The sequence below is a fragment of the Vicugna pacos genome, unplaced genomic scaffold (genome assembly GCF_048564905.1).
Source record: "Vicugna pacos unplaced genomic scaffold, VicPac4 scaffold_19, whole genome shotgun sequence".
Lineage (NCBI taxonomy): Eukaryota > Metazoa > Chordata > Mammalia > Artiodactyla > Camelidae > Vicugna > Vicugna pacos.
Window position 1 is genome coordinate 56,016,204 of NW_027328740.1, and position 61,616 is coordinate 56,077,819.

The 61,616-nt window shown below is 35.4% G+C and overlaps 2 protein-coding genes and 5 pseudogenes across 2 annotated transcripts in view; 6 read left to right on the top strand and 1 right to left on the bottom strand.

Annotated features, from left to right (window-relative positions):
* LOC102533329 (olfactory receptor 5M10-like) overlaps window positions 1–53 on the top strand; it is a 948-nt gene extending 895 nt beyond the window's left edge. Inside the window, exon 1 of the mRNA XM_006219888.3 lies at window positions 1–53. This exon is cut by the window's left edge and continues 895 nt beyond it. Within this exon, the coding sequence (XP_006219950.2) occupies window positions 1–53 (53 nt within the window).
* Window positions 54–6,813: 6,760 nt separating this feature from the next.
* LOC140693452 (olfactory receptor 5M11-like) lies at window positions 6,814–7,798 on the bottom strand (annotated as a pseudogene).
* Window positions 7,799–16,136: 8,338 nt separating this feature from the next.
* On the top strand, window positions 16,137–17,622 carry LOC107035396 (olfactory receptor 5M5-like; annotated as a pseudogene).
* A 6,300-nt stretch (window positions 17,623–23,922) lies between these two features.
* LOC140693460 (olfactory receptor 5M11-like) lies at window positions 23,923–24,837 on the top strand (annotated as a pseudogene).
* An 11,560-nt stretch (window positions 24,838–36,397) lies between these two features.
* On the top strand, window positions 36,398–37,346 carry LOC102528048 (olfactory receptor 5M5). The gene is given in 3 exon segments (XM_031691084.2): window positions 36,398–36,676; window positions 36,679–36,796; window positions 36,799–37,346. Coding segments are annotated over 3 exon segments (945 nt in total).
* An 8,887-nt stretch (window positions 37,347–46,233) lies between these two features.
* On the top strand, window positions 46,234–47,172 carry LOC107035399 (olfactory receptor 5M8-like; annotated as a pseudogene).
* A 10,456-nt stretch (window positions 47,173–57,628) lies between these two features.
* On the top strand, window positions 57,629–58,558 carry LOC140693356 (olfactory receptor 5M3-like; annotated as a pseudogene).
* The last annotated feature ends 3,058 nt before the right edge of the window (window positions 58,559–61,616 follow it).

The following is a 61,616-nucleotide window of genomic DNA, read 5'->3' on the forward strand; positions in this document are numbered from 1 at the left end:
GTGCCATGAAGCAAATGATTAAGGGAAATCCCTTTCATAGAATTGCACTTTAGCCATCTGTTTGTAATTACTAAGTATCTGTAATAACATAGTGATTCCCTCCAAAAGAAAACCTAGTCCTTTATAGTCATAATTTGTCTTCATAAAATCTCCTCAAAATTAATACCTTCAAGACAAATTATTTTAATACAAACTTTAATGTTGAAATGAAAATATAGTTTCTTTATTGGAGAACCTCTGAAAATAAATTGAATAATATTCAGTAATCCATATACCAATTTAACATCTTTACATATTTGAGTGTAAATATTATAATTAACTCATTTTGATGGTAACATTAGAAATTCATCTCATTTGAATTTAATGGTCTACAGAACTACCATGAGGTTCTAAACTGAGTGTTTAAGTTTTTCACTTCATTTTTTAGAAATGTTATGAGCTAATTTCTTCTTAAATCTGTGATATAGAATGGCTCCAGTGCCCAATTAATCTCTGGATTCATCTTGGGGAAATTTTAAATATATGGATCTCCCAATGCTTTAAACTTTAATTTAATTTTTTCCACAACTCACATCATAGATATCCTGAGAAACTTTTCGTCCATTTGTAAATACTGGGTTATGCTCCTCCATATTGAAAATGAATTGTCAATGTCTCCATGAGTTTCCAGGGATATGGATCCAATTCAGTCATCAAAAAGTACAATGGTATTCTAGTTGTACTTTTCATGTAGTAGCTCTGACTCAGGTCTACTTTATCAAGAGTTAATAGAGTCTATCAATTGACCTGTAGATAGAAAAAATGCCTTGAAACAATATACAGATGAACAAATATCTACCCATCTCTCTGGAAGAGAACACCCAATGTTTACTTTGGTTTATATATCTATCTGTGAAACATTATTTTCTAGATAAGACTATTCTAGTCATTCTCAAATTTTCAATTGAGAAAATCAATAGTATAGAAGTGTATATAAAGAGATATGTGAATCATTCACATTGTACATGCATTAGTGGTCAACCAGATGATTGCATATGGAAAAACTGATTTAACTTTCTTTAAACTGTTTTAAATGTTTGTATTCTAATATCGTGCACTCTGTTTTTAACTAAGACCACAGTACTAAGTGCTTATATGAACCCATGTCTAAATTTATTTTAATGTGTTCAAATTAATTTCCAAAAAATCATCCAGATGACCTGCAGTTTTTGAAAATTGAACTTCATTCTTAAGTCTCAGTTGATTGAATAAGGCTGATTCTATTGAATATTTTCACTATAGGTAAATAAATATGGGGACAGATGTGAGAAAGTAGCATTTACCAATGATATGTCCTAAACCAAAGGAAAATTCCTGTATGTATTTGTTATATTTTTTCAATAAATTGATGTGCTTATATACTCTTATAATTAATAAGACACAGTTGGCATATTATGCCATAAACAAATTTGAATATTGATTTTTACTTGATAATATAATGTTTGTTTTTTCATACAGACTAAATTTTTAGTGAACATAATTTTTACTGTAGTGTAATACACAATATCAAATCACACTTAAACTTAATTATAAAAATATTACATATCAGTTGTAGAAAATAAAATTGAAAATACTGAAAGCTATTTCAATTTTGGGATAAAATGTAGTTTCAATTTTGAATAAAAGCACAATTTATTTGTAATCGCTTATTAAAAGAGAGCTTCTCTCTGCATTTGATATATTTTTTATTTCTTTATTTCAGAAACCATTATTCTATCATATTTATCCTGTTTGTTTTTACAATTGTCTCATATATCTATGTATATATCCTTCTGATTTTTTCCTTTAGGATAGATTCCTAAATGTGGAAATGCTGACTTAAATGCTAATTTTTTCTGTGGGTAAATTTTTCTCCAGAAGGCATCAACCATGTACACTTATGACTAGTAATGTTTGAGAGTTAACATTTCACTGTACCTTTCTTTTTCCTTTTTTTTTAATTGAAGTATAATTGATTTACAGTATTATATTAGTTTCAGGTGTACAACAGAGTGATTCAATGTTTTTATGGATTATACTCCTTTTAAAGTTATTGTATATGAGTTCATTAGTGTCTCCTTTTATTCTTTTTTTAAATTACAGATATGAGTGATATATATGAGTGATATAATACGGTATTTTCTATCTCTTTCTGGCTTACTTCACTTAGAATGATGATCTCCAGGTCCATCCATGTTGCTTCAAATGGTGTTATTTTATTTTTTTTTTTACGGCTGAGTAGTATACAAAGTGGGAACAGACATAGTAAACAATTTTATGTTTACTGGGGGAAAAGAGGATGGGAGAGGATAAATTTGGGAGTTTGAGATTTGTAAATATTAACTACTATATATAAAAATAGATAAAGAAACACGTTTCTTCTTTACAGCACAGGAAACTATAGTCAATATCTTGTAATAACTTTTAGTGAAAAAGAATATGAAAATGAATATATGTATGCATATGTATGACTGGGACATTATGCTATACACCAGAGATTGACACATTGTAATTTGAATATACTTTAATTTAAAAAAAAGAAAGTGATAGTACAATCTCCACAATACACCTTGTGCTATACAATATGTTCCAGCAACTTATTTATTTTATCCATAGAAGTTTGTACCTCTGATCTCAGCCCTGTCTTGCTCCTTCCCCTGTCCTTTCTCCATTGGTAGCCACTAATTTGCCTTCAGAATCTCTCTGCTTTGTTACAATCATTCATTGTAATTTTATTAATGTTAGATAATAGTATTTAAGATTATTAGCTTCTCTGTTGTCTCAACTGAAATTCTTAGGAAAGGAAATTTTAAAATGGAACAGAAGAATTCAAATATACATATATATTTAACCAATAAAGGACATACATTATTTAAATATTTTCACAGCCATATTTTACAGAAGTATCTTGAATATTTGAGATACAATGTTGTTGTATGTTGTAATATTACATATAAACTTTTTCTTACATTTTACCCCATTTCCCACTGCTGTTTACTAAGCAATGCTTTATTTTCCCACTAATATATGATGTTATCTTCTCTGTACAATAAATGAATCTTTTTATTTCTTCTTTGACCAATCTATAAGTATTTTAAGTTAAATTCTTGTAATTTATGTGGATTTAATACACACTTTAATTCCTAGTAGAGAAATTCCATATTCATTATTTTTCCCTTTCAAATTTATCTCAGGAGAATACAAACCAAATATTTCTAGCTATCCAATATTTTCAACCCAGAAATTATGTATATAGGGGTTCAATTTATGAGCTATATGCATACATATACATAAAAACAAACAATTGAATATTGTCATACAGAAGATAAATATTTACTGTAAATTACTGGAAAATGTTCAAATGTATTTTATTATTTGAAATATTGCTATAGACCTACTGCATAACACAGGGAACTGTATTCAATTTCTTATAATAACATATAATGGAAGAACATCTGAAAAGAAAATGCACATGCATAACTGAATCACTTTGCTGTAGACCTGAAACTAACATTGTAAATTAACTACATGCCAATAAAAAATTTTCAAAACTTAAAACAATAGTATCGCTATAGTTCAGTCCCCAGACACAAAGAGTAGATGTATAGAATGGGGGCTTCAGGGAGGGCAGCTTAGGGATGAAATGTACAAGTGACTTAATTTTTTTTTGCCAGAAAGATGGTGGCCTATAAATGAGGAGGAAATCATGTAACCTAGGGGCATTAATGCTGTTTAATTATCAACATTTCTAAAAACATATTTTTGCACCATCCCAGTGTCCATAATGTAACATAGTTTTCCAACAAAGATATCTAAATACAGACTCCTATTTTTACTGGAATTTCCTTTTGCCAACCACTGCCCCTCTAAAGAACTGACATACCCTGCATACCCTCAACTTTGAGTTAGTCACTGAAAAAATTCCGTGCTGATCAGAAGTGAAATAACTGAAATATTTCAGCAATCTGAAAGGATATCTCTCAGCTTAATAGCAGTGCAAGAAATTCACAATAGAAGTCACTTGAATTTGATCATAAAACAATTTAAAATTAAGCAGCACCCAACAAGTTGACAAAAGGATTTGCTACAAGTAAAACAAAGTGGAGACAGTACCAAAATATAAGTTCATAGAAATCATTCAAATAACAACATGTTGAAGGCTATGAATAGAAAATTGATAAAAATTTTAAAATGTTAAAATGAGTGAGTAAAACTCTTGGTAATAAAAATATGAATTAAATACTGCTTTGTGTGTTATATTTAAGAGAGTTCAAAGACTGGCACTTTTTTGTACATTGATGATGTCAGGAAAAATAATAATACATAATTTTTTCTAGAAATTAATTTGACATGTTTTTAGGTGCCTTAGAAATGAACACTTTTACTCAGTCTACTTTTCAGCATGTGCTGAAGGAATAGTAAGAAACTTAGGTGAAGATTTTCATCATAATGTCAGTTTTATAGTTGAGAAAAAGGGAACCACTGACATGTTAATGCAGGCAGCCCTCACTCCCTGTGATCTCCTATAAATGAAACTGGTGGAACCTGGAAATCTGTCTTTGCTTTGCATGGAACTCTTTGACCACGGCATATTCAAAGTGAGGCCTGCCTACATTTAATACACAATTAAGCACAGACATGCAAATAGAACTGAGTCCTGCTGTATGTAACTAGAACCCCTGGAAGGTTGTGCTGGCTGTGATCTTAGAGGAGAGTTTAAATATTATGTGACATATTTTGCACTAGAATGTATACAGCCATTAAAACAAAGAAGTTCCCAATTTAAAAAAGGACAAATCATTTTATATGTATTTTTATGAAAAAGAAGGGTACTTCAATATACACATTATGATAATTTTATAAAATACTAGGGTTAAGCAAAAATTAAAACTTGTTCTTTATGTCTTATGCACCCATTTCCCAGGATAAACAATTATTGTTTTATAAGCACAAAAACAAAAAGTACATATTTCCAAACTCATCAAGGGGGAGAGAGTATAGCTCAGTAGTAGAGTGCATGAGTAGCATGCACTAGGTCTGGGTTCAATCTCCAATACCTCCATTAAAATAAATGAATAAATAACCTACTTACCTCCCCCACTAATAAAAGGGGATAAAAAGAAATTTAAAAAGAAAAAACAACCAACAAACTATCCATATCCCAAGATACAAAATTAAAGAATATTTATTTATTAATGTTAGAATTGGAATATGAAAATAGGAAAAAAAGCAGGGACGCAAATATGTTCTGTAAAATTTTTTAACTGGATGGTCACTCAGGGTCTTTCTAAATCAAGCTTCTATTACTTTTCCCTTTAAATATATTGTACTTCTGGATAGGCTGAGATCTTCAGAGATAATCAGAGCTATCCTTATGTGTCTGTTAGGAGTGAGTGATGAGGGCCACTGACTGTCAATTTCTCTACCTACAATGTTTTAAGCTGGAACCCCAATTTTTCTTTCATTCAGAAGTTTACTTCTCAAGAGAAATTTCCTCTGGATAAAGGCTCTTTTCTTCTTGAGATTAAATATCACTATCATTGTAGCTAGCACACTATGAAATTGAGAAAAATTGAAATAAGTAAAAGTTGAGTTCCAACAAATTGTATTTGATGCATGAATGCTTTCTGCATTGCATTTATATCTACAATATTTACGCATGCACGCAATCAAATGAGACTCCCAAGGCCACTAAGGATGTGGGGAAACTAGAGTATTCATTGGCTGGTGTTGCTTTCTTATATCACTGCATTCAAAATGAGAGAAATATAAAGCAACGATGAATACAATGGTGGAAATCTATCTTAATATAATAACTGATCAGAAGCAATAAATTACAGGTGTAAAGATTTTCCTAAAGAGGGAAAAGTAAAAACTCCCTAATTATTAAAAGGAGGTGGTGAACTATATATGTCATGCCAGTGTTGTTACATTAAGTTTTTAAATAAAGGTCAGTTCCAAAGAGTATCAAGCAGCCTGAAATATGCTTATGCTACAATTTAGTTGCAAAACACTAAAACCAAATTTCATGCATATTAAACTAGATGTTATTTTAAAATTGTTTGTGGCAAGATGTGACCTGAAAAGAGATGTGTAAAACTGTGGCAGAAACAATTGTTAATATTGTAGGGACAAGATGATATAAATATCTTATTTAAGAAATGAAAATTCTAAATCAGGGTGTTTTAATAAGGGTGTCTGTTTTGTTTAAAGGAAATTAAATGAATCATTGGGTCATTAAAATGTAAAACATCAGGTTTTTGATTGAAAGAATAAACATATATGGGTCTCCATTCAAGCAAAGTAGACATAAAAATTCATCAAATATTTATTCAGAGCAAACACAGAAAATTAGAGAAATGAGATTTTTCTGAGAAGATAATCAGATTTCTTTAAGGAATATACATAAGATTTACCAGGGAAGAAAATCAGGTTCTTGAGGAAATTTACTACAATGCACATCACTTTGCTGGTGAGCAGCTCAGGGATGCTCCATGTTGGTGACCTAGGAAGTGAAAGGGAGAACTTCTCTGCTAATTAACCAAGTGGAAATGAGTTCCTGTGTGACGCTAAAACTGTGAACTGACTGAATCATAGACAACTGATTTCTGCTGTCTTGATTCCTGCCCACTGTCATTTCCACACATCTTTGCCATTCTGTTTCCATAGACTCTCACTCGACCCCAAGCTCTGCATGCATATAAACTATGATTGCTGTTCCAGAGAGTTGCATCCCAATGTTGTTAGAACCAACAAGGGATACTTTTGGATTGTTTGGGGGGATTCTTTCTTCTTTTATTGGGAAACTGGCAAAATAGAGCTTTTCCCCATCGTACCAAGGTTTCTCATATATACCCTTCTCAAAGCCTGTTTCACATCCTTGTTTCTCAGGCTGTAGATAAATGGATTCAGCATGGGATTCACAAAAATACAAAACACTGAGATAATTTTCCCTTGTTCAACAGATTGCTCATTTGCTGGTCTCAGATACACATGCAGAACAGGGACTCGTAGAACATACAGACAGCTGTCAGGTGGGAGCCACAGGTGGAGAAGGCTTTGCACTGCCCTTCACTGGAATGGATCCTCATGATGGTGATGAAAATGAAAACATAGGGGATGAGGATTATGAGAAGGGAAACTGTGAGGTTAATCCCAGTGGACACAAACAGGGCAGTTTGCTTTACATAAGTGTTAGAACACGTCAACATTAAGAGGTCTGGGTCTGCACAGTAGAAATCGTTGATGATGTTGGATCCACAAAAGGACAAGTGAGAGGTCAGTATCACCTGCATTGTGGCCACCATGGACCCCCAGAGGTAGGGGAGGGTGACCAGGCAGATGCAGAGTGGCCTGGACATTCTGCTGTTGTAATGCAGGGGACTGCAGATGGCCACGTACCTGTCATAGGCCATGGCACCAGGCATGTAATACTCAGTAAGGAGCAGGGTCACAAAAACATAACATTGGGCCAGACATCCCGCATAGGAAATGGTCTTCTTCTCAGATAAGAAGTGCGCAAGCATCTGAGGAGAGACATTCGGAGAATAAAACATATCTACACACGCTAAGTGGGTGAGGAAAAAGCACATGGGGGTTTGCAGCTGGGAGTGAATCTGATTAATAAAATCACCCCAAGGTTCCTGACTAGGGTGATGAGGTAACTCAGGAGGAAGACCACACAGAAGATGGGCTGCAGGTCTTGGTAAGTTGTCAGTCCCAGCAGAACAAACTCGGTGGCGTCGGGGCCATTGTGCCGGGGAAATAGTTTCATTTTCATATTCTCTATTAAGAGAAGAATGCTTTTTCACATGTAAAAAAGAGAAATGAATTGTGTGCAATTCAAGAATAGATAAAAATGAATCAGCACCCTAAAAAACTGGTTTTGAAAAGAGAGGTTTCAATAACTTGTTACCTCCTTCAGAGATGGAGGAGTTTCAGCAGGTGCCTCCCGTGGTCGGTGGTGCTGCTTAAATGGGACAATATATTTGATAAACATACTTTGAAGTCCATGTACCACCTGTGCTGGCTGCTTTGCAACACCCACCTTACCTTTGAAGTCCATGTGCCACCTGTGCTGGTTGCTTTGCAACACCAACACGTCTGAATCTGAGTTGGCTCTTTCATGTCCCTATTTGGAATCAGAACCTTGGATGCTCAAACATAACTGCTGCCCGTGTCTGATCATGACATCAGTGCTCCATCAGGGAGGGAGTGGAGGGGGTAACTGACTTTCTGGAGATTGGTTCTATCATTGCCAGTGCAGGCACACCTGCTGTAACTGGAGTGGCATATACTCCTTGAAACCCTCGTTGTATATTTATTCAGATTCAGTTTCTTCCTAATTTCTTACTTATTCTCCAACAGCAATCAACCTCTTGGGTCCTTTGAATTTCTCTTCATCCTATCACCTTTGTTTCAAACCAACAATTGATAGTCTGCATTTTTCTTCCCTCAGTACTACTTATGATCTCACTAATCTCTTTGTGTCCCACAAAATCCCAATTTATTTTGTATTATATGTTTAATATTGATTGTATTGTATATTTAATATTCCTATTTCACTTAACCTCATACCTTTGACATCCCACCTTCCATCTAAACTAGCAGGAAATCTCTGCTCTACTTCAGCACATTGCCTACTGAATCTTAGAACAGCTAGTCAGCATCTCCTCCACTACCAGTCAGGTCTAAGATGAAGTTATCTCTTGCCAAAGCTACTGTTAATGATTTTTCTCCTTCCAGTTTGAAACTTTCTATCCACCAACACAAGCCACTGATCTTGTTATAAACATAAATAGCATCCTGTTAGTGACCTAAAGTGGTTCACTAACGTTCAATCACACTTGGGCTAAAATCTTCACTTCATACCAGAATCCACAAGGACTTATGTGATCTCTTCCATAACTCCAAACACTTCCACCACGTTCCCTTCAGTCCTTTTTTTCCTGCCACAGTGACTTCTTGGTGTTCCTTAAACATGCTGAGCACATTCCTGCCTCAGGGCCTGTGCACACACTGGTCCCTCTGCCTAAAGTGTTCTCCCCTCAGACCTGTAGGTGACTCATTCCATCACTTCATTTAGGTTTCTCTTCTAATGACACCTCCTCTGAAAGGCTAGCTTGACTGCTTGTCTAAGCGACTCCGTTTCATATAGCTTTCACCATGAACTGCGATCTATTTTTTCTCATACAATTGATCACTTCTGAAGTTATTATTTACTTACATAAATAAGTTTAGTTTCATGTTTTGTCAGCCCCTCCCACGTTTAAAATGTTAGAGACTTTCTTTGGGCCATATCCCCAGAATTTGGGCAAATGTCTGAATCGTCAATGAGCAGTATCCATCAGTTGAATGAATGGATGGAACGAGTAATGCACACTTTTCCACTCGCATCACCTGAGTTTTCCTGGTATGTAGATTTCTTACTCCCCTGATGTTACCAGTGGAGACTGAGTTACTACACAAGACAATGCAAATCTGCTTTGATTTTTATGGAGGAAACAATGCTGTCACTTTTCATTGTAACAGTGAATTGAAAAAACCTAACAGAAGCCTTTCCTGTTGAGGTAGGAAAGGTGTTCACATATTTTTTCCTTCTCATCTTTAGCCTTACATTCATCCAAATCCCTTTAAATTTTTCTCTTAAAAGTAAGTGTCTGAAATCATTGAAGGCATATGGAGTGGGAGTATATTTTCTTGTAGCAAATTTTAAGGTTATAGGCTTGGAGAAGGAAAACAAGGTAAAAGAGTAATATACCTTTAAAATTCCCCAAATTAGCTAAAGCTCCACATCTAAGCCTGCTCTTCATCTTAGCTGTGTTGGAAAATTCATCTATAACTAAGGTCTGGAGTGGTGGTAAGAACTGCCTGACCTCCTGGTACATCACAAGTCACCTGCTGTCTTTGGCAGAAGGAGTCTGGACTTTGTCTGCCTCCTGTTTGGTCTCAACCTGGCAATCTTATAGTCACTAATAATTCCATTATGTGTTCCAAAGAAGAAACAGTAAGAAAACAAGCAGTATTTCTTATGAGTTCTTGATTTTCAGAATGGTCAGACTTGCCTGTGGAGAACAGTGATTTCCTGGCCTCCATGAAGGTCCCCAAACAGGAGGGTTTATATCTGAATGGGATCCAGCCCTGAAGCATTCATCAAGAAATCACCCATGGGACGTCATTAGAACTCCTTTCAGAGGTGCTGACGAAAGTCACATCTTAATGAACTGGATCTTAATTTACAGGTGAATCATTAGATGTAAACAGTGTCTTTTAGAAAATGCAAAAACACATCGTACTGATTTTGATACTGAAAGTATTTCTTGGGCAGATAAAAAGCTATTCCTCTCTTTATACTAAAAGGTCTCTGCCATGTGTCTGCGTAACTTATCCTCAGCTGGGGTAATATTTCCCTTGTCTGAGTGCCCACTGTTGTCTCTGCCTCTCTTGTGGTCCATGCTTCCTTCATAACTGTTCTATTTCTTTTAAGGACAGTAATTGTCTAAGGACAAAATTAATGCCAATTTCATCTGCTATCCCCAATAGCAATCTGTTAACATTTTGAGTGCACATTTAATCTTTAAAGAAGAGTTACTGAATAAAAAAATAGTGATGCTAGGCAGAAAATTGTGAATTCATGGACTTTCATGTGAACAGTACATTATCCCATTTTCACAAGTAATCTAAGAACATTTCATCTTGTGAATTAGAACACAGAGAATCAGTTTTTAGACCCTCAGATCCAACTGAAAGATCAGTTTAAATGAAATTAATTCAAGTAGACATTAGCATAGACCACTTATACAAAGATATTTTAATTCATGACTCCTGATATATATTAACTCACACAGTATTCTTCTTTTGGCCTTATCTATATTAGTACTTGAAATCAGAATCAAGTCCTAGTATTTCTGACCAGACGTATAATAATGCTACTATAAATAAGAAAAATAATGCAATAATATTATAACTTCCTTATGATTAAGCCAATCTTTCTCTCTCTAACTTCATCTACCATTCACTACTCACATAAAAAATGTAGGTTATTACAGAAAAAAATAAACAGTAGTAAGTCTTGCCTTTGGGCATAGATATACTAATAATCCATTTTAAAAAGTGATTTAAAGCCTTAGGAGAGCTCTCTGAGCCTGGCTGTCCCACACTACTCGCTGGAGGCGAGGCCCTGAGTCAGTCTGGTGGGCGGCCACAGCAGAGTAAACCTTGGGTTCACACAGCAGTTCATCCACACATGGACTTGGGTTAATGCTCTGACAGTTTCTCATTTCCATGGGACATAAACAGCACCCAGGTTTCCAAAATTCCACATCTTCCTAATAGAGGAATAGGCAAAAAGCTAAATGGAATGACTGGGACAGGTGCACCAGTGAAGCTGAGAACCCACAGCAGACGTCCTGAGCCAGGATTCATGACATAGACAGAGCAGACCTAAGCAGGCCTGTAATTCCCTGAAGAGCCAAGATGCAGCCAGGTCAGTAGGGAGGGTCAGCAGGCCCTGTCCAGCCTAGACAGAATAGTGACCTCAAATTGCACTGGTCCTGGTGGCCAGCAGCAGAGTAAACAGTAACCATCCACATCAGAGACCAAGACAGACCAGAGAGAAGCAGGAAGGTAATGAGTGCAGATCAAAGCTTCCCTTTCCGGTGCTGGGAGGCCTCCTCAGTCATACGAGAGAAAAAAGATGAGACTATGAAGGGCTGGCCATTGCCTTGAAGGGAAGGATCCACCAAAAGAGTTTATTTAAATTATTGACTAAGTCCAAAGCTGCTCTTTAAAAGAAAACCACACTTCACAATTTCATGTATGTAATTACACCTTGACGTAAGGCCCCAGGTAATATAATTAAAGATTTTGGGCCATTAACATTTTTTTCTGAAAAGATGAGTGAAATATACATAATTTTTATACACTAGTTCCCATAAACTTGCAAGGAAGAAACAAAAGCTCTTGGGCAAAGATCTTGCAGGTTAGGGGAAAAAAAAAAGCCATGTTTCAAAAAACCTACTGGACAAAAACTATTTTCAGAATAACAAAATAAAGAACTTGAAATGGATGAAAGTTCTCCTATAATATTATAATTTATTCATAGTTTATAACACTTGGGCCTAAATACAGGCCACTGTCAAATTCTTCATTAAATATGTTGGTTAGAAGAAATTATGTTTCAACAGGTAGTTAAGAAATTATGTTTCCTCATTAAAGTGACATATTTGGTTCATTACAGAAATTCAAATTTGCTCACTAATCTTATGATACTTGACATGTTGAGATTGTTTTGCAGATGCTTTTACAGCCATCTTCAGCCTTATAATCTTGGATACATGCCCTTGGTAGTCTCCATTATCTCTGGATTTTCCTAAATTCAGGTTGAACAAATAGAACTAATTGGTTTTATAGTTGATTCACTAATAAAAAAACACACACTAAAAACTTGTTTTACCGTCTATCTGCTCAGCTGGATTGGACTCCTGTGGAAGAGAAGAGCACTTCCAGATTTTCAAGCTACATTTTCACATTTTCTTTACCCTATCTGGCAGTGGAGCTTGTATTATTTGCAACACTCTTAGCATGACAGCTGGTATCCTCTGCTGAGTGCTTATCAGATAGCAGCCACGAGTGTGCTAAGTACTGAGAAATGGTTGTACGCATTCATTGCCAAGGAAAGGCAAAGTTTTTGAACATTTGCAATGTCCTTGTGATACAGATATTGTAAAGTATTTCTTACAGATTAAAGACCTGAATATCAGAGAAATTAAATCAATTTTTCCTAGAACACAGAGCTAGGTTTCAAATCAAATACTGCTGTCTTATGTATTTCTGGGCTGGCTCTGAAATCACCCCAAACCATAGGGGTTTAGATGTTTAATAGTAAGTTATGTTTCAGATTTCTCAAAATTTAGGAATATATATACATATATTCATTACATAGACATATACTTATGTACAAATGTATGCATTATATAATATATATTATAAAATATATTATTATTTCTATACATCTAGGCACAAAGGACTGGTACTAGGCTGACAGTGTGCTGGCAGTGGATGAGATAAAAAGTGGGCAGAGCTGTTACTTGCTTTTCTTGCATCTTTCAATTCCAGGTCATGGCACTTCCTTAAAGTTGAAATATTTATTTAAGAAATGAATTAATAAAAGTTGATTAGCTTTTAAGAAAGGAGATCTCCTAATAACTGTCAAAGTAATGTTGCAAACTCCTCTAAGGTTAATTGCAGGAATTCCTTCCTTCTTCTCTCCTCCTTCTCCACCTCGTAATCTTCCATCTTCTCCTGCTCCTCCCCATCCTTCTCCTTCTTCTTTCTCATGTGGGAAAATTTGACTCTTAAGGCATTTAAAAAGTCAAGGAGGTGATATCTGGCTTTGGGAGGAAGTGGGAGGAGGAAATCAAGGATGACGGAGACTTCTGGGATGCATACAGGTGAACGGGGGTGCCAACTGCAATAACAAGGATTGAGGCAGAGGTTTTTAAATGACTTTGGAGGAAAAGAGACTGAAGGACATTTCTGATTTCTCTCCATCGACCCCCACAGGCTTGCTGTGGTAGGGTGGAGGTTGGTGAGATGATGAAAAGCATCATTTGCAGCTGCCTGGCTGTCAGTACAAGACATCCTCTTCTCTATGTGACTGACATGTGTGTCTCATCTCAATCAGATGTGCTGATATGTCATGGCTCTGGAAAGGGAAGGAGGGAGCAAGAGTTGTCTCACAGATCTGCTGTGCCCAGGTGACTTCCATCCAGAGGAGAGGGTCAGGAAAGCATGTCTAAGCCACATTCTGAAACCGATTTTACCTGTGATGTTGCCAGTAATATTAATATCTGACCCCCCTGTGTAGTATTCCACCAAATCAGAAGCCAGAAGGAGGGTGATTCAATGACCCCTTTAACATCCGACAATGATGAAGCCAGGGATATCTCAAACTTTAACAAGAGGAGTAATTATTATTACAATAATGACTATTACTGCTCCAACTTCCAATGTAATATTTATTGAATAAGTACCATGTACCACTCTCACCTGAATAAGGGACATGGAATAAAACAAAATGCTACTCAGACAGTTTAACTGAAGGGAATTTAAGGAAAAGACAGAGAATCAGTGAAAGAAATGTTAAAGAAATTAGTCAAAGACTTAGGCATCTGGAGGCTGATTGCAGCAGGCAATTTCCATCGTAGCACTGATGTGGTCCTGGCAGGGACAACTGTCTGGAGTCCAGTGAGGACCAGAACCAGGAAGAGCCCTGGCCACCTTCTTCTCAACACACACCCCAGCAGGAGATTGCTTGGAAGGATGCAGCTACTCCAGTGCCTTCTCTGTGAAACTGGGAGAAAAGGAAAGGGCAGTTGGGCTACTGTTCTCTTCCTCCCACCTCTGACGTGCTGCTGGTTTCTCCCACTGGCAAAAATCAGCTGGAGACAAGACAGCGGGTCTGGGTGGGGCAGGCTGACAAAGGAAGAATCACCAGCACATTTATATTATCTGAATACCCACAATGTCTCCATTGCTGTGCAATATAATACCTATTAAAAAATAAAATAAAATCAGGAAATAACCAGTCTAAGTTCAACAATACTCGATTGATCTCCAACAGCTTTCTAGACTCCAAACTTACTCTGCACACCATGCTCTATTTTATCCTTTGTAAACAAGATAACTTAATAGTTCCCCCAAGTCAAGTCTCCAAATATTGAGGCACTCAGGCATAAATTAAAATAAATAATGAATCCCATTGCTTCAGTTTCAGGAGATTTGATGTCTTGATGATGTCTTGAGGAGTGGCAAAAAAATCATGTTCTCAATCAGGTTATAATTTAAAAAGAATAAAACAGTGGTGGTTGTGTATAGTCTGAATGACTGTCTGCTGGAAGTAATTGCACCACAGGGAGCTGGTCCCTCTATGACAATTTTGCTATAAACTCCTCTGGTCCTTCCAGCCACGCTGTCACTGGAAATCACTCTTCTTTCACAGGTAGGATTAGTCATTGTTAAAATACACTTTACACTCCAGAAATAAATATTTTAATGAACAAAAATAAAATTATGGCCTGAAACATATTCTGATGAATTATCAAACATCTTAATCTAAATTCTGCTATTCTTCTGATGATTGTCTCCTCCCCATCCAGGGTGTCTTTTTATATTTTATTTTTCCCCTAACCTCTCCCAGCTTGAGTATTTACTATCACTGTTATGTGTGGTGTTAAGTGCCACAGGCATATGGTTTATGTGCGGTGTGTTTATCTGTTTCTACACAAAGAGCATGGATTTACTTTCATGCCCCATGAACACACTCATGCCCCCAATAACTGGCTATATTTTACAAAGGCTCAGATATCCTGAGCTGAGTCTAAAGCTTTGGTGATATGTGGGCCAATTGATACAGACAAGAGCAGGGGAAATGGACATGCATTTTGGGGTGAGGGATCATCCTGAAAATGATCGTGAGTATAGAAGGGCTGGTGGACAGAGTCCAGTTCTAGAAGGATCCGTGTCATTTATCAGTGCTACTTCCTTGAGTCCATGTAGCTGTGAAAACATATGACTGATGCTTTGATATCACATCAAAAGGCATACTGATAGTACAGGGAACTATAATCAATACCTTGTAATAGCCTGTAGGGAAAAACAATACAAAAAAGAATGTAAATAAATATATATGTATAATGGGATCACCATGCTGTACACCAGAAATTAATACACTGTAATATAATAATATAATATAATAAAAAAGATATAATAGGAAACAAATGATCCTAATTTCAAAGAAAAGTAATGTTTAAGGGAAGTATAAGTAAATAATTTATGAAAACTAAATCAGGAAATAATACAAGATTTTCAAGTATGAAAAGACTTTCAAAACAGGGTTTGGGAGTGTGACTGCCTATACACAAGAGAACTCTATTAGTTTAGGTACCTGAAACATCAGTCTCATACTTGCTATGCTATTTCTTTGTGTTACACACATTTACAAGTTGGAGAGAAGAGTAAGTATCTAATGACATGATGTGGGTAATGGAAAAATGACCAAAGACAAATGCATTTTTATTTCCTTTACTTTAGGCATCATTTGAAGTTGAGCAAGCATAATGGTAAGGACAAACTACACAGTGGGGACTGAGTTTATTATCCTGGGACTGACAGACTGGGTGGAGCTGCAGCCTGTCCTTCTTGCAGGGTTCCTAGTCATCTACCTCATCATGGTAATCAGCAATGTGAGCATGATTTTCTTTTTTTTTAATTTTTTAAACATTTTTTATTGATTTATAATCATTTTACAATGTTGTGTCAAATTCCAGTGTTCAGCACAATTTTTCAGTCATACATGGACATATACACACTCATTGCCACATTTTTTCCCTGTGAATTTTCATAAAATTTTGTGTATATTTCCCTGTGCTATACAGTGTAATCTTGTTTATCTATTCTACAATTTTGAAATCCCAGTCTATCCCTTCCCACCCTCCACCCCCCTGGTAACCATAAATCTGTATTCTCTGTCTATGACTCAATTTCTGTCCTGTATTTATGCTTTGTTTTTGTTTGTTTGTGTTTTTGCTTTTAGATTCCACATATGAGTGATCCCATATGGTATTTTTCTTTCTCTTTCTGGCTTACTTCACTTAGAATGACATTCTCCAGGAGCATCCATGTTGCTGCAAATGGTATTATGTTGTCGGTTTTTATAGCTGAATAGTATTCCATTGTATAAATATACCACATCTTCTTTATCCAGTCACCTGTTGATGGACATTTAGGCTGTTTGAGCATGATTTTCTTAATCAGAACTGACTCAAAACTTCACACTCCAATGTACTTCTTCATCAGTCACCTCTCCTTTGTAGATCTCTGTTATGTCACCAATGTCACTCCTCAGATGCTGCTTAATCTCTTGTCCAAGAGAAGACCCATTTCCTTGCTAGGTTGCTTTATACAGTTCCACTTTTTCATTGCCCTGGTGATCACAGATTATTACATGTTCGCAGTGATGGCTTATGGCCGCTACATGGCCATCTGCAAACCCTTGTCATATGGAAACAAAGTGTCCTGACATGTCTGCCTCTCTCTTGTTGCTGCTAATTATATTTATGGATTTGCAAAGGGTCTGGCATAGACATCCTGCTGCTCCACCTCTCCTTCTGTGGACTCAATGCAATCAACCACTTTTACTGTGCAGACCCACCTCTCATGGTCCTGGCCTGCTCAGACACTTACGTCAAAGAGACTGCCATGTTCATGGTGGCTGGTGCCAACCTCACCTGTTCTTTCACCATCATCCTCGTCTCCTACATCTTCATCTTCTCAGCCATCCTGCGCATCTGCTCAGCATAGGGGAGACACAAGGCCTTCTCGACCTGCGGGTCCCTTCTGACCACTGTCACTATCTTTTATGGGACACTGTTCAGCATGCACCTGAGGCCCCCTTCTGAGGCATCTGTAGAACAGGGGGAAATTGTAGCTGTCTTTTATATTTTTGTGAGCCCCATGTTAAGTCCTTTGATCTATAGTTTTTGAAACAAAGAAGTTAAAAACACAGTAAGGAAAGTGATTCAAAAGAAATTGTTTGCCCAGTAGCATAGACATTTGGTCACAGGTATCGAACATATCAATGTTCTCTACCAATTAGTGAGCATTTAAAATAACAAATCAGTATCTGTCATGGAGTTTGTTTTTGTCTCCTGTAATTTGCCTGTGAGACATGGAAGAAAGTGTCAAAGTATTAGCTCATGTTCACAGCATTGGCTCATTCTATTTAAAAAAAAAACACATGTAGAAAGTCAAAGACAAGACTAGATAGCATTGTTATTGCTCTAAAAGTCAATAGTCAATAAAGGACAGATAATTTTATACACAGTAGTCATGCAGGTACAAAGTTATAAAAGACATAAGTAAAAGACTATGCTACAGCAATGACAGTTTGTTAGAATTTGGGGGGTTAATGATTTCCAAACTATTTTCCAGAAACTTGTTAACCATAGCATGAGAGGTTTTTGCTTGATTATTTGGTTGGGTTGCCCTTCTGTTCAAATTATATATCAATGAAGATCTTTGGGGATCTCAGATCATTACTCTAAGAACTATCTTTCCATGTTAGCACTGGCCCAATAGAATCTTCATTCATAAAGCTTTTTGATGGAAATGTCTGATTTCCTTCAATTTTTTTTATTATTTCTTTTAATTTTTTTGACCAATATATAAAGAAACTGGTTTTGTGGTTTCATTTTTTTCATCATAAACTATTACCAGCATGGACCCCAAAATAGAAAATGCCATAAAGACCACTCGTTCAAGCATATCTGATCACTGTCATGTCTTCATTGAAAACTGCTTTTGTTCCAGATACTGCACACCTCTCCAGTCATGGGCCCCACTGCTCTCTTTGGCGTCTCCTCCTCAGGCACACAAGGCAGGGAAGCCTCCGGTGCCAAAAATCTCACAGAAAAGATGGGAGCTGAGCAGAGCAGGGATCTAGTAGTCAATCTAGTTGAATTTTCTGCTTTTTCCAGGTCTTATCTCTCCGAGTATTTGTTTTGTACATACAACTGAGAGAGTTGTTTGTGGACTTTATTTCTTTCTGCAATTTTTTTTTGGGAAAACTTGAGGTTAAAATTAGACCATGTCGAGTAATAATCTCATAGTATTCCTTTTACTATTTATAGTTTTCATCCCATCTCTGATACTTATTCTCTAAAAGCCGGTTCTGTCTGATGTGCATTTATCATAAGCAGTATTAATTTTTTTTATCATTTTTAGCTACTTAACACCTATTGTATGTATTTCTCCCTTTTTCGTATTGAAGTATAGTTGATTTAGATATTATAGAGAGTTCTGGATTTAGAGTGACTTCCAATTTTTAAAGGTTATTTTCCATTTATAGTTATTATAATGTATTGGCTGCATTCCCTGTGCTGTACATATACCCTCATAACGTATTTACTATATATATTGTCATTTGCATCTCTTAATTTCCTACCCCATCTTGGCCCTTTGCCCTTTCCCTACCCCACTGGTAACCACTAGTTTGTTCTCTGTATCTGTGAGTCTGTTTCTTTTTTGTTATAATCACTCACTTGTTTTGTTTCATATTATGGATTCCACAGATAAGTGACAACATACAGTGTTTGTCTTTGTCTGACTTTTTCACTTATCACATTAGTCTTATTTTCAAGTCCTGAGTCTTTTTAATCACCAAATTTCTTATTTTATTGTGAATATTGATACTTCAGAATACTTTCTAACAGGTTTTTTGTGCTTTAAGAAAATTTTCCCTCTGCCTTTCCCTTTACTGACTAAGAATTCAGTTGTATTTTCAAAATTCTTTTTCTTTTTAATTCTTCTTTGATTATTACACATTCCATACTCAATTTTTAATAAATTCCCTTAAGTCTTAATACACCTACTTGCCTTAATGAAGTCTCCATTGATCAGTAAGTCTACTTTGCTATGATACAATAAAAGAAACTTAGACTATTTAAGTCTGGCTACATCCTGCTTCTAACATATGCTTTCATTTGCAGGCATAGAATAATAAATTATCATTTAATGATGAATCTTAAATATTATTATATGTGTTACATATGATAACAATGATAATTGGGTTTGATCCTATTTGTTCAATATCAATGTTCCTTTAACTTTAGTGACCTTTTCCAGAGTCTCATTGTTCTTTCAGGATTTCTACCCTTCATTCATGATTTTGTTTTCTTCTGTGAAATGAATACCCTTAATCAATTCTTTCAGTGAAAGTTTCTCTGTTTTCACTTGTCTGAGAATTTCCTGTCTTAACTTTCATTCTCAAAGAACAATTTATTTAGGTATGAATGTAGACAGACAGATACTTGCATTCAGTATTTAAAAATGTTTCAACTTGGTATGTGAAGGCAGGCATTCAAATCCCACCCTGCCACTCAACAGCCACATGGCAGGGTGAGTTAGACATCACTGTTCCTGGAGTGGCACTTCTACTTCTTTAGCTAAGACTTCAGAATAAGTCCATATCTGTTGGTTTTTTTTTTTTGAGAAATCAACTAAATTACCTGCATAAAAGGTGTTTGCCAATTACCTTGTCTATTTCTGCCTATGCTTGATCCTGTCCCAGACAGCGATGCCCATCAAGGAGGACTCTGATAAAAGCTCTGGATTTTAGAGAGGAGACAGTTTCAGTATAAAAGAAAAACATAAAAACTCAGACGATCATCAGAATTTCAAGTTGAAATTCTTTGTGTGGTTCCCATAAAACTCTTAGGGTAAACAGTAATTTGAAATTATGGAGAATATGACTGAGGCTTGCAATTTGCTTTCTGATCCCCAAGTGTTCCAATTAATTCTGAAAAAAGTGATTCCCAATGCCACACTCATTCCTGCTGCTCTCCAGTCCTTCTGAGATCTGCTTTAAGGGCAGTTCCCTGCCCCCCATATCCTACTAGAAATATTGTTGCCTTTGTGGGCTTGGAGAGGCATTAATGAACTCCCTCAATCAGAGTTTGAGAAAATAGGTGCCTATTAGAACCAGAAGTAAGTCTTTGTGTTTCTACTTTAGTTTCAGTCAAGAGGAGATTTTATTAAAGTCTCAAACTGATGCCCACAAATTTGTACCTTGTTTGCTCAAAATATGTACAAGCAATCCTTTCTGTTTTCAGTATCAGAGTTTGAACTGCAACTAATTTTCTGGACAAAAAACTTATTGAAATTCTATTGCTCTCTCTGGACAACATTTTACAGACCCGTTTCTAGAGCAAAAGAACCAAGAAAGGCAAACACTCTGTTCACCCCACACAAATATAAGGACATGTCTTCATGCATAAGACAGAGCTGATCCTAAATATAAGACTTCTTATCCTCAGAGCACAGGAATCTAAGAACCACCTAAGGAAGATATTCAAATCTTTCCTCTGACCTGACCCAGCAGCCAGATCGGCTGTGATTTTCCTTCTCTGTAAACATGAACTCTTTATAATCTTTTTTTTAACCTCTTTCCACTTATCAGCACTACTGCTTTACCTCAGTTGGTTACATCTGGATCCCACATAAGTTTCTGAGCTTGTGAGTTAAAGATATTTCAGATCCAACAGGCAATCATTAAGTAACATGTAATAAATGAGACCTTCTGCAAGTGAAATCTCAAATCCAATTTCCTGCTATGTCTTTATAACTTTGAAATTCCAAAATCCTGATCTTTGTCTTTCCATTATTTTCTGTCCTGGTAACCACCACCTCTCTCTCTGGGTGCTGAAGAGTATGAGGACTCTCCTGAGCCACCTTGCTGCTGTCATTCAAACAGATATCCTTTTTTCTCAGAGTATTTTTTGTAACACTTCTTGCAGAGAAGCTGCAACTAACCACCAACTCCTGTTCTCCAGTGGAGGTTGTGACATTTTGGCAGGAAACTGATAGGTAGAGATGGATCAGATTCTCAATGAAGTGAAACATCTGTGTTTTAGGAAACACCTCACTTATGACCTTCTGTGCTGCTCTGTGTGAACTCTGTACCCATGCATACAAGTTCCAAAGAAAGGTCACATATGGTGTCTTCATATTTTCTTTTTTATATAAATTTCATGTTATATGTATTTTACTATAATTTTTATTGAATGAAAGATTCTTAAAATTCTGTAGTGCTTTACAGTTTTCAAAAGTTTCACAAATAATTTGGTAGAATCCCATAGTAACCGTTTTCTTCTACACCATCTTTCCCCTCCCCCTTTCCCTCTCCCCAATGGTAACCACTAATTTGTTCTCTATATCTGTGTCTGCTTTTTCATTTTATTCACTAGTTTGTTGTATTTTTTAGATTCCACATACAAGTGATATCATACAGTATTTGTCATTCTCTTTTTGACTTATTTCACTTAGCATAATGCTTTCCAAGTCCATCCATGTTGCCACAAATGGGAAATTTTTGTTCTTTTTTATGTCTGAGTAATATTCCATTTGCATATACACTGCATCTTCTTTATTCACTCACCTGCAGGTGGACACTCAGATTGTTTCTATACCTTGTCAACTGTAAACAGTGATGCTATGAGCTTTGGGGTGCATGTATCTTTTCAAATTAGTGTTTTGGGTGTTTTTCTGGATATATGCCCAGGAGTGGAGGTGATGGCTCAGCGGTAGTTCTGTTCTTTTTCCCTCCTAGAACACCCTTCTTAAAAGAGCCTTATTGCTTGCTTTCCTTCTCCTTCAATTTGTTGCTTTTATGAATTTTGTTGGTATTATTATTAAAATGTGAACTTCCTGTCTTCCAAATTCCATTTGAAACACTATGGACTTACAGCACAGTCTGTTCACTAGAATGTGGGTGCCACAAAGGCAGGTGTTTTTGAAGGTTTTGTTCATTTTGTAACTGAAGTGCCTAATCACACAATATGCTGAGTACTAAGAAATAATTGTCTTATGAATATCTAGTCTGACATCTGCAAAGACATGAGAAGGAGACAGGACAGATATTATTATGTCCATTTGCAAATGAGAAAAATGATGTGAATCTTGGTTAAGTATCACTGTATGTTATCAGTAACTATTATTAGCATATTCAGCAAATATTAACTAAGTACATAATGTTCTTGGTAAAGGAGATATAGGTGCAAAATAACTTGTCACTATCTTTCTAAAACTTATAATAAAGTAATGTAGAAATGAAACAAGAATTGTGTAGGTTTTGAAAAATATTAACCAAAAGTGAACAGACAAAAATAAAAGCATCTGGGGAGAAAGGAGGAGTGGACTCAAGATAGTTAAGTGGCGAAGACGAGCTAAAAATCCATCAGGATTGTAATACCGCTGGATAAATACAATTGTGATTAATAACTTAAATACTAACCACACCAAAGTTACTTCTTTTCTTTATCAACACATTATGTCTTTACTGTAGACTGTTCTCAAAATACTGCCTGAGAATTCATTTGATTTGTTAATTCTTTATTCATTTATTTGACATATATGACTGTGCCTTTTTAAAGTGTGATTCTAGAAGCATCTTCATTAGAGTCTCCTGTATAATTGTTAAATGTGAAGATTCCAGTATCCCACGTGACGCTTTCTGAAACCAACATTCTGTCAATTTGCTTGATTAAAAAGCTTCTCAAATAAATGCTTTGTACACTAACTTTAAAAAAAGTCCTTAGCTCTTCTAAGGATCTGATGTCACGAAAAGCTCTGTAGGGATACAGAGATGAGTGCAAGTTTGCAAATAATTCATTCTTTCGTGCTCATACTATTTTTTTTCTTTTCCTTTTTACAATTCAGTATGCTTAGAAGTCACAGTACAGTAATGAACTAGACTTTGTCCTGGACACTGAGGAACTAATATATGAGTAGAAAGGGGATACTTTATGGGGATATAATGTGCTCAAAATAGAGTATGTAGGGCATGCATGAAGCAAAGAGTAGAGAGGGATTAATTCATACCCATGTATGACAGGAATGGGCTGAGACATTCTCAGAAATGACTGGCTTTTAAACTGTGCCTTATAGGGGAAAAACAGTGCAGGGAGGTAGGGGATATGCAGATTTGGTGTACAGATAGGTAGAGCTGTGGGTATAATTATGGTTATCTATAGGTACAGCCTGTAGGTAAGAGAGAGAAATACAATAGTAATTTGTTATATAGACAGCTTAGATAATGGCTTAGGCATAAGTATACTTATCAGTAGGTACAGCCATTGGTACAGGTGAACCTAGGGTAAATATGATAGTAGTGCAGTATAGAGAAAATGGAAATAATAACTCAGTAGAAGTACAGCATTGGGTTATGGCAGTATTTATTTGGGATAGTATCTGGAGGGGAAGAGGAAAATCATTTAGTCAGTAATGCGATTTGCACCTTCATGTCTGCTTTCATTGCATTTGTTCCAGATGCAGGCACAGACTCAGAGAATGCCCATCACCAATGACAGTGTGATAACAGAATTCATTCTTCTGGGGCTCACAGATCACCCAGAGTTCCAGCCTCTGTTCTTTGTGCTGTGTCTGGTTGTTTACTTTGTCACCCTCCTAGGCAACCATGGTGCTGATAATCAGACTGGACTCTCGCCTGCACATGCCCATGTACTTCTTCCTCACTAACCTGGCCTTTGTGGACTTGTGCTACACCTCGAATGCAACCCGACAGATGCTGACTAACCTGTTGTCAGATAGGAAGACAATCACCTTTGCTGGCTGCTTTGCACAGTGTTACCTTTTCATAGCACTACTCCTCACTGAGTTTTACTTGCTGGCAGCAATGGCCTATGACTGCTAAGTGGCCATATGCAGCCCTCTGCACTACAGTATGAAGATGTCCAGGCATGTCTGCCTTTGCTTTGTCACATCCCCTTATGTCTGTGGTTTCTCAGATAGGCTGTTCCAGGCCATCCAGAACTTCCACTTGAACTTCTGTAGATCCAATATCATCAACCACTTCTACTGTGCTGACCCACCACTCATCAAGCTTTCTTGTTCTGACAGTTATGTCAAAGAGCTTGCCATGCTCTTATCAGCTGGCTTCAACCTCTCCAATTCCTTCACCATCATCCTGGTGTCTTATGCCTTCATCATTGCTGCCATTCTCAAGATCAAGTCAGCAGAGGGAAGGCACAAGGCATTCTCCACCTGTGGTTCCCACATGCTGGCCTTAACCCATTTTATGGGACTCTCTTCTGCATGTATGTAAGACCACCATCAGAGAAGACTGTTGAGGAATCCAAAATAATAGCTGTCTTCTACACCTTTGTAAGCCCAGTTCTCAACCCACTGATCTACATTCTGTGAAACAAAGACATAAAACGAGCATTGAAGAGAGTCCTCAGATGAGATGAAATATGGTCACCAAGGTAGCAACAGCTCCAATTTCCAATAAACCATAAACTCTAAATTCTTGGCTAAATATCTTTGCATTTTATGATGAGTTTTAATATTCTTTATGGATATGTCTCAGACATCCTCGGGTCTCAGAGAAAATGAGCTGCACTTATTAGTCTAGGCGCTTTCTGCTCAATGTTTTGTCCGTGGACCAGCATAAATGTGAGATCATACAGTGTTTATCTTTCCATTTGTCTGACTTATTTCACTTAACATAATGACCTCAAGGATCTTTCATGTTGTAGCAGATAGCAATTTACTTTTATTTTTAGGCTGAATAATGTTCCGGTGTTGTGTGTGTGTGTGTGTATGATATTATCTTTATGTATTAATTTGTTGATTGGCCCTTAGGTTGTGTCCATGTCTTGGCTGTAATGAATAATGTTGCAATGAACATGGAGCAAAAACCTCTTTTAGGTCATGATTTTATTTCCTCTGGATATACTTCTAGTCCAGAAATGCACTTACTGAAGCATACGGTAGTTCTATTTTTGAATTTTAAAGACATCTCTGTATTGCTTTTCATAGTGAATATACCAATATGCATTTCCATCAGTAATGAGTTCCCTTTTCTCCACATTCTTTCCAGTACTAGTTATCACTTTTCTGTTTGATACCAGCCATTCTGACAATGTAAATGTATATCTAACTGTGACTTTAATTTCCATTCATCTCTTGACGTGATTTTGAGCACCTTTTCATCTACTTTTTGGCCATTTGTATGTCTTCTTTTGGAAAAATATTTATTCAAGTCCTTTGCTTATATTTTAAAAATTAAATTATTTACTTTTTAAATTCAATTTCATGGGTTTCAGTTTTAGTTTTGTGAATATATGTGATTGCTTCTTAATTATACATGGTTTACCAATACTTTGGTTAAAAAAAAATTGCGAATATTTTCTCCCCAAACCATAGGTTTCATTTTCATTTTGCTGATTGTTTCTCTTCTTGTGCAAAAGCTTTACATTGAATTTAGTCTCATGTGTCTAATTATGTTGTTGTTACCTGTCTTTTGTTGTCATACACAAAACACCATCACCAAGACCAAAAATTCAAAGAGTATTTCCACTATGTTTCCTTCTAGGTATTTTATCATTGCACATCTTATGTTTAAGTCCTTAATCCATTTCAGATTAATTTTGGGGAATGATGTATGATAGGAGTTCAGTTTAATTCTCTTGCATGTGGTTGTCCAGTGTTCCCAACACCATTCATTGAAGACACTAACCTTTCCTCATTGAATATTTTTGGCTCCCTTTTCAAAAATTTATTGGCCACATATGTAGGGGTTTAATTCTGGGCTTCCAGTTCATTGGTAAATGTGTACATTTTTAAATATCTGTCCCATACTGTTCTCATTACTACAGCTTTGTAAAAGAATTTGAAATCAGGGAACCAGGAAGTTTGATGCCTTTGGCTTTGTTCTTTCTCCATATCCCTTTGACTATTCAGGGCCTCTTGTAGTTCCATATGAATCTTAGGGTTGTTTATTCTGTTTCTGAAAAAAATGCCATTGGAGTATTATAGGGATTGAATTAAATCTGTAGATGGCTTTGAGTAGTATGAACATTTTAACTATTCCAGTCAATTAACATGAGGTATCTTTCCGTTTATGTCATCTTCAATTATTTTCTTCAATGGCTTATTGTTTTCAGTATACAAGCTTTCGACATCTTAAATTTATTTCTAAGTGTTTTATTGTTTTTGCTGCTATTGTGAGGTTGTTTCCTTTCTTTCTTCCTTAAATAGTTCATTGTTAGTATATAGAAATGTAACTGATTTTTACATGTTGATTTTGTATCCTGCAATAAAAAAAATAAATTTTTTATTAGTCCTAATAGTTTTGGGGTGGACTATTTAGGGTTTTCTATATATAAGGTCATATCTGCAAACAGAGACAATTTTATATTTTCCTTTCTGATATTGGATGCTCTTTTGTTTTTCCTAATTGCTCTAGTTCAGACTTCTAGTACTATGCTGACTAGGAGTGGTGATAGTGGGTACCTTTGTCTTACTTCTGATCTTAGAGGAAAAGTTTTCAACATTTGACTATTGAGAATGATGTTAACTGTGGATTTGCCATGAATGGTCCTTATTATATTGAGATATATTCTTTCTATACTCAATTTGTGGAGAGTTCTATCTTGAAAGAATTTTGAATTTTGTCAAGTGCTTTTCCTGCTTCTGTTGAGATGATCATATGGGTTTTATTTTTCATTCTATTAATTTATACAACCATTTCTTCACAAAAACCTACTCCCTGTGGAGAAGGTATATAATTGTAATATGGCATAAATGAATTTGAATATTTTTTTCTAAGATTTGATATGTGTCCTTTATGCAGCTGATTTAACTTCATTTGGTCAGTAATAATAAAAACATAGGATTTTTGAAGCTTTATTTTATTAATATGTAATTTTCATGCAATAAAGTGTATTCACTATAAGCACAGTTCAATGTGTTTTGACAAATGTGTGTGCCCATATGACTACCACCACAATTGAGATATAAAACTTTTCACCACTCCCCAAATTTCCTTTTTATTTCTTTGTGGATAGTTTTTTCTTTGTATATCCAGCCCTTGTTAACCACAGATCTGCTTTACTAACTATAATTAATATAAATGAAATCAAAATATGCCTAGCCATTTTTATGTAGGTTCTTAAACTTAACAAAATTTTTTGGGAATTATCCAGTTGTTGGCTGGACCAGTAATTTGACATATTTTCTGTTATTGAATAAAATTATATTTTTTAAAAAAAATTGAAGTACATTGTTGTGTTAATTTCTGGTATAACAGCATAGTGATTCAGTTTTATATATATGTGTGCATGTGTGTGTGTCTGTGTGTGTGTGTGTGTGTGTTTGTATGTATGTATGTATGTAACACATTATATATATATACATTCCTCTTCATACTCTTTTTCATGATAGGCTATTACAAAGTATTGATTATAGTTCCCTGTGCTCTACAGTAGGACCTTGTTGTTTATCTGTTTTATATATAGTAGTTGTATCTGCAAATCCCAAACTCCCAATTTATCTATCCACCCCTCTTTAGCCCTTGGTAACCACAAGTTTGTTGTCTATGTGTGTAGGTCTGTTATGTTTTGTTAACAAGTGATTTGTCTCATTTATTTTTAGATTCCACATATAAGTGATATAATATGGTATTTTTATTTCATTTTCTGGCTTCATTTAGAATGATATATCTGCAAGTCAATCCATGTTGCTTCAAAGTGCATTATTTTATCCTTTTTATGGCTGAGTAGTATTCCATTGTATACATATACCACATCTTTCTTATTCAGTCATCTGTCAATGGACATTCCAGTTGCTTCTATGTCTCGGCTATTGTAAATAATGCTGCTATGGACATTGGAGTGTTTATATCTTTTGAATAAGATTACATTTTTTAAGATAGACCATAATCATTTACCCATCCGTTATTATAATGTGGGTTGTTTCATTAATTATCAGACTTTCTAACGTACCAGGCTAATGACAGTGTGATTTCAAGGGCCAAAGACAATTCTTCCAACTAACTGACATAAACTCACACAGAACAGATATTATTATGACAGTTGAAAATCATGACTTTCTACCCTCATAAATGAAAGAAGCATTGTTCTGTCTTCCTCACTTGATCAAAGCACTGTGGATATGAAGCCATCACCTATGAGTTACATTGCTAGACTTTTGTGAGTAGAAGTAATCATTTTCTCCATTGTGTCCCTATTCTACTTTGTAACTAAAATGTTTAGTGAGTCTCACACTATGTTCAATATTGTGGCCAAAAAATCAAATAAAGTTGTGAAGTTGGCATGAGTGTTAGAAGATCATAATAAGTAGTTTAGCAGCTCTTGACAAACCATGGTGCATTTACCTTTTAATGGAAGAAGCTGCTGCTCAGCTTTAGTCATGTATTTCCATGCCAGAATGCAAGCCATGGGGTGTCAGATTAGTTCAATTAAAAAAAAATTCGTAATACTGTAATTCACACAAAATTTGTCAGTTTGAAAACATCATGTGAACAAAACAAAACACATTGGTGAGTGAAATCTTGCTCTATTTTTTCAATACATTTCCTTAGTAAATATTTATTGGTAACTTAGCATTTTGCCATTACTATACTGAACGCTGTGTATATAGTGAACATGAAATCGCAGTCTGCTATCCTCTTGGAATTAATAGTCTGGAAAAGAAAACAAATCTTGAGTGAAAAAAAATAAAGCACTATATTTACAGTTAAGATTGTAAGGAATGTCATAAAGAAACAACAAGGTAAGATAAGCTGGAATAATTGTGGTGGTGAGCAGGTTTCATTTGGGTAAAGAAATTGACCTTTAAGTCATTTAAATGATAGGTAGGCAAGATGTTGAGGAAGTCCGGGAGAAACAGTATTCATGGTAGTGACAAGAGCTGTGGGAATGGCCTGAGTCTGAAAGAGGTTCTCACAAGACCAGTAAATGGCTAAGCAAACAGATGAGGGTTAGAAAAATATCTAGAGGTAGATCATGGTAAAAGCTTTGATTCAATACATCATGGAAAGATTCATATGTCTTTTGCTTTCACAATTACAGTAATAAATATTTAAGCATATGATTATATCATTTTTGTCTTTGTACCTCTTGGATCAAAGGATAATTGAATACTTTGTAAATAGGAAGAAAACATAGACACACTGTTTTTACTTTTAGCCTGTGTATTTTCATGTGAGTTCAACTAAATAAAATATTGCTAAATTATATGCTCACCAGGTTTTCCATAAAATATTACTTTCCAACACTTGGGCCCAATACCTTAAACTCACTCTACTACAATTCATTATGACATCATTTCCAAATGATTTTACTCACCAGGTTTTCTCATTTAACCACTTTATTCTAGATATAAAGTCTTTTTAGCAAACATTCACTCAAAAGTAGTTTTGTAGAAGGCATTTACAAAACATGATTCAGACTGGAAAGATATCATAGAAACATCCATGTCTATGAATTATGTAATCATTTTATATCTTTATTAATTATTCTATTGATCTGATTAGAACAAGTGGTGATCCATGATGCAGAAATTCCATGAGAATAAACTCCTGATCACCCAAAGCAGTCAGCTCAAAAAGATTACAAACTGATGCAATCCTGCTGTGCAAATCCCAAGACTCCAATGAGTGTGACTCCACATAATCACTATTTTCCCTGGAGTTTTCTCTTACAGCAATGTTATAATTATTTCCTCAGAGTGTGTTGAAAATGCTTTAGGGGTAAAAGCTCCCAATTACAAGGTGGGTATAAATCATTCTCAGCAATTCATCACTTGGACCACTAGTGTCTCTGAGAGAATCTTTCCTTGGGTCAGGTAGGTATGAAAATTCTGACTTCTGTTCTTGCATTTTCTCTTCTTGTTTCACTTCTGGGTCTTCATCAGTAGGAGCCTAGTGACAACAAAAGCAGCTTTGAATGAGAGCTGAATTTCTTAGACAGTTAAAATTAGTCTTTATGTACTGCTTATTTAGATTGGTCACTATAAAATATAACATTTTATTGGAATCGTGTCTTTACATCAATCATTTTCCTTTACAAATAGCATTCTTTCCATCCATTCAATAATTAAACACATGTTAAATAACCATATTACAGTAAGCACTTGACAATCTTTTAAACATTTTTAGAATAATACTGTTGAAAGAACAGTTCTTCTCAGAAAATATTTGTGGAATAATTCAAATAAGAAACAGACAAACTGAAGCAGGAATTATACTCATCCTAGCCAAAAAAAAAAAAACCTCATAGAACTTTATAAATCTCTCTTTAAACTATTGAGGAGAGAGACTTTGGGGGCAAATTTACATATTAACTTAGAAATACATGACTAGTAATGAGGTTAGGATTTGTAACTACATAAATGAATGCAATAAATAATGGGAATTTAAAAATTATTTAATCAAAGTCTGATATTGAATAGATGAGGACTCTGAAGTCCACAGAGGAAAATCCCTAACAACAAGATAAAAAGACTTGGAAAAGCACAAGAGTTTTTACTAGTTTTTACTTCCATTGACTAGTACGAAGCCACGATGTGTAGCATGATCTAAATTACGTTCATGGTTTGGAATCAGTAAATGTATCTTGCCCTTAAATTTATGAGATGTTGGAATGGAGAGGTAGGAGGAAGGTGCTGGAGCTCATTATGGTAGAGTAGACAAGGAAGGTGCTCCTTCCCGGGAAGTTAATATTCCCTTGAGATGCATGGCTCCACCAACCACATGACTTAGCTACCATTTTCTTCATTGCCTACCTTAAAATATCACTATTTGCACAGCTATTCTTGCAGACTGATCTATGTCTTAATGACAAATTGATGCAGTTTCTAGACTGCAACCAAACTTCAATAACCCTTACATATATTTTCCGTGATCCCTTTCTTGGGTTCAGTATCTCCTATTCTCCCACTCAATCCATCTTATGGGGCTACAAAATGGTGGCCCTATGCATGTTCGATAGCTAGTGAATGTGACAGCATTTCATTGTTATTCCACTACATCAGACATATACATGTCAATTGAACCCTGAAGAGGGAAAACTATTTCTCAATAAATATTTAAATGAGTAGCATTTCTGTTACCAGTGACACTTGTAAAGATGAGCTTTGCAATTTCATTGATTGATTTTTTTGAGGAGGAGAAGAGGAAATTCCAGGAACTCTAAATTTTCACCAAATATTGACCATGTTGACAAATTTACCATAAATGGCACCTCCGGTTTTTAGCTCAGGGATTCCAAATAAATTATGATTAATGCTTTTTTCCTTGCATCTTTGCATAATAAAAAAATTAACATCTGTGAGTATCAATATCTTTGGGAATCAAATTCATTAGCATAAACAAGTTTATGTTTTCTTTTTTGCCTAGTTATTTATTTTAATTCCAAACCAAAAGAAAGCAACTTGATATTGGTGAGTGAATTTAAACTAATGTGGATTTTATTTCAGTTATATTTCTTGAAATAAAGAACACAGACTTTAAAAAACTCATTGCTACCTACACTGACTACTAATGGCCCAGAGCTTTCAAATTGGACACTAATGTCATAAGAAAAAACTGTTTAGAAGAGTGTCTGGTTCCCTGCCTCCCTAAAGTTTAATTAATTTTTTGTGTGTGATATTTCTCTTACAGAGATCAAAATATTCATGGCTATTTTAAAGTGGATTCAGCAATCTCTCCAGTAATTTAATATGAATTATTCAGTATTGTATGCTGGAAAAGGATTTAGAAGATGAAAGAGTTACGGAAATAAAATTTTGATACTTACTGCATAAGTATCAAATAAACAATATTTCTAACTACAAGGGCACATTGGGTGCAGTTAAAATTAAGTAGGGAGCTATCAAAGACATCCCCACAGCCATTAAACATAAGACTCTGACACATCCCAGCAGCACCCACTCTTCAACAGCATAATCTTCAGTTGAGTTTCTTTTAAGTATTCTAAAACCATTCAGATACTTACTTTCAGTGGGGGAAAAAAAGACTTTAGTTCTAATGTAACTAGCTTGAATTTATCATTTAAATTTCTCAAAAATATTTAAAATTTGCCAACTATATTTTTCATACTCACATTTCAGATCTCAAAGATTTTTATTGAGATATTGAGAATCACATTTTCCAGGTACTTTGGGCCTTTAAATGTGAACCAGGCAAGAAACTCAATTAGAGTGGTCTTGGGAACTGGGTCATGGATGGCAAGATAGAGCTAAAAAAAATGGGGAGGAGGAGAATCTTAGAGAGGCATGATATTTTTTTTTAAGAGCTTAATATGTACTAATTTAAAAGCAGAAAGATTAAAATGTGTGCAAATTTTATGAGAATGTTTAAAATATTTAGAGCTTGTCTTAGGGCATATCTACATTTAGGTTAATTTACCATGTGCCTTGTCCCAAATAGAAACTTAAGAAACAACCATTTTTGTTTGATGCAATATGATGAGCAAAGAAGAACTAGCACTTGGGATTCAGCTGTATAGGTTATGTTTTTGAGGGTAGAAATATTTTGTGTCTACCTGTGACTTATGTGCAGAGCTCTGATGTCACACTGTGTGCTAATTCCCTCAGAGTTCTTAGATCTTTCCTGTTTCTTTCTATTCCCTCTATATTTGTGGGGTTCTTCCATGTTCTGTATTTTTTCCCAAGGATTTTTTTTGAGAGTGCAATTCCACGATATATTCAATAGTGCTTTAGTTCCCTACTAGTGGTATTACTAATGAAGATGGTTTTCCAAATAGTACATAATATACCTTCCTCGTATTTTGCTCAGCTGGTGAGGTGCAAGAATTCTAATGATGTCTGGTGCTCAGTGTAGAATTAGGGATTATTAACCTAAAGAGAACACTTAAGATTCTCCAGACTCGTTGAATGAGGAAACTTGGGAAAGGCTGCATATTCTTACCCTGCTCTGTAATTTCCCACTTACATGGACATATAAAAGGCTCTGAGATTTCCTGCAACAACAACAACAATAAAAAAAATTTTCTCTCTCTCTTGTTCTTTATTTCCCCAAAACTAAGTATTTTCCAAACTTGTTTTTTAACATAGACCTATTTTGTTGCCTAATGTCCATTTGTTTTGCTAAATGGTTTTGAAAATACTCATCTAAAAACTTAGGTGACAGCAAGCTTCACATTTATTTGTACCCATTTCCCCCATTCCTAATTGTACTTACTTTATATCAACTACAGGATTCTTCTAAAGGTAAAATAAAGCAGAGTAGCGTAATTGTGCTGTAAAACTGAAGTGCCTATGTAAACGAGAGGAAGTACTAATAACAAAACAGTCTTTTCTTCTTAAATTGTAGAGTGTGGTTGCTGAATTTATATATAAGAAAGGATAGGAAACAGGATGATTAAATTATTTTATATTTTATCATCTTTATTTTTGTCTGTATTAGTTGTTAAATATAATATGATGACCAAACAAGTGCTAATATTTATGGCATAGTTGTATAAATTTAAAGATTAGGTAAGTATCTTTATGTCATTAAAATGGAAGATTTGCATATACGAAGTGTATGTTTTCCAAATGGACTCATCATTCTGGTGAAAGGGCTCTGGAAAGAGCATTTCTGTCATTTATAAATCCCAGCTCTCTAATAATTGTACTTTCCTCCCAAAGGCCAAAGCTGTAGATTTAAGCTGCAAATTACTTCTTTTACAAATTAACAGGGAATTTTTGTTCAAATGCATCACCATAACATGGATGTAACACACATAAACACATACATTCCAAAATAATTCAAAAATATGCTTCCTTGTAGCTATCAGGAGTATTCATACTTCTTGTCCTGTTATGGGTACTGTCAATTTGTTTGGCTACTTGCCATTTTAAAATGTTTTAGTTGACACAACAGACCAACCCTACATTGGTACAGGTTATTGTCAATTTCTCTTGAAAGCTTTCTGCCTCTCATGAACTCTTTATCCTATCTAAAAGTCCTCCTTACACTTGTCCTTCTAGAAAAGTCTTAGTTATCCTTCAAGCCCTAGTTAAAGGTTATCATTCTGTGATCCATATCCTGATTCCAGAGCACAATTAATTACTGTGTTCAAATCTTGTTATTGAACTAATTACTTCTAACTTTAGTTTTCTTTTCATATATCTCCTTCACCATGAAGGCACCAACCTGATGTTTCAAGTTAAGCACTGTTACTAGTTATTTTTAATTCCCTGGCAAAGTGATTTGCACACATATAGTGTTGACTGTTCTTTATGTACAAAGATTATCTTATTGTAATGATGAACTCATACAAGATCATAAAAATATTACAAGATCAAAGTAGGTAACTTCTGAGGGTACTTGGTTCAATCACTAGGAACAGTTTAGACACTGCAAATATAATTGATGAATTGTTATTTGAATCTCAGTGGATCAAGCCTAGAGATTTCTTTTGTTATGCTCTGGTTAAAGATAGGTTTAAAACTTGAATTATTTGCCAGCACTATATTTGATAAGTTTCACATAAAAATAATAATAATGAATTCTGATATCTATTTAAAATTGGATGTGTAAGATCTTGGAACACAGGGCCAACATTACCATACAGGTAAAAGTCAACTGGCTTTTGTGTCTGCTGACTCTTTAGTCTGGAACAGCCCTCTAGTTTCCTTCAGTCACTCTTATACCCAACCTACTTCACACACTTATTCTCTAATTGGTCCCTTAGGCATTCCAGTTGTGATTACTTATCTTATTTATTGTATCACTTATAAAATAACACATGAACCCACTGAGGATCCATAATGAAAATTTATTCTCCAGACTCCTGGCACAAGAATTTCTCAGTCTATTCTTTCATTATAATCAATATTATCTGGAATGATAATTTTATCTGAAAGTGTAATCTTTTCATTATAATTAGTGGCACCTAAACTTTATTCTAAGGATAATTCTCTCTCTTGATTAGTTTCTTTTCTTTTCCTTTTTTTGGGGGTGGGGTGGGTTGAGATAATTAGGTTTATGTGTTTATTCTTAGAGAAGGTACTGGGGCTTGAACCCAGAACCTCATGCATACTAAGCATGTGCTCTACTACCTGAGCTATACCCTCCCCCAGATTAGTTTCTTTTTATAACTTCTGGGCATTATAATTCTGTAATGAAGATGGTTAAACTATTTGTATGTGCTCTCAGAAAATTTAGAGTCAAATTTGTGTTCCACCAACAGCTCAAATTTGCCAACTGTTTTTGTATGCTGTAAACTCCTTAAACTTTTTCTGGGATAAATGAAAAACAAATAAATTAATTAATAACTGAAGAAAACTGTGGTCTAAGTTTGGCCACTTCCCTTTTCCTCTATCCAAGTTTCTCTTGCTTTATTCACACAAACTCTTCTGAGTGAAAATTCCTTCATGAGTAATTCATACAGGACTTTGTTATTTCCAAATCTGGAGTCTTTATGCTTGGTCTTTTCACATAAGAATACCACAATCTCCTGTATTTTTGGATATAGTAGTAAAATAGCTCCTGCAGAATTTTCTTCAAATCTCTATAATTTGGAGCTCTCTAATACAGCAAGTAACGAGTGCAATTCTCAAAGGTCAGACTTCTAAATATGCACACACTGTTAAGATCTGCAAAAGGGTTTTCTATCACATGTTACTGTTTTGTCTCAAAATGTTCCTCGGATCAATGATAAAGCCCATAATTTTGTACTAAATCATAGGTGGCAGTTAGTGGTTCAATTGACTTTAAATAAACTTTAGATCATAATTCCCTCCTTCTCCAACAAGTTGTAGTCACAGGAGCCATCCTCTTTGGGAAACATCTGCACATTATACACCTAGATATTACAGGCAAAGATCTTCTTAAAAGTCCTACTTCCTACAGCTCCTGACACTCTCTAATAATTGCTATGTGTGACAGTAGTTGAGAGTAGAAGAAAAAGAGAGAGGATGAGAGAGAGAAGAAGCATATGATGGACTTCTCATTCACTTCTTAATTGATTTTAATTCATCTAAGTGAACAATGCTGGCACCTAAGAAAATGGTCAGAAGAAATTCCAGCTTAGTGACTGAATTTGTTTTCTTGGGATTAATGGATCGTCCAGATCTTTAGCCCATCCTTTTTGTGCTGTTGCTGGTGATCTACTTGATCACTGTTGGGGGGGTCCTTGGGATGCTGGTCCTGATCAGGATAGATTATCACCTCCACACCCCTATGTACTTCTTTCTTGCTAGTCTGTCCTGCTTGAATTTGTGCTATTTCACTAATGTGACTCTCAAGATGTTGATGAACTTCTTATTAGAGAAAAAAAAAACATTTCCTATACTCATCGTCAAGCCCAGTGCTATTTTTTCATTGCCATGGTGATTACTGAGTATTACATGTTAGCTGTAATGGATTATGATAGGTACATGGCCATCTGTAACCTTCGCTTTATAGCAGCAAGCTGTCCAAAGGGGTCTGTATTCACCTGATTGCTGGTCCATATGTCTATGGGTTCCTTAGTGGCCTGATGGAGACCATGTGGACACACTGCTTGACCTTCTGTGGCTGCAGTATCATTAGTCATTTTTATTGTACTGACCCACCCCTTATCTGGCTCTCCTGTTCTGACACGTTCATTAACGAGACCTCCATGTTTGTGGTGGCAGGATTTAAGCTCTCCAACTCCCTTCTCATAATCCTCATCTCCTACATCTTCATTCTTATTGCCATCCTGAATATGCATTCTGCTGAAGGTAGGCACAAAGCTTTTTCCACCTGTGGGTCCCATCTGGTGGCAGTGACTATGTTTTATGTCTGCATGTATGTTAGACCTCCCACGGACAAGTCAGTGGAGCAGTCCAAGATCATTGCTGTTTTCTGCACTTTTGTAAGCCCTATGTTGAACCCCATCATTTATAGTCTGAGGAACAAGGATGTGAAACAATCTTTCTGGAAATTGATCAAAAGAAATGTACTTTTGAAGTAAAATTACAGGGCATCTTTCTTTAAATATTAAATAAAAGATATTTATGAGAACTGGATACAACTTTAACTGCATTTACAGAAAAGTCAATTTTAAATCCATGACGAAAATCTATATTCTAGCAACAAAACAGTAAAGACATAGGTATAGAAGACTTATAGTTTTACATGCAACATGTGAGTGCATTGTGTGTAAAAGACTGGGCATTATACGTGTCAATATGGGGGATCATTTCTCTTTCTTTACATACTTTGGTATTTATAACTTTATAGGTTAATTTTACATTATAAAATTTATACATTCTCATAGTAAAACATTCAATCTCTAGAAGAATATACGGTGAAAGAGTTAAATATTTCCTTTTCTCTGCCTTACACTGATCTTCCATTGTCACGTCTCAAAATTACTATTAAGAATTCCTTATATTTCCAGGAAGTTTCTGTATATCCACAAATCAATGTATGGTATGACCATATACATATACTTATATACACAAAATTGTTAATACACATGTTGACTATCATGAGCTAACTTTTAGTGGTTTTAATTCTGTATCATTTACTATGCAGGGGCTTTGATTTAATGGTTTAGAGGATGTGACCACAGCTGCTGTTGACCTGCCATCACCTCTGGGAGACAGAACTTAGGATAACACCCTTGTGTCCATGACTGACATTCATTTATTTCCCTCTACCTATGACAGTAATTTTCAATAAGACGTGTTCCTCTTAAGTCCTAACAGGAAACAAGAATCTTCAAATAATTTATTTTTCAGATATTAACTCTTGAAGCAGGCAGAGAATGGCTGGTACAAAGGTTTAGGTCTTGCCTCAGAAGGAATTTTGGCTTCTTTAGAGTTTATCAATAACATTCCAGTCTCCTAAAGACTAAGCTTTTCGTGCCTTCTTTCATCCCTGACTTTTAAACTATTTTCCAGGATGTGATGGATATTTGCTATTTATCCCATAGTTCAGATTTTACCCACAATTTTTTTTTGTCACAACTAGTTATCATGAATCCAAATTTAGAATTAATTATGATTCTTACCTGGAAGTATTTTAATGCTAAAGGATGCACATACAAGTTGATTTTTTTAAGATATTAACATTTCAGGTGACTTTGAAGCTACATTTTATAGGCAAAGTTGATGAATGTTTGTCATTTACCTACAATGAGTCAAGTTCTGCTCCAAGAACCAAGGACATTTCAAGGAGCACTAGGATTGTATAGTTTTGTGAAACTGCAAAGATAAAAATCAATACAATTTGCTAAGTGTTAGAATATAAGAAAATGAAAGGGCTGATGCCGTAGAGGAATCAATTCATTTTGAGTAAATTAAAGATCATCTTATGAATGTACAAGGCAAGAATTTGCTCATCTTTTGTGCACCTGCTCCAACATACGCATATCTCCCAGTACAATGTTATACCAGACCAGGCAGGGTCTGACCAAAACAAGTGTCAGATGTTACTTTCAAAGGAAAAGGAAAGGACACAGAACTGTAATGTCTCCCAACTGACATATTTTTCTCAGGTGTATTTCAAAGCATCTTTTCTCTCTTAGAGCTTATTTTTGCTCAGCATTTACTGCAGAATAACATTCTCATATTTATTGATTCTATATTATCTCATATGATTATTTCCACCTTTCTACTGCTAGAGCTTATTATTTAAATAAATTTATTTTGAAAGTCAGGTTGTCTTCAAATTCTGTTAAAACACAAATAGGTAGCTATTCTTGTAACTTTTAACATTCAATTAATAGTTTGTCAGATTCTACTTAAAGAAATATCTGGAGATATGTTGCTTTTAAGCACACATTCATATAAAGTTGTGTAAAATTATTTGAAATGTTAACTCAATGTCCATGTTTCTATCTTTACCACCTAGCTTGGCTTGACACCAAATAAAGGTTCCCTAATTATTGTAGTGTTAAAAAACATAAATGAATGTCCATTTTGAAAGTAAACAAAGTGCCTCCATTTTTACATATATAAGAAAACTTTTTTTGAATGGACCTATAAGTGACTCGAAGCATGTTAGTTACAAGCCAGCAGTACTGCTCAGAAATACAAGTGCCCCATGTCACTGGTATTTATGACCGACACTAACAACATGAAGCCCATGGTTTTGCACACACGCACACAAGTTTCAGGTAAAAGAGGTTTTTCACTAAGTGCTTTCATGAATTGAGTGGCTGGCATTAGACAGTCTGGTTTTCAGTTCCTACTATGCTGTGCTGGCCATAGAATACACATATGCTCATGAAGTACCTTTTCTATTAATGAATTATTTCAGTAGACCCTGGGTTTATACCCCAAAATTAGAAAATTCCCTTATTAATGATAAAGTCTTTCATGAAGAATGTTAAAACTATCTCTTACATCCTTGCTCTTCTCTTTTTAAAGGTAAATCTGTTGGATTCTGCATTTATTGAACAAACTAAGCAATGTCATGATGGAACAATTTAAAAACAGAATATTTACTAAACTTTTCTAAGGAACAATAGTTATATTATAGTTTATATTTTTCTTTCCACCTATCTAAAAGATCATGACTCTAATTGGTAGTTTTTCTAATGAAAACTGATCTATGTGTATTTAAAAAATAATTGAATATTTCAGGGAATAGTAATGTTATAAGTCTAACATTTTTATTCATATATCATATATTTTATATTGAATAGTGGACATCTGAAGAATGTTTACATTTCACACTCACACATGCATACATGAAGGAGAGAGAAAGAATTAATACTTCCCAAAGATCAAGCACTGTTTTAATATATGTTGTCTCACTTAACATGGCCACCAATAGTATTACCTCAATATTATAGTTTCTCTTTTAAAAATGAGGCTACAGAGACTACGGGTTAATTATTAACCCAAAATCATTTAGCTTACAAAGGAAGGCCAAATGTATCTGGTTTCAAAGGTTACTGATTATTTTTCTTACAATACCATCTTTTTCACTGTATTTTTTGAAGGGAAAAACCATGTCATGAATAAAACTATCCTTTTTTGTCTTCCAAAAATGCTGTTGATCTGGTATTTGCTAGCTGCATGCACCCTGAATGATATAATCCACTGTAAGAAAACCTCCTATTTTATAATCTATAAGCAAATTCTGCTTGTTGAATAAAGTGAGCTTTGTAATCAGATCCTGACTCCATCATTTATCAGCTAAGTTAATAGTTAAAAGCGTGAACTCTGGAATCAGATTTCCTGAGGAGGTTAGTCAACCTCTCTCTGCCTCAGTTTTCTCCTCTGTAATACATTTGTATAGGGAAGCTGTGTGGAAGAAATGGTTTAATACCTAAAATACTTAGGACAGTGACTCTTACTTAGTTGTCCTTCAGTAAAAGCTAACTCATTGTTACTATTAACTAAAAAATCATTTCACCTATTTGAGGCTCATTTTCCTCTCACAGATTTCTGTATTTCTCCACTGTTACATTTAACATTTTCAAGATATAATACTCTTAAAAGTTTGGTTATTTAACTCAAAATCTGTGTTCCCCGTGCAGTAGTAAATGCCGTAAGGTCAGATGTAATGTTTGAAAGCAATTATTTCTCTATTGCTTAGTCTGGTACAATAGTCTGTGCTCCCTAAAAAATAGAGAGATGATAGATAGCTAGATAGAAGTATAGACAATGTTTACAAAGTGGAGATTGTGATATGTCTTGCAGAGTGATGGGAACTAGAAAACTTGAAACACATTGATGGAATCTTAAAAGTGTATATTTTATTCATGCATAATAAATCTATTTTTATTTCTTTAAACAGAAGAATTCATCTGGAAATGTTCAGAATAAATCAGACAAGAGTGAAGGAGTTTAGTTTCCTGTGGTTGACTAGTTGTCCAGTTTTGCAGCTTGTCATCTTTGTCTTGTTTCTATTTATTTGTAATATCTTTATCATGGAAATGTTAAGCCTAAATCTGGAGATCACACCCTCATGTTGTCTCTTTGCCAAGCTGCCAGCCTCACACTTTTTGGTTAACTTTTTATTTAAGAAGGTCATTTCCTTCTCCAACTTACCTGAATTGTATGACATGATCACATTCCTGTTAACTCAATATTTTGTTCCCGTTGCTCTCTGTGATAATGAAATCCACATAATCATCTGCTTTTCATGTAGTTATAGCTTTGAATCCCAAACGTGGCACACTGATGTGGCCACTGTTGCCTGTGTAAGTGGTTCTGTATAGACTTGTTTACCATCAGAGTTGTTCTCTCCAGAGCTGGCAATGTGGGGCATCGTTATGGTGGCTTGCCACTTTGTAGCTACTCAGACCAAATAAAACTGTTATTTACCAGAGACCATATTGGAACTACAGTGTATGCCTAGAAGTATACAGGAGCCTCAAATTAGCATTTTTACAAACACATTTTCAATACTTTAAATCTCTGTAGGCCAGAGAAAACTGTCTGCTTTTGAATCTTATAAACATGGCTAGGTAATGATGCCTCCTGGAAAGAATCAACAGCAAAATTAAAACACTATCTTTCTTATATGTTTGTGACTCTTATTTAAAACTGACAAATAAGTACAAAGAGAACTGCAACATTTGAAAATATGAAGAATCCAAAGTTGAATTACTACATAGATCTTTTTTTTCCAGAAGCATACAGAATCACTATATGAAAAATTTGAAAGGTTCATATTTGATCATGTTTTTATGTATGAAATATTATAAACATGATGTTTTTATTTGTCTTTCATGATGGGACGTGATTCCTTATTTAAATAACAGAATAAAATCATATGAATTTTCAAAGAATGTTCAAATGAGAGTCAAGAATAATAGCTACATTATTGACTAACTGCAAATCTTTGGTTCTGAAGCCTTAATTCCTCAGTTTATAAATCTTATCTGTCTTGCATTCTACAAATAGATGTCCAATGGTAATTCAATTGTTGAATGAATTTTCCTGATTTTAGCAAATCAGAATGCATGTGAAGGTAGCCATTGATTTCGGAATTGCAATATATTTAAAATTTGTATTTATTTTGATGGCCTTGGATTGAGAGATCTATTAGAATAAAATGGATTTTTTCCTGGAAGACTTACTCTGTTTAATGAACTTAATGGCAGCCGGTTTCACCTGGGCAAGAATATATTGGGGACAAGTTTCCTCTTATTTCACACCTCAATCAATAGAAATATCTTAATGTGCTTGTGGTCACATATTAATTTAACTCAGCTTAAAACAAAGTCATTAATGTTTATCAAAAGCAAGACACTGTAGTTTTTAAGAATGATTAAATATATGCATACTGCCTATGAAGAGTGATGTTTATTCATTGAAAAAACTCACAACTATTTTACCATGAGACTTGCTAAGGTAAGAGAAAGAGTTAATGTATTTTAAAAACTTGTTTTGTGAACACAGAGGAAGAAAAATTAATTCTGGTTAAGGCTTGTAAGGTAGTTCTTCCAGAAGGAGATGATGATGGAGCTGGGCTTTGGAAGTTGTGTAGAATTGTAAAAGTTAGAGGTTGGGTGCAAAAGTATTTTCTAAAGAAAGAGGCAACTGATGGAAGGAGAATAGCTTGGTTGTGCCTGGGACACCAATTAATGAAAAAAATCCAGAAGAGGTGAGGCTAAATAGTAAGCTGGATCACACGAGGAGTGAAGGGAAGCTTTGTCAACATAGTTAGACTTAATTTGGTGTAGATAGGAACCATCAATAATCTCTAACCTGAGTAGTGCCATGAGGGTCATATAACTTTTCATTATTCAAAATGTTTTAACATGTTCAACGTGAGAGACAAGAATTCTGTGAAGAGCAATGCTTTCTTTTAACCGAGGTAGACAGTGACTGCATAAATGGCCACCATTGTTAATCTAGCAAATAACAGTCTCCTTCGCAGACCATTTTTAATTCTCTCCAAGATGTCTAGCTTTTTCCTTCCATTGAGGGATTGGTATTAGAAAAAAATAAATTATTCACTTATCTATTTGTTCTTACTTCTTTATTGCCATTTTAGCACCCCATTTCTTTACAGATTTAGTGTTGTGCAGTTTCTGATTATCAAGGTCCTAAAGTGTATGGTCATGAATCACCCTTGTCTCCCAAACTGCTGAACAGGAGCTGAGTTCCACTAACTTCTCAGGGTTAAAAAAAAAAAGGCTATCTTCAAGGAAATGTTAATTGGCAGAATTGATTGCTTCATCCTGACTTTTTTTTTCAAAATGCCATAGGGAAAAGGAATCAACCTTATAAATACAAGCAGCCATTTCCTTCATTTGTAATTTTTGAAAGCCCATTGGTTTCCTTACATCTTTATAAGGAGGGCTGTCCATTTTGTGTGTGTTAGGAACTAGCTTAACTAGTGTATTTATACAATCTCTTATTTGCTAGGAATAAATCCATGGTTAGAGATAGTTTAAAAACTACATCAAAAGGTTAGAGTTAATTATATGGGAAGTGCTAATGCTCATAATTTGAGAATTTTTATTTCTTCTAAATACTAAACAAAGGAAAGGTAGAAACTAAAAATTCCATGTGGCTTTTTCTGCCTCACACATGGTCAGATATTTACACACATTCTAACTTTTCAAATCCTCAAAGAAAACCCCTGGGACAACATTTCCAAGGTGAGAGCACTGAGACTTACAGAGGTAAGTTGTCTGCACAATTATAGAGCTTATGTGCAGCACAGTTGTGATTTTTCAGATGAAATCTTTCCAGTTCCAAGACTTATGTGTTGATTTTATGAGGTGAATATCAGTGTTAAGGTGATCAGAAATATTTCACTACAAAATATATATTTTTTAAATTTTGGAAAGCACCAAGATACTTTGGGAGACCATTTGTAAAGAAGGCAAGATTGAAGAATAGGGTATAAACACACAAGAGGGTACGATGTGATGTCTCAGTGTCCTCTGCTGGGAGATGAGAAACAGTGAGATATTCTGCAGGGAAAACAACACACATACACTGGGGCAAAATGTGAACTGCTTAGAATAATATGAAGAGGAAATAGGCAGTTCTTCAGGTGGTTCCAGGGAATAAGAGAGAGAGATAAGAAATAGGAGGGAGGAAAAATAAGAGAAACTGGAAATGTGTTATGAAGCTGGGATTAGATATGGAATCAAATACTATAAAGCATCCAGGGGAAAAATCCCATGTTAGGGTGCAGAGGGGAATTTAGAGAATAAATGTCTAATGTTTAAATTTTTTTTTATTCTTTTTGTAACAAGTATTATCTTTCACCTGCATTCCATAGAATTGCATTGTGTGTGTGTGTGTGTACATTTTGGATGTCTAAATGGCATGGAATTGATAGAAAAGAGGTTGAAGGCAATTTTGAAAGATCTCAAGAGGCTAAATTCTGGGCTACCTAAGCATTGTCATCACAGATTTTAAGTGAGTTGTAACATGGTCCTTGAGTGTAAACTCTGAGGGATTAATTAAATTTTAACTAGCAATTATCACTTGATATAGATTTAGCTTGTATAGCAGTCAGCCTTGTGGGAGTCTTGAGCACTGATTGCATTAGTTGTGTAATAGTTTCAATTCCCACTAGAGTGAAAGAAAATAACTTAAACAAGTTAGAAGTTCAATTCTCATTTACATGAAATTCTGAAGTTCAGCCCTGCCATGATTTTAGGAGCTTCAGTCTGCTTTTTCCACCATCCCATTCGGATGATCCAGGATGGCTTAGCCTTCCATCCCTATCTCAACCAGTGGTAGGCAGACAAGTGGAAGAGGAGGGCAAGCCTGCATTATAAAGGGACAGATACAAATTGCACATTTCTCTTTAGTTACCTTCCCTTGTCTGGGACCTACTCGGGTGGTAGCAAATCTAGCTTGAGAATAACCAAAGAAAAGGGAAGTTGTTGCATTTGTCTGCTTTGTTTACTTGGATTTTGCTTTGTTTCTTAACTGCTGCCCCATAAAAACCAACTCTGGATCCAAGGATTGAAACTCATACAGGTACGGGGGAGGTACTGCTTCTAGTTTAGACTCTGCTCAGATCCCAGCCTGTGGGTCTGTCCTGTCACATGACCCTTCAATCTGTTCTCATAATGGAAGCAACATGCTGAACTAAGGAATTTCTATGGTCTAATTCAGGTCCTGCAACTGAAAAAGTAACTTTTTTGGTTTATTGAATTAACTAGAAAAATGTTAGAAGACTTTTGAAAGTTTTTCTGTACATTATATTGGTTCCCATTCATGACAAAAGGTTTGCAACTGTTCAGCTTTTCAAAGATTTATCTTTTCTTTTATTTTCTCCCCCAAGTAGCACCTAGTCATTGTAAAATAGGAATACTGAGATTTTACATCTTACAGAGGTGAATTAAGGTATATATTTTAATTTATCACTTAGTGCCTTATTACAAACAAAATAAATGATTACAACTGCCATGACCTGGAAGAAATAATTGTTATCAGAGAAAGAAATTTTGGTATAATAGTCTTGACTTCTAATTAAGTTATCTGGTAAATTCAATTAGATAAGTGGTGAGTGTCCATTTGTTTATTGGCACTGAGTGCTAAATCTGGGATGAGAAATTTGACGTAAGCTTAAGTAAAATGTGAAGAACAGACAGAGTAGAAGTGGAAATGAGTAAGAAATGTAGTGTGAAAGCCAAAAAGATAAATAGACAGAGAGAAATAACAGAAAAATTAACAAAGAAAAACAATTGAAGTAGTCGAATGACAGACACCCAGCGTCAGTTTGAGCTTATTTGCTAGTGGTTAATTAGATCTAGTTTTAATCAAAACACTATGTCTGGGGTCTCTTAGGACAGACAAGTCATAGAAAATGAAAGCAAAAATTTCGGAGAAAAAAATAATGTTCTAAGATTCTGTGATTTTTTTGCCACTTAAGAAAATCCTGTGTTGATCCAAAGTTCTCATTTCCCATTGAAGAAAATTATGAGAAGAAACTTCACTTCAGTTACTGAGTTCCTGCTCCTGGGACTGACCAGTTGCCAGGAATTGCAGATTCTCTTCTTTGTGCTGTTTCTGGCCATTTACATGACCACGGTGGCAGGGAATCTTGGCATGATCGTCCTCATCTGGGTCCATGCACGGCTCCACATGCCCATGTACTTTTTCCTGAGCCACTTGTCCTTCGTGGATCTGTGCTTCTCTTCCAACATGACTCCAAAGATGCTGGAGATTTTCTTACCAGAGAGGAAAACCATCTCCTATTCTGCTTGTCTGTTGCAGTGTTACTTCTTTATTGCCCTGGTCCATGTGGAGATCTATATCCTGGCTGTGATGGCCTTGGATCGGTACATGGCCATCTGCAACCCTCTGCTTTATGGTAGCAAAATGTCCAGGAGCATGTGCGCCTCCCTCATCACAGTGCCTTATGTGTATGGGGCACTCACTGGCCTGATGGAGACCGTGTGGATCTACAGCCTCATCTTCTGTGGCCACAGTGAAATTAATCACTTCTACTGTGCTGACCCTCCACTGATTAAGCTGGCTTGTTCTGACACCTACAACAAAGAAACATCAATGTTTGCTGTGGCTGGATGTAACCTTTCCTTTTCTCTCCTCATAATCCTGATTTCCTACCTTTATATTTTTCCTGCTATCCTGAGGATTTGTTCCTCAGAAGGAAGGCACACAGCTTTCTCTACCTGTGGCTCTCATCTGACAGCTGTCACCATATTCTATGCAACTCTTTTCTTCATGTACCTCAGATCTCCCTCAAAATAATCCATGGCACAGGGGAAAATGTTGGCCGTGTTTTATACCACTGTGATCCCCATGTTGAATCCCATGATCTACAGTCTGAGAAACAAGGATGTGAAAGAAGCTCTGATCAGAGAACTGTTCAGCAGGAAACTGTTTTCTAAATAAATTTGGGTGCTAATTTTAGTTAAACACTTTTATTTTATATGTCTTATGACCTTCTCTTAAGTCTTAATACAAAAGTAATTTGTCCAAATCCATATCCTTTTCTTGAAGGGCTGGGGGAAATTTCCATAGAGAAAATTTAACTAAAAGGAATCTGAGTATAAATATCAACTGTTAAGAATTTTGAATTCTCTGGGAAAACTTTGCTTGTTGAGACCCAAAAGTAAAGCCCTGTACATTGATGGATCATTGCCAGTAAGAAATTCAATTCACCCTTTGGGAAAAAAAATTAAAGCTAGAATTGTATTTTATCTTTAGAAGGTTTAATCATACAGTTTTATCTGTCTCTTAATGGGGATTATTCACTTTAACATGTAGCCAATAACTTTAAAAAAAAAAAACACTTCTGTACAACTTTACTAAATAAACGTGCCTTCCTTACAGCTTAAAACCAGCATTGCACTTGAAATTTCAGAGTGGGGAAAATTTACCCCTACCTCATTTGAGTTCTTTTGACTGGTCTAATAATTAAATGGACACAAGAAAGATAAACATAATGAAACAATTTAATTCATATGCAAAGAGTTGTCATAAAAAAAGAGACACTCAAAGTGACCAAAGCAAGCTGTTTACATACCATTTTTAGATAAGACACCATTATTTGTGAAGATTTAACTAGACCAAGGCACTTGTGCTAGGGTACTGAAGTAATGAAGAAGTCACGAGGTTTGTTAGACAGCTTTCTGAGACCTGGATTCCTTACTGTGGTGACAAAGATGCTCTCTATCCTCCTGCTATGGAGGATACCTTTATGTGGGAGATTTATTTCCAACATTTGAGGAAAAGAGGAGGGTCAGAGTTTTTTTAAATAAAATTTTTTTTCACTAACTATTTCTCAAGTAACTTTATTTCAAAGTAACCAGTATGCAACTGTGGTTCATCTTGGGGTGCCCTTCTCTGAGCCCCAGAAAACTCATCCAGTCTACAACACAAATCTCATCTCATTTAACTCATCTGCAGCTCAATTCTTGGCTCTCCTTCCATTAAACCCAACTCTGGCCTGAAATACACCATAGCCTTGGTCCCCCAGGAAGCACGCTTATCTTGCCATGATATATTCCTGCCTATTCTCTTTGAACTCATGAAGAAAAACAAAGAAAAAATATTAATTGGTCAAATTGTATTTCTTAAAAGTCTGAATGAAGAGATATAGTTACTTGATAATGCATTGAACATGCGTCTAATACTAGTAAATCAACCCATGAGGTGTGCAACATAGTTATAATAAAATGTCACCTCACATTTGCAGAGCACTTTGTAAGTTCTATGGTCCTTTTCCTTACCCCCACTTGATTGCACAGAATATGAAGAGTAGATGATATTTATTTTCAATGGGAACCACGTGAACAGAAATTATTTTTCCTATAAAGACAAAAACCTTGCAGCTCAAATGTCAAGCTGACCACAGAGAGTCAAATCCAGTACCAGCTCTTCCAGTCTTGTAGGTGTGGGTTTTCTGGGTGCTGACACAAACAGGTCCCTTGAAGGTGACTTGGAGCTTTAAGGATAATCACCTGCAGGGAAGATGAGAAGCCAGTGATGAGGTGCACACAAGGCGAGCAGTGAGAACAGAGACCCCTCATGGTCCTGGGGCTGTTGAAGGGCTCCCATCTCTGCACCAGCAGAGTCCGTGAGAACAACAAAACCAAATTAGTCTGTTTAGGCTTTGACTGATAGAGACATTAAAAATAATCCCATCTGAAAATTTAAAACAATAATTGAATTATTTTGTCAAGTTGAGGTTTAGATTTACACTGCTTTCATGATCTGTCAGATCCTAAGCTCGAAAAAAAAATTGAAGGGCTTCTAGTTTAGGAAACACTGCATGGGACTGGCACAGACATACACAAATACACGTCAAAGGAGTGAACTCTCAGCCACTCAGATCTCCAAGAATTTCCACAGAGAAAGCTCCTGTTCTTGCAAAGTTTTGGGAAAATAAGAAAAAACATAGGTGGATACACTCAACTTCAAATATTTGCATTACTTGATGCAAATTATGGCAAAAATACACTTACTAGTTGAAAGCAATAAAGGTTAACTTTAAAACTATGAGACTATAGATTGCAATGTACAACCAGAACTTCAGAGAAAACTGACAGCTTAGAATTGAGGAAAAACTGAGTTTGTCAGGAAAACCAGCTTCCAAGGAGAAAAAATAGGTGACTATACATACACACACGAGCACGTGCATGCACACACACACACACACACACACACATAAAAATACATACTACATAGAGCAATAATAACATATAATTTGTGGGTTCAAAAAGATATAACTGACTTCCTGGAAAACAGTAGATTATCAAGAAGGAGGAAGTGATGGTAGCTAAGTTTTTTTTTCCTTTGATCTTTGTATTTTTAAGATAGTAAAAACATTGGGTATTTTTAGGTTTATTAAGGTTAGTGTGGGTGTTAACCTACCAAATTTTATTAATGAAAGATTAAACATGGAATCTATCTAGCCATAATTTGGGAGAAAGATGGTCAATAGATAACACATTTATAGTGTTGACTATGTGCAGAATGATATTCAAAGCTCTTTACAGACTTTTTCCCAGATATTTACAGATGTTTTGTCAATAGTCATCAGAACAACTGAGACATGTGATGTTATTGTCTCAATATTAAACTCAGAAAACCTGAAACAGAGTCATTAAATGACTTGCCACAGATAATACAGGAAGTAACAGGTAGAGCTGGAAATTATGATGTGATCTAGCTCTAATTTATGGTAATATGTTATAATTCTACTGAATCAGTCTATAAGAGTGCAGGACAAAAAGCACAGCAAATTATGAACAGTTGTCAACAAAACACATTTAAAGAACCAAGTCACAAGTCACAATGTGCTCAACTTCACTCATGATCAGGAAAATGCAAATTAAAACTACAAGATATCTGTACCTACACATACCACCCAGCATAGGGAAAAAAAAAAGATTAAAAAAAACCCCTCCAATATTAAGTACTGGAGTGACTGTGGAGCAACAGGACTACTTACATAGTGCTGGTCGGAAAATAATTGATAGAACCAGTTAGTAAAACTTTTCTCAGTTTGTAAAACTCAGTATCAGCTTAAGCACAATATATGCATATCCTGCAAACCAGCAACTCTACCCAGAGTTCTACCAGGCATAAATGCATGAATGTGGACATACAGAGATATGTGCAAAAATATATTTTGTAATAGCTGCAGCTGGGTGCGTTCTAAATAGTTCTCAAAAATAAGAAGAATATATAAATTAAGTACAGTCATACAATGGATACTATGCAGCAGTGGTAATAGAAGAGCTACTGCTGTGCTCACTACCTTCAGCAGCTTGAGTGGAAATCACACTGTAGACTGAATATTTGTGTCCCGCCAACATTCACATGCTACAACCTAACCTCCAGTGTGGCGGTGCTAGATGCTGGGGACTTGGCTGGTGATTACGTCAAAGGCATATCCCTCAGGAATGGGATAAGTTATTTAATTATTAGAGTATGCTAGCTAGTCATTCATGTATTTACGTATACTTGTTGATTATTTTCTATCAGGCACTGTTATTGTCATGGGGAGTTACCAATCTCTCCTACCTGTCACATTCCATGTGTTTTTCTTCTGGAAATTAATCATCTACAGCTATTACTATTTATTTACATACCACAGGCATCCTTTCAAAGTGCAAACTCCTCTACAGGGAGGATGAAATTTTCATATTTGTATTCTAAAGATTAAAAAGCATTGAACTCTCTGTTAAGTATATTTTTGCTGACAACTTTTAATTCTCAGATGAGTAATTTCTCTGACCTTAGAGCAACACTTTCAGTGTGTTCCCACTTTTAATATGTTCATTATTCTTGTCTTAATAGTTGGTTATCTGGGGGAAGGTAATAGCTCAGTGGTAGAGCAGGTGCTTAGCATGCACGGGGTCCTGGGTTCAGTTCCCAATACTTCCATTAAAACAAACAAACAAACAAACAAAATTACCTCCCCATCCCCAAAATATATATAAACAAATAAAAATTTTTAAAAACAAAAAGCAAACAAAAAATAGTTTGTTATCTAATATATACATAGATACCTCTATCTTCTCTCAGTTTTGAACTCTTTTTCACCATGACCACCAACACATTGCCAACACCACTGTCATCACCGTCAACCACAATAACAAATACAATCCCTTGTTGGGTTCCAGAAAATGAACTGGACTTGGTGGAAGACATAATGCATCAGTAGATGACTGAACTAGGAAATATGAGATGAAGGTTTGATGAAAAACTCACTTTGTCTTTGTGGGATTCCATTTGTCAGTGCTCAGAATGAACTTTACCTGTGTTATCATCAATGTCTTTTCTAACCTATGTATCTATATGTATATATGAAAGCATGTAGACAGAATTCCAAGCATTTCCAAATTTAGATTATGATAATTCTTTGACATATAACTTATCTAGATTTTTAAAAAAAATTTCCCTAAGTATTGAGATACTTAAATTTTTAATTTTGTCCTCAGTCCCCAGCTTACTGGTACAGTGTAATTTCAAACACAACCTGAATGCAGATCATTTATTGAAAAGCTTTTAGACTTGCTGTATAACATATGTATTGATGGAAACACTACTTTTATGGAAACACTACTGAGATACCATAACTAAAATCTTTTGCATATTTTTACAATATTTATCCTGGTACAATTTTTTTCCCCTTTAAAGGAGGTACTGGGGGTTGAACCCAGTATAAGGTCTACCACTGAGCTATACCCCTCACTTCCAGCATGGCACAATTTTTAACCAGTTTCAGCAATTTAAAAAATCTTTTATATCTCTCCTTAGATAATCAACCAATGCCTCATGTATGACAAAGACATGTTCAGAAGAAACCACAGTGAAGTGACAGAATTTATTCTCTTGGGTCTGTCAAGCCATTGTGAGTTGCTTTCTTTGTCTTGTTCCTTGCAGTTTACATAGTCATTTGAAAGGAAACCTGGCCATGATTTTCTTAATCAGAACTGATCTACGATTTCACATGCCCATGTACTTCTTCCTCTCAAGTTTGTCTGTTCTAGATCTGTGTTTCTCTACAAATGTCACTCCAAAATGTCAGAGAATTTCTTATCAGAGAGGAAGACTCTCTCATGTGCAGGCTGTCTAGTGCAGTGCTGTATTGTCATGGCTGTGGTCCTTACAGAGCACTGCATGCTGGCCATCATGGTGTACAACTGCTATGTGGCCATCTGCAATCCTCTGCCCTACAGAAACCCAAGAAACAAGAAAAAGTTAGAATCAGGTTACTTGGCTGCTCTGATAAACCTCAAATATTAGAACCAGAAACATATGTTTTTGGGGTCACAGGCTGAATTACTATGGGGTGAGAGAAGGAGTGCCCAGTGGAGGAATGTGTCCAGTAGTCAAAGTACTGGCAACTCTGTGGTGTTTCCTCTCACAACTCGACCTGTTTCATAAAAGATGCAAGAACGCACTAAGCAGCAGTTCATGTATAATGATTATCACTGTCTTATTAAGTTAATGTTAGTAAAATCTAAGCATTAGTTCAATAAGTGAGTCTTTTGTTTAAAAACAATTTTGCCAATAGAAACTCAATTTATCAATACTGTGATTGTTATGATCATGAGGAAATGGAATGTGGTCTTCAGGGCTTGTGAGCATTTATTAAAAATGTGTTGACTGATAGGTGGTCCAAATGGTCTTGCTTCTCAGTTATTATTGTTAAAAAGCTTATTCAGTTAGTGTTAGCTAATATTATGTAATTATATATTATACAATTAGGAGGCAGGGAAAAGGGGACTCAGAAATATATAATAAATGTGAAAGCTGAGTTTTTCACATCTATAATAGTATCTTATCTTTGGAGAAAGGGGAGAGACAAAAAGTAAGCTCAAAGTTTTCAGGCTATGTTTGCCTGAGAAACAGAGACATCTATGACCTTAATCCAATTTCTTTGTGTTTGATTTGGGAATAGAGGGGAGACATCACACTTATTCCATTAGATTTTTAGAATTCAAGTACAAGGGTGGCCTGTGTTCTTTTCTTCTCACTGAACCACAAGCAACAAATCTCCCAAACAATGATTGTCACATGTGTCTGGCTGGAGAGGGAGGGTCTCAGTCTCCCAAGGGCTTCTGTGCTCCAGCAGAGTGTGGTAGTTCCAAAGTGTTTCCTGTTTCTCAAAGAAACAAAAAGCACATAAAATTAAAAAAATTAATATGTTTCAGAGTTCCTAATATGGAGAAAGCATCCAGTAAGAATGGCGGTATAAAACTATAGTATGAGGTCCATGAGAGCAGGTACTATTATTATTTTTCTCTGGATTTCAGGCACATAGTAAATAGATAAATAAAAAAATAAACAAATAAATGCATGTTACTGTCTAAAGACAATGACACCAAGGTTAAGAATGCTGTGTTTTCCAATGCTTTGGGGGTAGACGTACCCTCTAGAATACAGGAACAATCCTGTGGAAAGCAAAGTAGGGATTAGTCAAGGTAACTTTCTTTCACTTTGGAAAATGGAGCCTTAAAATATGAATTAAGCTCATTAGAGGAATAAAGTTGCACAGCTTACAATATAGAGATTGTGAGTTAAAAATTATACCCATGGAATTTGCAATTATATGTCAGTAAAAATTAAAATTATGTTCCTCAAGTACATTAATTTATTTTCTCTCCAAAATGGGTAGAAACTATAGACATGAGAAGGATAGCTATTGTAGATCATCTTCTATCAATTAAAATAATTTATTAAGACAAGATTGGATGCATTCAGGGTGGTATGGGGAATTTTTTACAGTGTTAAAAAATGGAGCAAAATATAAATGACAGCAATAAAAAATGGTCACCTCTAATGCAAGAATTAAGTTGGGTTTTAGAGAAGTACATTAATTCTTTCAGACAAGGAGAAGCTCGTCTGAGGCTCATTACATGTGTATATGACATCCTTTTTTATTCTCTCATTGCTTACAATCCTTTCTTACTGAAAAATGGGAGAAATGTTCTTCATTAATAGAAAGAATTGTGCTAAGTACAGATTATTTGAAATACATGTTGTGGCTGATGCAATATCGGCATGTTTATTATCACATGGGAAACTAAGAACCACTCCCACCCACAAATGCAGCACAGTCACCAGGATACAGAGAAAACACTGTAAAAAAAATGAGGACAAAAAGCAAAACCTCAAATCCATTTAGCCCTTTAATTAATTAACTAATTTCAAAAACTCTAATTCTGCTGAGAGTTATTTTGCTCTTGAGTTTCATTTTCCATTACAGGTGATGCCATCTGTAGCATTTTAATTATCTCTGCAGCTTTCTGTCCATATTCTCCAGTGAGAAAGCTCCACAGTGGGAAATCCAGCTCTTACAAAGCCTTCTGAATCATGCAGTGCTGACACCAGATGAGATGTTCCCAAGAACATTTTTTCTTCATGCACAAGTAGGTTCATGCACAGGTAGAGTCTGTGTATTTTCATAAAGTCAGTCTGGAGTGTGAGCCCTCTAGGTTGCCCTTGTAATTCTCCATAGGAAGAGCATGTTCTGGAAGGGTTGTTAGGAGGTGTAATTAGAAAGGCCTCACTGTGGCAGTGGTGGTCAGCTGTGGTTGGGGGCTCTGGTTTGATGCCCTTGTCCAAGAAATGCAGTCATTCAGTGGCAAAAGTGTACACCATACTACCTAACAAACAATGAGAGTTCTCCCTATAAAGGGTCACTATGTGGCAATCAAACCTTTGTGTTTCTGTTTTCTCTGCTAAAGACATTTTCTCTTCAGTGCAAGTGCTGGTCTCAGTCTCTCCCTCTTTGTCTTTCTGTCTCTGCTTATCTCTCTTCCTCATATACAAACATAAAGTCATGAAATTAAACTTTTATATAGTACTAACACATATAAGATACAAGTAACATGTGTTCAAATACAGTTCTTGATAAAGAAGAACACTGGGCCTCAAAACATTCATAAATGATCCTGTGCTCCTTAGAATCCAGACCATCTTTTCCTCATTCTACCTTCTACAGACTAGTGGTTGGGGTTTCACATGGGGGTAACCTGAGGAAACATCTTTTCCTTGCATGTGATCTTCTAGCATTCTCTGCCCTGTTACAACTTGCTCCCTGGGGAAGCCTGTAAGACTCGGGCAGTTGTAAATCATGGGCCCAGCATTTCTTAGGATGGCCAATTATCTTGGTTTGCCCAGGACTGAGGTGTTTCTCTCAGTCAAAACTTAACATTCCTAGACCGGGAAATTTCTGGCTAAATTGGGTGGCAGCTGTTTATGTCACATTCTCCCACCACAGACTGAACTGGTAGCAGACATAGATGGATTTCATTACAGGGCCAACTGTTTGAATCTCATTCTGCTCCCCTGTGCAGATTTGTCATTCAGTGGCTACTAAAATTGAAGGCCTCCTTGGAGCTGAAGTCTTGGCTCATGTAGCTTGACTTACGCACTGATACGCTTCTCACTAAGTGCTTAAAGCCTGATACCGTTTTCCTTTTGCTTATGTTTCTTGATGACATTTGCTATAAAGTGAAAAAACAGTTTAAAAAATTCTCATTACATATATAAGGTTTATTAATCATCAATTAAATCAATAACGTTGTAGAAATTGTTTCTTTAGAATGCCTGTATAGAGTGTATAGAGGAGGCTGGGAATATAAACAGATTTCTTACCTAAATATGTGGGAAATGGTTAATTATTTGGAAGAAGAGGCAAAAAGAATCATGCAGACCTCCCTGCAGCACAAAAAGGATATTTGAATAGATTTGACAGCATTCTCTATTTCCCTTATCAGTTTATGGTTAGATGAGGTAACACCTCTTTGTATTTGACATTTTGGCAGAGGCAACCTAGAGTGTAGGTCTTTTTACTTTACTTTAGTCACTATCAACATTCCAGGGGAGGATGAAAATCATCTCATTTTTCCAATCACCATCTGATATCTATCATGTAAATTTCAACCAAGAGTTGAGTAGTGGGAGGCACAGATATAACAAGGAAGCTAAGATAGAGACAAATTCTAGGGGATGAAAAAGGAAGGACAGATCTCAACTAATAATGGGTAGGAAGAGAAATAGGCAAGAAACAGGTTGATCATAACAGCTTATTATAGATAAAGGAAGAACCAGTGATTTTTCTGGAAATTGTTAACTACATGAATGAATGGATGAATAAATAAATATTAAAGTGATGATGATGTTTTTCTAATTTGTACTTTGATGGCAAATACAGGATATTTTCATGAAGAACCATCAGCTGTGCACTCCCATGGCTCATAAATAAATGGACCATAAGTAAAATCTTACTGCTGGTAAATGAACTCAAAATATTTAAACTAGCATATAAGAATGTGCTAGAAGGAACCAGAATCCAGACAGATCAGCCATCTTAATCTGATACAGTCAAATAGTAAAAAAAAGAAACTTCTTCTCTAAACCCTGAAAAATTTTCCTTCACTTTCTGGTACATTTAAAAATTTTCATTGAAGTGTAAATAATTATAGAATAATAACACAGTCCTTCATTTAGTATTCTGTTTTTCCTAATTTATTCAAAGTTCTAAGAAAAAAGGAAGAGACTGGAATAGAATGTGTTAATGCTTCAAGACACAAGGGAGGAGAAGAGTTTAAAAAAAATGGAGGTGATGCTTCAATTTATCTCTTTTAGGCTTCTTTGCAACATGGACAATGGCTGGCAAGGATTCATTTTCTTATGTTGATTTTCCAAATTAGAAAAAAAATCACCAAATCAATGTAATGCTTTAAGAGGTTTTTTTCTTTTCTTTTTTTCCAATAAAGATAGTTGTTTTATTTTAAACCATTTTATACAGTGTTATTAGGTCATTTTTTAAAATAAAAAACATCTCAAGCTTTCAAGGTTAAGAAATGGAGGTATCATTTAACTATCTGATTATGGATCAGCATTTCTTTGCTTATGACTTTGAATAAATTTCTTACATATTTTATAGACCTTCTAACTCTATAAATCTAGTGAATAAAAAAGTATGCACTTCCTAAAAGTTGGGACCATTAGTAAAAATTCTTTCCCTTTCCAGGAGAGAGCAAGAACAAAAATTCTTTCTCTAAACTTTTTCTTTATAAACAAGTAAAACTAGATGAAATAAGTTGTGTCATTATATTCTATAATTTTATATTATTCTGCCAGTTTCTCTGTAAAAGAAAACTTATGTATATATATGTGCATAAGGGAAAGAAATACTGCTTAGTAAAGACATGGGGGAAAGGAGAGGAGAGATAAAAAGAAAACTTGCAGAGGAATTGAAAGAGAATGGATTGGTAAGATAAAATACAAATGAAGAATGACTATATTTGAGATATGTATTTTTTATTTCTGTTTATTTTATTAGACAAAGTGCATCTCTGCCTGGATCAGATTCAAGAAAATGCTCAATTTTACTGATGTGACAGAATTTATTCTCTTGGGACTAACTAGTCATCCTGAATTACAGCTCCTGTTCTTTGTGGTCTTCTTACTGGTCTACATTGTCACCCTGGTTGGGAACGTTGGTGTGATCGTACCCATCAGGGTCAGTCCCCAGCTCAACAGCCCCATGTATTTTTTCCTCAGTCACTTGTCTTTTGCAGATGTGTGGTTCTCCTCTAATGTCACTCCCAAAAGGTTGGAAAATTTGGTGTCTGAGACCAAAACTATTTCCTACCCTGGTTGTACAGTGCAGTGTTTCTTCTTCATTGCCTTCATCCATGTAGAAGTCATCCTCGCTGTGATGGCCTTTGACAGGTACATGGCAATTGGCAACCCTCTGCTCTATGGCAGCAGAATGTCAAGGATTGTCTGTATTTGACTGATCTCTTTTCCTTATGTATATGGCTTCTTTATTAGTTTCATCTCCACATTGTGGACCCACGGCTTGTACTTCTGTGGGAACATTGAGATCAACCACTTCTACTGTGCAGACCTAGCCCTCATCAAGATGGCCTGCGCAGGAACCTTCATTAAAGAATACACCATGCGCACAATGGCGGGTCTCAACTTCTCTTACTCTTTGCTAGTCATTATCATCTCCTACATATTTATCCTTATTGCCATCCTAAGAATGCACTCAACAGAAGGAAAAAAGAAAGCCTTCTCCATGTGCGGATCTCATTTGACAGCTGTCACCATATTTTATGGAACTCTCTTCTTCATGTACCTCAGAAGTCCAACTGAAGAGTCCATGGAGCAGGGGAAAATGGTGGCTGTGTTTTATACCATGGTGATTCCCATGTTGAATCCCATGATCTACAGCCTCAGGAACAAAGATATGAAGGAGGCCATGAGCAAAGCGATCAGTAAGACATACTTAATGAAATAAAATAGAAACAAAATATATGACGAAACCCATGGTTCAGTAGAAGGGTTAGAATTAACTATTTCTCTTGGATAACGTTGAGGAAAAATTGTTATTTTTGTTTTCAATGAACAGACAAAGACACTATACAGTTGAATAAGGAATAAGGTGTAAGTATAAAAGCAGCACATTGTAAACAGGACTCCCTGGGTCTATAACACATGACGATATGAAAGCATGCTGACAACAGCATCCTTTCCCACACAGTGTCAGAGTCAGCAGGTCATTTTGTAGCTGGAAGCATTTGTTATGGCTTTTCAGTATTTTACAAGTCCACTCTTTCAATTCTGTTTTTAGAAGTATTGTAATGGTCCCTTCTTGCATCTAAATGAGGTGGTGGTTCAGGATGTATGTTGTTATTTTTAAATACTGAAATTGACTACTATTTCACTAGTAGTCATTGTAGACAACAACCCTGACAGTGGAATAATTTCTGCAGAATATGTTATAAGCTCCATGTAAGAAATGCTAATGAATTAACTGTATGCTATATGAGATTACCTTTTCAAATGTATGCTAATTAATTAAATAAACCTCATTTATATGTAAACATATGTATTTAAATCCTATTTGTATCTTACCTTATAATGACTATCAGAAGGTAGAAACACAATCTCATTGGTTAGTTTTGGATTGTATTTCCATAAACCTATTGGGGAAAGTGTAGATATATATTTACTTTTTCTTTCTTTCCTTTATTATTGAAGTGTTTTGGGGTTTGGTGGTAGTAGAAACCAGCTGAAACCTCATTGATTCTAGCACATGCATTTTTAACTTGTCATCCATTTTATATCTATTTTTAAAATTAACAAATCATCAATAAAACAGATGCCCTGAATTGTGGTTTTTTTTTAACAATATTGTTGCCTCTGTTTCAAATTACTTTTACTTAAAAGATGAGAACAATTTGAGGCACAAATTGCTGATTTTGATTGTAAATGCACAAAATCTATAACATTTCTTGTCAAGATTGAAGTCCTGTTTCTTTTCTTTTATTTAACAATATTTTCTCAAGAAATTTAAAAAATAAAGCAGGATTTTCACAAATAAAGCAAAATCATGCATGCATTGTATATGTGTATATACATATATATATACCTGTTACACATCCATCCACATGTACATGTATGGATATTTCTGTTTGTACGTGTGTGTGTGTGTTTGTGTGGGTGCATGTGTTTCAGAATAGTCAACCTGATTAGGACTTTGCAGGAGTTGCTACTTAGGATTTTCCAAAGGATCAGACTAGTTGTAACATGAATTAACCAACATAATGATGTCATTTATTACACTTTATGTTGTATTATATACAGTGTCATACTACATTATTTCCCTGCCCACTACATTTAGTGTATAACACCAAACGGCCTACTTCACCCACAACAGAACTACTTTCTCTACTTAGCTCTCTCCTGACCACAGATTGTAAAACTTAGTGCACTTGAAAACCAAGAGATTTTAAAGGTTGTTATGGCCAGCTGTGTTATTTTAACAATTATAAACAAACTGTATGGGGGAGGGTATAGCTCAAGTGGTAGAGCATGTGCTTAGCATGCATGAGGTTCTGGGTTCAATCCCCAGTATCTCCTCTAAAAAAAGTAAGTAAACTTAATTACCACCCCCTCACTGCCAGAATAAAACAATTTAAAATATAATAACAAATAAATAAAATATAAAAATAAAATGTTTTAAATAAATAAATAAACTGTATAACCATTCACATAACAGCTCATGCAATGGATACATATATTAGCATATTTATGCTTAATTTAAATGATTTAGGATTTCTTTTTTGCATTTGGTCTGAAGCAAGAAACTAATACTAATTTTCATAAAATATTAATTGCCACTTGGTTTTTTAAATAATCTTCTTATCCCTGGTAATTTTAAATGCCAGTAATATTATACATCAACTTGTTTCTATTTCTCTTAGTTCATTCCCCAGCATTCTATTCTGTTCTTTAATTAATTAATGACTCATTCATCTAACAAATATTAGCTGAGTGCCTATTATGTACCAGGCACTGTTTTAGTTATTTGTTATCAATGAGCAAAACAGAAAAAGAAATTCTTGATCTCATGAGTCTAGGGGTGTGAGACATATGTAAACAATTAGCATAATATATAAATAAGTCATATAGTATGTTAGATATGTTATGGTGAAATCTGGAAAAAATATCATGATATAAAGGAGCAAAAGAGTGCTTCTAATTTAGTCATGGGAATAAAGGTAGATTTCTTTGAGATGATAACTGAGCAAAAAACCTCTGCAGGTGGTTTAGAGCTGAGCCACACAGTTGTGTGCTAAGTCATAATTTTAGTTTCAGGGACTCATACTTGTTTCATCTTTCACTGGAAAAGTGGAGTCACAAGATCATGAAATACAGAACACAGAACTGGCTTATGCAGGTTAAGTGACACCATCACCAGGATTAGTGTGATGCAAACTCAAAGCAAATCATGTCATTTGGTCCCAGGACACCTTCAAAATAACTTGAGTTTGAGTTTGGGGAAAAATAAAATTGTACAAATTGTAAAAAAAATAAAATAAAATAAAAACCACAAATCTCATCAGTATGTGTTCCTCTGGAGATGCACTTTCCCCAGGGTCATTTCTGGTGAAAGCCTCTTAATTGCTTCTTTTTTCTAATGTAAACATTTAAGGAAAACTTCTGTGTCCTTCCAGTTTCTCTTTTGCCTGGTTCATGTTGTTTGCCATCTCTTCTACAGCCTCCAATGTTCAATTCTGCATCCTTTCTGGGAACACTTCTCTTCATTCTGAGGTTGGCACACAAATGCATTGATCTGGAACTGGAAAATGAAGGTTGCATCTTGAATTTTATTTACATTTATTCTCTATCACTAACATTAACATGAATTAACTTTAATTATTTCATAAATGTTATCTATGTGTAGATTTGTATTTGTGTGTGTCAGAGAGAGAAATAGAAAGAAATTTTCTATAGAGATTTGATTATTTGATTATTGCAAACTATTAATGGAAGCTACAGTTTCCAGGAGT